General features: G+C 34.8%; 3 protein-coding genes and 1 long non-coding RNA gene across 5 annotated transcripts; all 4 read left to right on the plus strand.

The window, feature by feature from the left end:
• The first annotated feature begins 31,362 nt into the window (after positions 1-31,362).
• LOC144547212 (clathrin light chain 2-like) lies at positions 31,363-33,511 on the plus strand. Of its 2 annotated transcripts, XR_013509051.1 has the most exons (4): positions 31,363-31,862; positions 32,684-32,837; positions 32,919-33,350; positions 33,403-33,511. XR_013509051.1 is itself a non-coding variant. In XM_078295804.1 (3 exons), the coding sequence occupies exons 1-3, from the start codon at positions 31,378-31,380 to the stop codon at positions 33,282-33,284; spliced, it is 1,005 nt and encodes a 334-aa protein (XP_078151930.1). In that variant the 5' UTR covers positions 31,363-31,377; the 3' UTR covers positions 33,285-33,511. The 2 variants fall into 2 exon arrangements, 1 of the variants encoding a protein (XP_078151930.1); XM_078295804.1 differs by having other exon boundaries at positions 32,919-33,511.
• A 1,196-nt stretch (positions 33,512-34,707) lies between these two features.
• LOC144547220 (uncharacterized) lies at positions 34,708-37,600 on the plus strand. The gene is made up of 3 exons (XM_078295813.1): positions 34,708-36,417; positions 36,613-36,703; positions 37,220-37,600. The coding sequence occupies exons 1-3, from the start codon at positions 34,783-34,785 to the stop codon at positions 37,414-37,416; spliced, it is 1,923 nt and encodes a 640-aa protein (XP_078151939.1). The 5' UTR covers positions 34,708-34,782; the 3' UTR covers positions 37,417-37,600.
• Positions 37,601-43,308: 5,708 nt separating this feature from the next.
• On the plus strand, positions 43,309-51,674 carry LOC144547229 (plant intracellular Ras-group-related LRR protein 6-like). The gene is made up of 21 exons (XM_078295818.1): positions 43,309-43,509; positions 43,726-43,789; positions 44,415-44,551; positions 44,924-45,010; positions 45,096-45,171; positions 45,427-45,501; positions 45,585-45,654; positions 45,779-45,856; positions 45,951-46,011; positions 46,595-46,673; positions 47,292-47,382; positions 47,859-47,919; positions 48,022-48,092; positions 48,375-48,448; positions 48,821-48,958; positions 49,110-49,214; positions 49,724-49,848; positions 50,363-50,459; positions 50,562-50,636; positions 50,857-50,912; positions 51,388-51,674. The coding sequence occupies exons 1-21, from the start codon at positions 43,445-43,447 to the stop codon at positions 51,461-51,463; spliced, it is 1,761 nt and encodes a 586-aa protein (XP_078151944.1). The 5' UTR covers positions 43,309-43,444; the 3' UTR covers positions 51,464-51,674.
• A 9,934-nt stretch (positions 51,675-61,608) lies between these two features.
• On the plus strand, positions 61,609-62,078 carry LOC144550671 (uncharacterized). Its single transcript, XR_013510532.1, has 2 exons — positions 61,609-61,732; positions 61,825-62,078. It is a non-coding gene; the product is annotated as an uncharacterized LOC144550671 (long non-coding RNA).
• Positions 62,079-72,089: the final 10,011 nt, after the last annotated feature.

Consider the following 72,089-nt stretch of genomic DNA (forward strand, 5'->3'; position numbering starts at 1 on the left):
GATGCTCTAAAGAAACTCTTTTTACATAGTTTCTAAATAAAAAAACTTCCTTGCATTTTTTAAAAATAGATTAGAAACTCTGATAGTACTAGCATAATGTAAATGCTTAGCCCAGAAGCAAGAGAGATCGATGAGGAAAATCGCCAGGTTCATCCAAGATCTTCTGTGATATATCGCTAGAATGCATTCATATGTTGCCTTATTTTATTGGAAGCAAAAAGCTTACATATAGGACAAATCTGGAAAAGGTACAGAGAGATTGACTGTGGCCCTTCTTAATTTTTTGTGATTTATTTTGCATTAAAAATAAAATATATATAATACAATCACCAAAAGTTGAAGGTTACTGAATTTAACCCTAAGTTAGTACTTTGTATTTGTTCAAAAGTATAAGTTAAAATAAAATAATATATATAATCAGTCGTCAGTCCTCAATGACAAGGAATTTTGTGTGCAAAAAAGAAAAAGGAAAAACAAAACAAGATATGACAGTTTGACGTGTACTTGCGTTTCCCAGTAAGTATCAATGAATGCATGAAAGATTAGATTAGAATTAAAGCATGCGACCACACAATCTCGTCTAGTCTTTGTTAAACTCAACTAAATCATCACAGTACTGGTAAGCGACAAATTATACATCTTCCGTGATAAAAAGGGTTTTCTTTCTCATTTTTATCATGAGCTAATTTCAAGCAAGCATCGATTTGACTGCCCCAATTTTCAGTCTTTTTGAACAATGCTTTCGCCAATTTTTTCCAATTTCTAATTTGTCCTTTTTCAGTCTTTACTCCACTAACCAAAAATTTGAAATTAAACATCTCAGCGCATGACTACACAGAGCCACATTTAGTTGGGGAAAAGGAGTGGAGAGAATCAATTAAGCAATTGGCATAGGATTAATAGTTTGAAGTAATTAATCAAATAATATAAGCCATAAATAAGTTTCCCTAAAGGGAAGAACATGATACGGTGTTAGATTAAAGAAAACAATCATGAAAAAGGGATATCGATGCAAGTCTAGGCGCAATTGGCTTTCAACTTTGAATCCAATTAATTGCAGATTCAGTGCATGTTAATTAAGAAAATATTAATTGTAACTCCACTCCCAGATCCTATGCAACTCCAGCAATACAAATCGGTGGGTGCTTCAATTAATTATTGCCTTCCCTTGAGGTCAACCTAGGATACATATGATGTGATTAAAACAGATTTTACGTGATGTACACGATATATATATCGCGTATAAAAATATGTTACTATCAGCGAGGATAAAAGTGCTTTTTACCGATGGTATCTTTACTAATACTTTTTAATACCGATACACTCAGAAATAGCAATTTTTGTCGGTGTACCTTCGACAATAGTCACTTTTTACTCTCGCGAATAGTTGTGTATTTTTGTATGTGATCTAATTTAGAAGGATAATCATAGTACGTTACTCATGTCGTGACTGGTCACGTTTAACTATTTTTTTCATAATTTAAGTTAGTTTATTCAAGATTCAACATTTGATTAAGATCTAACGGTCCTAATTACAAGTGACTCGTATGACCATGTGTCATGCCATGCTAAATTTTTTAAAAGATGGCTACGGCACAGGACATGCAAGTCACAGCATGTGATTGGCACACATATCATGCGATGACGAAACCGTGCCGTATCATGATATATTCGATCACGTTGTGACTTTTTTTAGATCCCTAGATCAATCAGAGTGACAATTTTGAAATTTGAGAAAATTTTAGCTAGGTTTAATATTTGTGAGTTGATATAATTTAACTAATAGTTCTTTTTTTACAATACATATAATTAAATATTTCAAATTCAAATGTTTTAAGAAAGAAAACAAATTCTACAAGTAATTTTCAAGTAATTGGGACATATATAGTTTGTAAAATTGGTAAATCATCTGTTAACAATTTGGAAATTTTAGTAAAAAATATATTTTAAAAATCAGTCTATTAATTATTAATTTTGGAAGATGCTAACAATGCATATATGAAGTCCTAAATGAACAACAATAACGTATTAAGTATGTTTGGATGCACTCTAGAATAGCTATAATAGCTACTATTTGAGAATAGTAGATGAGAATAGTGATTTTTGGAAGAGTGTGAGAATAGTGTTGATGTGGAGATATTCGGAATAGCGAAAATGTTGTTTGGATTGAACATTTAGAATAGCGATGGAGGGATTGAACATTTGAGAGAGTACCAATTGCTATTCCGACTTTTTGTAAAAATAGCGGAACAACGCTATTCTCGCTGTTCTAAATAGCAATTGAGTATGTTTGGATGGATCGGAACAACGCTATTCTCGTTATTCTCGCTATTCTCAGTACATCCAAACATATATAGCCAAAGTCTTTAGTCTCCAAACAAGTTAGAATAGACTATAAATGAAATCCAACCAAAGCATGTACGATAAGGTTTTATTTCTATAAAAGAGACTGTAGTTTTTTACATTGGCTCGCCACATCTTATCACAACCCTCCTCTTTTTTCTGACTTGAAACATATTGCATAGAAACTACACAGACGAAACTAAGTTCTTAATGGACAGATCAAGTTAAATAAAGTGAATAGACAAGAAACATAGATAGAAAGAGGACCACTTAAGTGAACTCTATCTTAGACTTCTCTGTTTCCATATAAGTCAATTTGATTATGATTATTCACACCTTTGTTAAAAAAAATATTGTCATCAGTAAGCTTAAGTGGTGACAGCCACATGAGTAGTTGCTCTGCTTAAAAAACCCAAGTTACCAATTGGCATTTGATTCGATTATGACATGTGATATGATGCGAGTACTTCTTTGGTTTCTACTTTCTAGTCAAATTAAATTTAAATTAGGAAAATGCATGATCAATTGATAATGGCTATTAATTTTGACAATCTCAACAACAATTTTAAAAATAATAAATAAAATTAAAAAGTAAATTTATAGGTATATTATCTAACATATAGATAGTCTTACAATCAAATTTAATGCAATTTAAGTATTATTTGATGCTGCATCAATGATAGTTAATTTTGAAATATTGAAATTTTAAGTCACTTGGTATATGGTGAAATACACATCCATTCTTATCATATTTCATAGACATAATCTGTGAATATCATACATCCATAATTTTGGATTTTTAATTTAAATTTATTTTTAAAAATTGTCAAGAATTGTTAAAATAAAGATTTTTTTTTATTAAAGATGGATTCAATAGCCTCTCAATTTTAAATACTCTCAAGAGATTTTGAACATGTCATGACATGTGAAATTATAAAATTATATATGGTTAATTATTTTAATAAAGTGTAATCGAACTTCATCATGCTTCATGCAACACTCTCCAACTTTTTTTGTTTGTGCTATATTCTTCGGATCCAAATTGTAAATGAAGAAAACCTTCAAACAAATATTTTTGGATTGTTTCTTGGGCATCCGCATCTTCGTTGGAATATATAATAGTTGCAATGGTGCTATTGACATATTACTAATGGTCAAGCCAGGATACGATCGAGTATGTACATATATAAAATAATAGATAATGATAATGTACTTATGTACATTAAAAGTCGTCATATATAGCTAACCAAATATGTATTGTAAGCTACGGGGATTTTCAAATGGTTTATGTTTATTTTGATTTTTTTTTTTGTTAGTTAGGAGCAATGTTCAAAAAGATTATTTATATTAAATTTTAGGATTCGAATCTCGCCAAATAATTTTCTTTGAATGTTTAGAGTTGGAAAGTTTGATTATCTCATCTTTATCTTAAAAAAAATCATAACAAAATTTCAAAAATTAATTTCTATATGGAACATATATATTCATTCCCATCTTTTTGTTCTATTAATTTGAAATGCAGTGCTGGTCTCAAAGCGTTTTCGTTACTCATGGAGCACATTAATCCTATCTAACATACCTAATTGTACCTTACAAAGCCTATCTAATATGTGTGTGTGTGTGTGTGTGTGTGTGCATATATAAATGGAGGAAATAATAATATATATATGCAATATTATTAGCGATCATTATAAACCTAGGAAAGGAGACATGCATGCCATCTCCATTTTTCCATCCTTCAGTACGTACTTCCACAGAGCATTAATTAATTATATATTGATTGAATATTAAAGAGCATATATAGAAATACTGATCGAAGTAGCATTACAGATCATAAATTTCTCATCTAATAATCTCTCTCTGGTACACATATAACCAAAAAGGCTTAAGAAAAGGAACCAAATATTATATGATTCATAGCTTGAGAGATAAATCCAACTTGCCAACAACCCCTCCATCTGCATCCATCCATGGAAAGCTGTATTCAGTACTGGTATAATCAAATCCGACCGAATCGGCACGGGATGTTCCTATCATCTGACTGCTCCTCTTCGCCAGACTGCGCTCGAGTTTGTGTGCATTCTGGTGGCCACCAAGTGCTTGCGAACTGTAGAACTTTCTCGAACAATAGTTGCACGAGAAAACCCGGTCCGGTTCTGGATGGTGCAAAGGTTCGAGTCGAAGGTCTAGGTTCAAGTTATGGCTTCTTGCTGCTCCCTGGTTTGACATTGTGTGAAGGAGAGGGAGAGAAAGAGAGAGCAAGAGAGGAGAGAGGAGGGAAGCCAAGGTAGGAAAATTTGAGAGCAAGTTATATAATATATAGAGAACACAAGTTTAAGGGGTAGTTAGAGAGTACATCAATGATTTTTGGAAAGAAATAAATGGGTTTGAGTCCACTAAATTAAACGTTTATTTTTAGAAAGTTTCAGTATCTAATGTTTTTTAACAGCTATGTTATATATAATACTGCATTAGTTGTCTTTAATAATAAACTAATTATTTTAGATCAGTGTTGTAAAAAAAAATGGTTTAGGCCGATTAGTCGTTGGCGGTGATCAAACCATTATGGATTTTCCTGACTAATCATCAGATGATTATTTCCAAATATGATCGTTTATTTCCGATTATAATAACTTGGCGGTACCTTATCCGTCTAATGACTGCATACCATTATTTACAACATTGATTTAGATATATATTAAAAAAGTCCGAATAATTGTGTGTTTTATAACTTTAAATTAGTTGTTTTTAACATAACTATTATTTTTATAAACACTTAGCTATCTTTTTTAATTTTTATTTATCTTGTTTAACACTTATATTTATAATTTTTAAGCCGTATCTTATGATGATATAATAAAAGCACAACATCACCATCATCGATGTGTCTTCAGAATTATATTATATATGCTAAAATGAATATAAAATATTAAAAAAAGAAACTAGCTAATTAAGTGTTTTTAAGAACAATACTTTTTATTAAAAGTAACTCATCATGAGTTCAGTATTTTTTTAAATTACAAAACACACAGTCATATTTTTCAAAATTATATGTTAAAACTAATTAACTGCTTTATGTTAAAACTGATTGCTTAACTATTTGAAAGTACTATATAACTAATTTGAACTGAATATATTCAGACACCATTGGAAAAAATAGAATCAGGATCAGTTATATATGGATATCAGTATCGGTTCACAACCGATCCTGATCAGGGCGATACAGATACCAAACAAATCTGTATCGGTTGTTACAACCGATCCTAATAGTTACTATCTGGATCGGTTGTACTGTACAACCGATACAGATGTATATTGTAAATTAGATTTTTTTTAAAATTCAGCAAACAATTATCAGGATCGGTTGTACTGTAGAACCGATCCAGATGTATATTTTAAATTAGATTTTTTTTAAAATTCAGAAAATAACTATCAGGATCGGTTCTTATGTAAGAACCGATCCTGATACTTTATTGAATTTTAAAAAAATATTTTTTATTAAATGGCCAGCTTCCATATTTATTTAGCTGACCAAAATTTCAATTTATCACAAATCCTAAATTATCAATAAAACACATCCTAATTTAATTATCAATAAAACACATCCTAAATTAATTATCAATAAAACACATCCTAAATTAATTATATATCATACACATCCTAACTTATTACAAAAAATTCATGTTCATATATGCATGCAAATTCGGATAAAACACCCTAAATTGTTGTACTTCTTCTCGGCTTAATTTCTTTCAGCAAAAATTGGGCCCACATTTGGCGAAAGTCGGCCAAGCGTTGTACCGTATATTTAGCGGGAATATTCTGCATTTTTAGAATTTGTGAAGAGCATATATATACAATTAAATTGTGTATTTTATTATATTTGAAGCAACAATGCTTATTTTTGAAAAATTTATAAATGCATATATTTCTTTAATTGCGGAAAAACATCGAGACAGTGCTTTATTATGTCTTGCATGAGCAACATGGTATAATATGCACATTTCCAGTCGGCTGGTTGTTGTGGGCACTATATAACAAGTTTCAAAAAAATAAAATATTTGTATTACGAGCATACAAATGGCTTATATGTATATTCACAAATGTGTGCATCTAGGTCATTATAATCATATCGCAATAGAAACTATTACCTTGCAATCGTTACGAACCGTTAAAGAAGCACCCATTTCCCTCATGAGGACGCTGTTGAAATATGAAAACATTGAACAATCAGTACTTACGAGACATTTTTGAAATGATAATATAATAATAAAATCATTTGTATTCTAAACAAACGTAAAATTTAGGAAAGACACTTACTCCTCGATAGCAGCACTAATCATCAGCATTCTTTTACACTTCTTATCGGAATCGTACACGTACAATGCATGTTCAATATCCAATGATTTCTGCATGTTAGGTTTGTAGCATGTCATATTATTCAATTTATATGAATTGAAAGAAATATAATAAAATTAGAATATATATATATATATATATAACACTAACATCTGATGGTATGGTATGAAAATTAATCTCTTGTCCCGATTTTTTCGGAGTGCTTTCCCTATGTATTGAAGAACACGTCCTCGGTCATCATTCAACAGGTTGGCATTCGTTTGATTGGGGTCCATGAAACCAACCTGCTCATCGGGATATTCCTCCTTGAGGTATTTGTGCCAATACCTACAAAATAAAGACACAAAGGTGATCTCAATTTTGTGAAATTTGAATTACAAGTACTAAAATTCTGCAATTATTACGAATATTAACTCACAGCATCCAGATCTGAACAATTGGTACAGTGAGCCACTCCCGTGGTGTAAGCAAGGCCGCATAATCATCTACATAGATGCGTATGGAGTCATCTGAACATAAAAGATCAGCTGGGGAATCGATTTCGATTGGACTGCCATCTAGCTCCAAAAACTGATCACGAATATGCTTGAATGTCTGTCCCAGCTTGTCAAAATTGATATCATCAAATGCCTTGCAGTGACTCGTTGCTTTCGGACCTCCAGGAATAATCATTTCTTTGCCTGGTTCCTGCAAAATTTCATAATAAATTGAAGTAAAATCCAAAATCAACTATAACTCTATCACATAGATACTAATTCGGAAGTATAAGAACTTGTAATAATAATATACCTCATCTGCACCTATCACTATCATGGACATCGCCCATGTAGTGAAACTGCCGAGGGCATCCTTTAGGGTTTCCTGCTCGCCATTTGGTACAGGTAATGGGTGCTCTATGAAGTCCGCATCGAAAATACCATCCACCATTACTCTTGCATGGTCGGGCGGCATCGGCCTGCTGTGAATTGTTCCACCGGGTGCAACTGGAACATGAATTGTCCCCATGGCTACTTGAATAGTGTTCCTATTGACAACTGCCTGGAGTTTGTAGCTTAGTTCTGCCTCCTGTTCAGATATATGTATTTACTCGAATAAACTAAAACGTATGAACACTAGAACATGTAATGGAAAATAAATTGTGAAATCTGAATATTATTGAATTTGAATTTGCATTACCTCAGTAAACCCGGAAAGATCTGCAATTGGTTTGACTGACTGGCAGCTGCTCTGAAGGACTGTTGGGGTAAACGTCTGAACTTGTTGGCCCATTGACTGCTGAAGCAAAAGTGCAAGTTCAGACTTCATTTCTTCTCTCATTTTTGCTTGTAGTCTCTCCTCTATTTCTCTTACTTTCTCCTCCACTTTTGCGTTCACTCTCGCATCAATTTCTGCTTCGGAACTCGAGGGAGCGCGTCTCCTCCTTATTGAGCTCTTCTCGTATATTTTTCTGATAGGAACCAAACCTCCCACTCCTCTCACCCTCCCAGGATGTTCCGGATTTGGCAGAGATTTTCTGAGAACATTGTCGTATCGTTCAACGGCCAACAAGCCTTGTTTCAGAGCCGCCTCTTGTTCTTCCTGGAATGACAACATGTTATAAACTAATAAATTAAAGTTGAGGTTTCAATGAATGACAATATCTAAAATTCTCACAATTTTCTTGATGACCGGTACGTATGTTTCTGGATAAAAGCGTTCCTTGGTCTCCTTATCGAGCTTTTGTCTTCCTAGTCTCCAGGTGACGTGCCTATGCTCAATCGACATATCAAGGACCTCTTCTGGTTTCAATGCACTTGTTGAGCCTTAGGAAAACGGATCACTAGATGCTTTCTCGTCTGCAATCGCCTACATAGCATCTGTAAGCCTACTCCGAAAACCCTCACCACTGTAACCTCTAGATCCTAAGAAATGTCGATACTCGTTTTTGGCCTGATTCTCCTTTCCAATCTTGCTGGCAGTCTACAATGTCAAGAAAGCCATTGTAGGCCTTAATTATAAGAAAAATTGAATTCTTAATTAGAGATAAGGTAGGTGGTCCGCAGAAATAAACATACCTCAAATTCCTCCGTCTCTCGGTACTTGACAAATACCTCCCAGTCTTTTTCTTCCATGTGTTGCTTGGCAAAATCGGGCGTCTCACCCGCGCGCCACACTTTAGTCATGTCGGTTCGCCACTTTCGGTGACAAGTAGCCATTTTCTGATAATAATAGTTCCTCACTTTTTCGTATTCTTTTATACCCCAGTCCAGCTGCCAAACAAATAGAAATCAAAATTTAGAGTTAGTTAATATCAAATGAAAGCTTGTGAACTTAGTACCACATTATTTACCTTCAGTGTTTCCCATATTTTCAGCTTGTTCTCTTTTGGAACATCTTTCCAGAGTTGAAAACTTATAGGAACATTCCTTCTCACCAATATACCGAATTCCGTTGGAAAAGACGTTGTATCCTTAGTAACAACCGGCCTGTTAAACTTGTCAAGTTCCAGCTTTTTTCCTTTCTCGTTAAACTTCTCCTTAATTGCATTAGGCACTCTTCCTCGTTTCTTAGCCGAGGTTGTCTCACTATTGCTTTCCATATCTGAATTTGCAAATAGGTTAACAATATAACAAGTATCACATTTATCTATTTCTAACAATTCCTAAACTAATTAACCCGACAATTATAACAAGTATAACATAAATCCATAAATCCAAATTATAACAAGTATCACAATTTCTAAACTAATTAAAACTAATTAACAATATAACAAGTTTCACATAAAGTTTAGTTTAGAGAATATAGAATTTTGTATATAAGTAGGGCCTACAATGATTGGCTCCTAGCTTAAGTGGTAGATTGTTAGTTTGTAATAATCTAGAAGTCAATAATACGATAAATTATCATAAAGCTTTGTTCATGAATTGAATGTTTATTTATATATCATTTTGTTGCCTTGAGTATTATTGAATTTATGGATCATTTCGAGTTCATGACTGAAATTGTGAAACTCCATAATATAGATGATATATACTCTTAAAAGGTCACTGACCAAGGTAATTAGCAGGAACACTAATTACCGCGATAAGGTTAGTATGTGGATTAAAAGATGGTTAAGTTTTACAAACCACCTGACACGAGATGTCATTTTAATCACATAGATACATGTTCTAGGAACATGGTATTTGACAGACCCCGAATGAAACATTAAATAGAATTGTGTTCGTGTCATTTATGTTTTCATTCAGTGTCACGTTCTACAGTATGGGGTATTTATCGTTCCCACTGAGAAATATGTATGTGTGATTGTTATCCACCGCTGTCCGTAAAAAGCAGTCATAACGGTAGCTTTTCCATATGTATAGCTTAGCTGAGGAAGTGATAGTTTACCAAGAATACTATTTGTCCCTCGTATCTCTATACGAGCTATAGCATCACTGGGCCCCTTGATAGAGTTAGATTATCTGCTAGCGGTATAATTACAAGAGTAATTATATTTGATAATCTGCTCAAGATCAAGAAAAGATTCAGTTAGCAAGGATGACACACATCTACCTTGAAACTGATCTGATAGCTATGAGACAGAAGAACAGACACAAGTAAATTATTTACTGGATCGTGATATTGTACAGTACAACATCATCTGTGTAATTGGATAGTCATGATGTGTTGCCAGACGCCACCCATGATTATAGAAGTTAAAACAGTTTTAACTCTATTTACCAACATAACACAGATCCTATTGGGTCACACCATATAGGAGTTAATCGGAGAATCTTATTTTGATTGATTATAAATTGGTTATGATCAATGATAGGATGGTTATAATTAATTATACGTGTTATAATTAAATTATAAATGTTATGTAAAAATAACAAGCTAAAATATTGGTTAATTTATAAACGTGTATGACACGTTGTATAAAAGTTAACCGGTTAATTTATAAATGTGCATGACACATTGTATAAATTATCGAAAGAACAACCGCAAGAAAAATATATATAATTATTCAGAATAATTATACGAATATTATTTGTATTCGGGCCGAGGGCATTCGGATCTTTTCAGATTCGTCCTTATCCGCATGACATGTCATTGATCCTATCCAGATGACACGTCATCGATACTGAAACAAATAACCGAAAGAAAAATATATATATAATTGTTCAGAATAATTATACGAATATTATTTGTGTTCGGGCCGAGGGCATTCGGGTCTTTTCAGATTCGTGCTTATCCGCATGATGTGTCATTGATCCTATCCAGATGACATGTCATCAATCCTATCCACAAGGGCAAAATGGTCATTTCACACCTATGCCACCTTGCATGTGTAGAAGCATGGAGAAGAATGTGGAAGGGTGTGGAAGGGGTATTTTGGTCATTTCACATATAAAAGGATGAGGTGTCAATGACATATCTTGTAAATAGGCCGAACTTGGAGGGCATTTTGGTCTTTTGCAACCGAATCTAAACACTATAAATAGGGGTGGAGGGGTAGAGAGAGAAGAGATATACATATGCACATTCACATGTATCTTTTCGTGCAGAAACGAATCAGCATTTTCTCTCTTTCCCGGTTTCTCTCCCAAATAGTGTTTCGGTTGAGAAAAGAAAGTTATACGTACTTGACGTATAATCTTGCGGGTTGTTGTGGAGTATATTTACGGGATCGATGAATAGTGTTTTACCGAATTTAGCGGTATGTCAGTTTTGCATATTGATGAAACTGAGCAACCGAAAATTCGTGTTTACGGGTTTTCGTCTTTTTCTCGTGAATAGTGTTTTTGCAGAATTCCGCGGTTTACGGTATTTCTGGCAGAAGAAATAAACCGCTCTCCGATTAGTCCTGGTGGATAACCGATAGAGGTATCACACGTGTGATACTCCGAGTCGATTCCTTCCCTGGTGAGGCTCTACTCGCTCGGTCTGCATTCCAACTGTGATTTGGAAACAAGGTATAAATATGCTATATTAATCTATTTAATTGGTAAGTAGATTAAAGTTTTAGAAATCAATCATGGAGTAGATCTGTAAAAGGATTAAATTGGGTTTTGATGCCAAAGGAATACTGAAGGTGGACCGCCTTGGAAAGTTTCCTGACATACCCCGTTTAATCCTGAGCTTAAGTTGGCCGTAGAAATTTTTGTTCTACGGTCATTCCGCACCTTAAGCCTAAAAGGGGTTTTGGTTAGCACCGCGAAACCCCAACATGAACGTCAGTGAGGTGTTGCAAAACATGAAAATGTGCTAGTGACATTGTTGTATTATCAGGCACGAATAATTTCGCACCGATTGTGCCTACCCCGTGAAGTCTACCCTCGTGCCGAGATTTAGGGATGCCGATGGCTTTGACATCATCCATATAATTAGTACAAAACTCAATAACCTCTTCGGCAGTGTAAGCTCTTACGATGCTGCCCTCAGGAAGATATCGGTTCCTGACATATCCCTTTAACAATCCCATGTATCTCTCGAACGGATACATGTACCGCAAGAAAACAGGTCCACACATCTTAATTTCTCTAATTAGGTGAACGATTAAATGAACCATGATGTCAAAAAAAGACGGCGAAAAATACATTTCAAGATGACAAAAAGTGACAACAACCTCCTTCTGCAGAGCATCTAGCGTATCAGGATCATTTACTTTGCAACAGATGGCGTTAAAGAAAAAACAAAGCTTCGTAATGGTCTGCCTAACACACTTTGGCAATATGCCCCGAATTGCAACATGAAGAAGCTGTGTCATTAAAACATGACAGTGGTGAGACTTCATTCCTGTCAATTTTAAATCATCCAGTGAAACTAGGTTTTTAAAATTCGAAGAATATCCAGATGGAACTTTGACACCATGAAGGCATTCCAGTAAGCTTTTTTTCTCTGCTTTTGATAGCGTATGCATTGCGGGTTTTAGATATGTACAAGTTTTTCCTTTTTCTCTTTCCTTCTCTGCTGGTTGTAGATCTGGCCTTATGTTCAAGAATTGCATGTCTTTCCGAGCATTGATACCGTCCTTAGTTTTACCCGGAATATTCAATAATGTTCCAACTATGCTATCACACACATTTTTAACCACATGCATCACATCGAGACAGTGTCGAACCTCTAAGTGCTCCCAGTATGGTAAATCCCATAATATTGACCTCTTCTTCCAACATATTTTCGGAGCCCCTTTCTTTCTCACCACCTTCTTTTTAAATTTATCCAATTGAACTTTCAAATCTTTCACTCGCGAATAAACTTGCTTACCGGTCAACGGATAATTTGCTTTGGTATTCTCGGTCTTTCCATTGAATTCTTTTTTTCTCTTTCGGTGTGCGTGGTTGGCAGGAAGAAATCTACGATGACCCATGCACACATTTTTAGAGGAGTTGGATAGCCACACATCGACTGTATCATCCAGGCAAACAGGGCACACTTTCTCTCCTTTGACACTATAACCCGACAAATTTCCATAAGCCGAAAAATCATTAATGGTGCAGAAAAGCATGGCCCGTAAAGTGAATTTCTCCTTGCTGTATGCATCAAATATTTGCACTCCGGGTTGCCATAATTCCTTTAAATCCTCAATCAATGGCGTTAGATACACATCTATGTCATTCCCGGGCTGTTTGGATCCTGATATGAGTAAGGTCAACATGATGTATTTGCGCTTCATACATAACCAAATGCAGAAGATTATAAATACACAATAGAACCGGCCAACTGCTATGCTTGCTGCTCATGCTACTGTGTGGATTTATTCCATCTGCACTCAGCCCAAGTTTTAGATTTCTAGGGTCACGTCCAAATTCAGAAAACTCTCTGTCAATATTCCTCCACTGAGGAGAATCAGCGGGGTGTCGTAATTTCCCGTCTTTCTTCCGGTTTTCGACATGCCAACGCACTAATTTCGCATCTTTAGCATTTGAAAAAAAAGGTTTGAATCTCGGTTTTACGGGGAGGTACCACAATGCTTTTGCAGGAGGTCCTTTATTTTGTTTACAATCATCACTTTTATCACTGGAAATCTGCTTTGGTTTGTAACGTGATGCACCACATTTTGGACACTCGTGAAGGTCTTCATACTCATTTCGATATAATATACAATCATTTGGGCACGCGTGTATTCTTTGAACTTCCAAATCCACTGGGCACAATATTTTCTTCGCTTCGTAAACATTGGGTGGTATCTCGTTTCCTTCCAGAAGCATTTCTTTTAAAGTTTGTAATAGCTCAGTAAAATTTCTATCACTCCAACCGTTAGATGCTTTAAGGTTATATAATTTTAATACACCTTTCAATTTTGAAAATTTAGAACAACCAGGATACAATTCCTTATTAGAATCTTCGTACAAATTCTCAAACAAACAATACTGCTTATCATTATCAAAATCCTCTTCTATATCACGTAACATTTGATCAAAATTATCACATTTATCTACCACTATATCATCATTTTCTTCGGTATGATACTCCTGTTGCTCAGTACGAGTACCTACGTCAGTTTCCAATCCCCGTAAGTCATTCCCCTCATCTCCAACGGTATGGTATTCCTGATGCTCAGTACCAGTACCTATGTCGGTTGGAAAACTCTCACCATGTCATATCCAACACTTATATCCTTGCTTGAATCCACGACGGATTAAATGGCTCCTCACTTGGTTCGGGTTGGAAATTTTTTTACCATTGTTACAATCACGACAAGGACACGACATCATTGTACTCCCCTTATTCGTCATATCTTCCATAGCAACTCTGATAAATTCCTCGACACCTGTCGTATATTCATCCGATAGACGTGATGTTTCGTACATCCAACTGCGGTCCATCTGCAATTATAGTAGAACACAATTAATTTAGAACAAGCTTGGGGTACTAAATTCTATTCACAATAGGGCTTACATGGGGCCTGGTTACCATCCTATCCCACTATTTGAATACTTCGTCTCAGTAGTGACGTGTTAGTCGTGTTTTAGTATTTAAGAAAATTTCGGCAGCATTTCCCCTCAGTTCCCCGAGTGTTCGGGGAACTAATAAGGAGAAATGCTGCAGAAATTTTCTTAAATACTAAAACACGACTAACACGTGGTCACATCCTAATTGAGACAAAGTATTCAAAGAACAGTCCCAAAACGGGGACTATTCAAAATTAATCCCTAATGGATTAATTTTGAACGGGTATCATGACCTAAAGGCATTAATCATTCGGTTGTGGCTCATAAGACAATACTCTAGCTACATACGTAATACAAATCTATTTAGTCTAGCTATCGAAATACACATTCATGCACAAAACTAATTAAACCTGAGTTTTATGTTTTACTTGCAACTTTTTTAGATGCCGTACTGAGTGAGATGAAAATCGCTGCACCAAATCTCTCAATAATAGCCAAACTACAAAATTAAACCATCGAAACCTAATTAAGGGATGTATATATATATATATATATATATATATATATAGAGATGAGCTATGGTGCATTGCAATGCATAGGTCATGGTGTGCATTGGACCATAAATCACTGATTCAAAGTCCAAATGACCGATCCAAACCGTTCATCTTGTTCTCCATATTAATATGTGCTTGGAGATCAAATTTTACATTTTTTGGAATTTTTTTACTATTTATTAAGCCACTTTGAAAATCGCTGATCCAACGGTGGCTTCTGATTTTACTGTTTCAAACAGTCACCGTTAGATCAGTGATTTTCAAAGTGGCTTAATAAATAGTAAACAAATTCCAAAAAATATAAAATTTGGTCTCCAAGCACATATTAATATGGAGAACAAGATGAACGGTTTGGATCGGTCATTTGGACTTTGAATCGGTGATTTATGGTCCAATGCACACCATGACCTATGCATTGCAATGCACCATAGCTCATCTCTATATATATATATAACATATATATGATGCATATATGCTAGCTAGGGTACGTACTAGGGTTTAGGGTTTAGATGGGTATATATGAAAAGCTCGTATATATAGCATGCACATGCAAATATAATTATATCAAAAGCTCATATATCCCACAATTAGTTTGCTAATCTCCACATATATACCCAAGCTTGAAATAGAAAATGTATAAAAACCTAAAAGAGAGATTTAGGGTTTATAAAATGAGCCGAATTAATGGTGCTCCATCTAACATCAAACTTGAGAAAAAAGATGATCGATCAATTAATGAACCTGACAAAAGAAGGGAGATAGCTGATTAATGCCGTCAAAGATAGCTGCTGCGCTAAGTAATGGAGGCGAGGTCTGAGGATGAAAGAAAGGCGATTCTGTGATGAATCGGACTTAGCAATGCCTTTAAATGAACTATCAAGATCGGTTTCTAAAATAAGAACCGATGCTGATACTATCAAGATCGGTTCCTATATTAGAACCGATCCTAATAATAACTATCAAGATCGGTTCTAAGCTAGAAACTGATCTTGATAGTATCAGGATCCAGGGGCGGAACTAGGATTTGGATATAGGGGGGGCTAAATATCATTTAAAAAAAATAAAAAATTTATAACACAAAATCTTTCACTATTTGAGTTCATAAAAAAGATACAATAAATAACTAGCATCAACAAAATACTATGTCTATCAAAACTAAATTAAAAACATGAAATTCATATACTATTGAAATTTCGATCTATGATTTCCTAAAAAATCAAATTCAACAATAATCTCATCTGTGTACAAATTATATATTAAAAAATAAATTATCATTTTTTATTTCAAAATTACAATGAATAATAATTTTAAAAAGTACAAAAAATACAAACCTCAATTAAAATTAAATTTCATAGCTCTTCTTTAACTTTGTTTTTGTTTTCTAATTTTTTTCATATGCCGTTGGATTTCGCCCCTCTTCAAAAATTGATTAATTTGTTTTCTGTTTTGGTGAATTGGAAGAGCCGAAGAGATGTTCAATTGCTCAATGGGATTCCTTTCTTTCAAGCATTCAATGCTCAATTGCTCAATTTCTTTCTTTATTTTCTTTATATGGTTAACTTTCCTAATTCTAGCAAGAAGCCAAGAAGTTATATATTTTTTTAATATTGATGGTACGCAAATCTAGGAGTCAAGATTGCAAATGGGAAATAAAAAAGTCAAGAAGTTGCTCCTTTAAATTTTATTTTTAGACCCTATAAGTTTGTAATAATACATGGGGGGCTGCCATGTACAAAAATATAACATTTACATGAAATTCTATATACATGATTAAAAAAAAATGAAAGGGTGGCTTAGCACCCCCTCAACAACACTATGTTCCGCCACTGTCAGGATCGGTTCTAAGATAGGAACCAATCTTGATAGTGCATGACCTGTGATTTTATTAGTTTTTAGTATCAGTTTTAGTGTTAAAACCGATCCAGATAGGTATTAGTATTGGTTGGTTAGTACAGCCGATCCAGATAGACCGATCCTGATTCCAGTTTTTCCACTAGTGAGAATAAACACAAAATGAACACCTTAAAGGTGATAAACTTTCATATATAAACTTGTAAATTCCATACTCGTACACTTTTCAGTTTGCTTTTTCAATGGGTTATTATTTTATACTTTATCTTACAAATATACCCCTACAGGACTAGATATCAATAGGTGCTTCTTCTTTTGATCTGGTATCATGTCCATTAAACACATACTTGAATTAGGTATCAATAGAGAGATAGATAATGGCATGGACACCTCATTTTAGTTGGACAGGTGGTGTGGAGAATGTCCATTATACTGTACTTACCCACAACTGTTTTAAATTGCTACTAATCCAACTATTATTGTCTCTATGGCCATCATTCCAGCCAATATCTCTATCCAATTTACTAGACAGCTTACTGAAACCTTGTTAACTGAATGGCACCAGCTACTCTCCTCTCTTTCTTATTTGTCTATCTTTACTAATCCTACAAATTCTAATAAAATTATTTGAAGATGGCATCCCTCTGGACAATTCACTGTAATTCTTTATACAAATGGCTAGAATATGGAGGTATCAAGAATCTTACTTACACAACCTTTTGGAAAATTAAAATACCACTTAAGATAAAAAAATTTATCTGGTTTGTCAAGGAGGGAAATTTTTTGACTTAGAATAACTTAGTCAATAGGGGATGGAATGGTGACCAACCATATCCTTTTTGTAATGATTTAAAAACATTAGACCATCTCTTTGTAACATGCCATGTTATATCATTATTATGGTCTTGGATTGCACTGCACAATAATTTTACCTTCAATTGTGAACGCTTAGCTGATTTATGGTTATTAGATGCATGGATATCATTAAAAGACAGATTCTTAATAGAACTTATAAGAGCTGCAACTATTTGGATTGTTTGGTTATCTAGGAATAAAGTATGTTTTAATAATACAGCCATACCTACATTAACTTCCTTAGGTTCACAAATCATATCTCTAACTACTTTTTGGTGCAAAATTAATTATGATGATTTATTCTTTAAATTAACCTTAGTTCTACCTATGGATACTTCATTCTTGTCTCAGTCAGGCATTATAATCCTCTTGGAGACCGATACGGCAGAGGAAGAGCCAAGTTGGAATTCAGAGGAAGAATCTGTTCTTGGGTTAAAGGGTTTAGACCTGTCTGAATACCTCCGAGACCGGGCGGAATATGATGCAATTGATGCAGCATACTTTCACTCAATAGGCCCTAATGACCCCAGCTCTTCTCATGCCAGTTCTTCAGTAGCATCTTAATATCATGTCATTTAGTTTGTAATAATTTTGGCTTGTCTGTTCTTGATCCCAAGCAAACTTTAGCTTATTTTCTCACTATAACTCTATTACTTTAGATATCCTTCTTGTTGCTTCAGAATTTGAGGGATCTTTTTATTTCTAGCTCTGTTCATATTTTGGTTAAATGACTTTCAGTCATTTTTTGTAAGACATTTTAGTTTCTAATGAAACAGGTGGCCTAGACCACTTTTATCAAAAAAAAAATTATATTTTGAAAAATTCTAGTTGTTTTTTTCTTTTCTTTTTTTGAAAAAAAAAGAGAGTTGGTGATCAAGCCATCTAGCATTTTTAATATCTATAAGGAATCTTCTAAAATGATTTTGAACCTGCGATCCACACGGAGAGCATTCTATTTTGCCACTAAATTTGGTTCACTAATAATTTCAGTTTCTATTCGAATTTTATTACATCTTATGCGTGCGAATCAAGTTAATAATATTTATAATTCTAATTACAACTATAGTAGTGGTCAATTTGCAAGCACATAAGCCTACCATATAGTATAGATCAGGGTATCGAATCACAAAAATAATTTTGGACAACTAAGTTCAACTATTTTAGTAAGCTAAGCAAATTAATTAAGATCTTTGAGAGTTGGTTGATTAAACTAAATTACTACAACTAAAGCCTAAAAGTGATCGATCCGAAAGATTATGAGATGCAAATTCTTAGGGTTTTAATTAGGCTACCGTCATACTTGACTCAATTCTAATGATTATTTGAGGGTTTCTAATCCACAATTAGTAATCTGTCATTGGCATGACATGAAATCACTCATTGGATTCTATTATACATGTAGTAGTGACTACTTTATTCTTTAAAAAAAAAAAGTATTGATATTTTTAAATGGACCATCATTTCTATTAGCTGTATAATTCAGCTTAATATTAGCACTATAATTCTGTTTAATGACTTTAAGATTTAGTTTATTTAATTAAGTCTAATTAACAGAGTGCTACAGAAAGAATAACAGCCAATATTATAATAGTTAAGAGAGTTTCAACTGGTTGTAACTCAATCAAACAAAATATGTCTTTTATATATACTTCAGTTTAATTATATTACAATTAAACTTAATGATTTAATAGTGTTTCTTTTATTTGAATGATGTATCACAAACTGTTTGATTTTTTATTTTTTTTTATAAAGTGAGATTAATGTCTCAACGATTTCATTACATAAACCGTGGGTATATACATAAGCACAAATACCAAACCACTGGTATTTTGCTTCATTGTTCAATTACAATTATTAAGCTAAATAAAAACCATTTTTAACTACTTGCCTGAAACACACCAGGCCTTACACTCACAAAACAAATCAGCTCACATTAAAAATAAAACACAGATTATAATCACAAAATACAACTAACTTCATAGCAATCAGAAATAGAACACAGATTATGTGCATCAGAACGGTTCCAGACCCTGCTGAGGTATCCATACCATCCACCTCCTGAGTTGTCACTGTACCCTGTACCTGGTTCCAGTCGTCCCTTTATATCAAATGGAAGAATTAAAGTGAGGTTTAAAACTAGCTTTTCACCTCTGCTTACTGCTCTTGCACCAAAATGATGCCATGAATATAGTCTTAGTTGCAATAGATTGAATAGAATTTACATTTACATCCCTAAAACAAAGTTTATTTCTTTCTATCCATATCACCCAAAGTACTGTACCCATGACTAATTAAAGTAAAAGCTTGTCTTTAAGAAGTATACTTGCTTATAAAGCCCACAGTTATTGTATACTATTACAATCAAAATTAAAATTTAAAAATTAGCTATCCAACACCATATTTGCTTGACAAAACGGCAATTTATTCCAATACCTTATTTTTTTATACCTGATCATACCTCATATTTTATATTTTCGTTTTCAAAGTTAAATTGTCGATTCGAACCACTCTACATGATATTCATACTAAAATATGCTTGGAAACGAAATTTTATAATTTTTTTAAAAAAATTTACTATTTTTTAAGATAGGTACAGAATTACTATTTCTAGACCGTTCAAAAACAGTGATTTTCTACCCATCTTAAAAAATAGTAAAAAAATTCTACAAATTATAAAATTTTATTCCAGAGTATATTTTAATATAGATATCATGTTGAGCAGTTCGGATCGACAGTTTGGATTTTGAAAATGAAGATATGAAATATGAGGTATGAAATGCACATATAAAAAAAGATGATTTACTATTTCAAAATCCCCACAAAAAGAACAATTTGAAGAACCTGACCATCCCCTTAATTTTGAGAAGATTGTCTTTAGTTAATAATACCCTATTCTTTCTCTACAGCCATGTAATTTTTTTTATTTTTAAAAGCAATCTGGACTTCCATAAAGAACTAAATTCATTATTTTGATTAAATAGACAACAATATAGTTTTTCTTCAAAAGAATATTACAATAGAACAAAATAGATTGCATTGCATGTATGAAGAATAATTTGACCAATTTTCAAATTGATGGAATGTGATCATGACTTGAGCATTCCGTTTTTCCAACTTAAACGAAATGAACAATGGATTTGACACCGGGTTTTTGCCTAAGAAAACCCACTAAAACCTACTAATTAATTAATTTAAATTTAGTAAACGCCCCAAGGCCCCCGACCAACCCTAGGAAATAAATCTACTGCGATCCGAGGTTTGGGAACAAAAATCATGAAATTCTTGCTTTTTCAAATCCAATCGTCCAACTTTTTTATGTGCATACATCTCGAAACAGTTGGGTTTTTTTTTTTGCACGCATCTTGAAATAATTCGACAGCTAAATTAAAAAAAAAAATTTCAAGATATGTGAAAGATCGCAATCTGATCCACCAAACCTACTAATTAATTAATTTAAATTGACTGGAATGTGACTTGCATTTTGCCGCGGTGATCATTAAGTACGTACAAATATTTTTTTTAGGAAAATTCGTGTACAAAAATATTTTCCAAATATGATAGAGTAATTAATTGTTTCTATTTACGTATATCTATTAATTCCTTTGCTAAACTCGGTGACATGATAGTACGTCGTACTTCTATTTCTTTTGGTCTTTGAAATATATATATAACAACCAGTCCATTCTTAGACCAACCTATAAATTAAACGACTAGTCTTCATTCATGTATTAAATAAGAATAATTATTTCAATCCCCACACTCCAGTACCTCCATTGTACCTCCATCTCTTAAACATATTTTAACTTCCCATAAACTAACTTAACTAACTAATTTATTCAAAACACTAGTATAAATACTTGGAAGATAATAAATTAATACTTGCAAATTAAGATATTAATACTTGCATGTCTAACTTGATATAACTATATGGAGGGACCACTCAAACTACATGGGGGAGAAGAATCATACACATTTTTAGAGGTGGGTTTTTTTTTTTTTCAATATCTTCCACATTTATCACATTCTATGAGGAATTTTGCGAATCTCAAACCACGAATGTATTCTACGCAATTTTATCTTTCAAATGAGATCGATGATGACGTACTTTTGGATTCATCGTCACACAAGTATTTATACCTCATTGTGCAAGTATTTATACCGCATCATACAAGTATTTATACCTATACTTGTAAGTATTTATCCCCAATCGTGGACCCCGCATCTCCGCATCACATTTCCCTAATCGTCCTTGCGTCAACTTTTCTCTAACAAAAATAGTTGACCACATAGGTATAAATACTTCCGTGCATAGGTATAAATACTTGTAATACTTGATATTAATACTTTTAAATGTCAGCAGTGTCATATGTGAAAAATACTAGGTATAAATACTTAAATGACGAGGTATAAATACTTGTATTATGACGAACCCGAAAGTATGTCATCATGGATCTCATTTGAAAGATAAAATTGTGTAGAAGACGTTCGTGGTTTTAGATTCGCAAAATTTCTTATAGATCATGAGAAATGTGGACAAGATTAAACAAATAAAATTGGGGGTACAATGGGGGGATGAGAGTGCGGGTACTCATATCATCTCCCATTAAATAATATCAAAAATTTAAATAGTGTTTATTGCGTCATAGAGGAATGGTCGAAAAAACGATGCTATTGCCATATTGTGTCATTATAGCGCGCGCGCACGCTATAGCGCTAATAACGTCATAGTATTTTTATTCCGAAAACACTATAGTGTGTTATTTAGAACTCTGAATAATATTATAAATCAGAGTGATGTTAGCTAAAGTATAACTTTACATGTATACATTCTGAGAATAAGCTGGCAAAAATTGATATTTTCGAGGATATATTTTTTTTGTCATACTTTAGCTTTCAAATTTAAACAATTTACGCCTCCCCCATAATTCAATCTATGTATTGAAATTTTATAGGAAATCAAATTTTGTAATTTCTTACTACTTTTTTGGAAAATGTTATGGATTTAAAAGTTTGGATCATCCGGTTCTCCCATTTTTCCTATCCTAAAAATAGTAAAATGTATTAAATAATATATAATTTGACTTGCGTGATTTTAATACGTAAATTTTACAGAAGATTAACCATTTGAGTTTTAAGAAATATATTCGAAGCCAAAACATGAAAAGTACATTGCTTTACAAAAAAATTTAGCTCACCTCTACATATATGCGTTTAAACGACTAATCTAGAATAATTTTATAATATAATTTATATATTGAAATTTCATTGGAGATCAAATTTCATAATTTGTATATTCTTTTCTTGTTTGTAGATAAGAAAAAAAAATGTTGCTTTTAATAGTCCATAGTGAGTAAGCTGATATAAATTACTATTTTTAAGAATATCATTATTACCGACTAAAATATTTGTAAAGATATTGATGCAATTAAGCACTTTTACTCTTGCAGATAAAACAAATTCTTGTAATTGCATTGCACGCCATTTGCATATTTCGTCAAAATTTGTTCCATAATATCTTCTCTGAAAAAATATAAACGTGGAAATTCAGGCAATGCAGATTATAAAGTTGTGGACTTAGTGGAGTGGCATGAGTCTTCGTCTCTTTTCGAAGAGACACAAATTTAAGTTTTAAAAATTACAAAAAATATTATAGTGTACTAAAATTCTTTAATAAAAAAAAATGTGAATTTAGTTTTTAAAAATGTATTAAGAGAGGATGAGTTGTATAATTTTACTGATTTATAAGATTGATGGAGCATGGATCTTGTAGTGTAGTGTAGATCAAGTAGTCCAAAATTACACTATCTAGTGTATGTACTCAGAGATGGAGTCAAATAATAATGAGGTCAATTCACTTTATTTTTTTCAAATATTTTTATTTCTGAGTTATTTTCTATATAACTTATTGTTGTTCGTACAATAATATTTTACGTCTATTTGACTAATTTGCAAAAACATACAATTATTGAATTTTACGATTTCTTCTACTTTAAAATTATATAGGTTCAAGAAGAATTGAAATTGTAATGTAGAATACTTGGACAGAAGAAATCATGAAGATATTCGTCAAGAATGTAAATTGTAATATTTAATAATTAGTAAAGCATGTTTGATGCTGTTTTTACAGAGCCAAACGTTTGTAAAACGTCATAACATTTTACCCCTGTCAAAAACACTAAGTAAGAGCTTAATCAAACTCAGAGACAACATAGAACGTTATAACGTTTTACAAAAACGTTGTAACGTTTTAAGGATGTAAAGGGACTACGAAATCCAGTTGTACAAATAGTCCTAAAACTTTATAACGTTTTGCAAAACCGTTGTAACGTTTTAAGGACGTTAAGGGACTACAAAATCCAGTTGTACAAATAGTCCTAAAACGTTATAACGTTTTACAAAACCGTTGTAACGTTTTAAGAATGTTAAGGGACTATGAAATCTAGTTGTACAAGAGTCCTAAAACGTTATAACGTTTTCACAAGATGTGGTAACGTTTTAATTAAATTTGATCTTCAAAAATCCTGTTCTTGATCAAGATTTTATAGAGCCAAACGTTATGTAATGTTTTATAAACGTTGTAACGTTTTTGGAGCATTTAAGCTGAGCTATCAGACAATTTGAAAACCTAAAATCGCAAAGGGAAAACGTTGTAACGTTTTAGCTCAATTAGCTCATTTTTTAGCTGACTCTATAAATAGGGGATTGGGCTTTCTTCCCAAATGATCTTAGCCGACCCTAATCTTCTAAAAAACTATTTTCTGAGAGCTTAGCCTACTTCATTGTTGTGAGAGCTTAAAACTTCAAAATCCCTCAAACAACCTCAAACACACTTCACTAATCTCAATTTAGATTAGGTTAGAGTGATCTATTGAGTGTTTCTCTTAAGCAGCTTGAACTAAGAGACCTTGTTCTCATCTCTTTGAGTTGGTTGTTTGACTTCCCGCTTGGTGTGTAAGGGCTCAACGGTTCACAAGTTGTAATCCTTTCGTATTGGGTAATAGAAAGGCGCACCACTCAAGGTTGCGAAGCCCCGGAGACGTAGGCCTTTGTTTTGCCGAACTCCGTTAACATCCCGCGTGTCAAATTTCTCTAAACTCATCTATTTACTTTTAATTGCAATTTAATTTCAGTTTTCGAGCTAATTAGCGGTGCCCCTTTGCTATAACACTTACAATAAAATGTTATGAGTTGTGTAAAATAATTTATATTTGTAGCAAAATAAATTTATATAATTGATCTTTATTTATATTTGATCTTCATAATTTGAAAGTCGTTCTAAACCTGTATGTTCAATATATTTTGCTAGGTGACCGATAGTTATAATCAATCAGATCTCAAGTTCTGAACTTGCAAAGTTTTAATTAATATTTAAATTACCTAATAGCTTGAAACTAGTGGTGTAAAAAAGGGTCTTAACGACCGATTAAACGTTCATTTAATCATTAATGGCGGCCAAATCGTTATGAATACACTAATCGGAGGCATGTTAACGGATATTTTTGTTTATTTCTGTTTATTTTTGTTTATTCCAGTGAATATTTATTTTTACATTGTTTTTTTACTTTTTCTGTGACAACGTGTGATAATAAGTTTCATAAATCATATATTTTAGTTTTATTTGTGTCATCCAATATTTTTTTTATATATTTTTTTCTTCTTACTTTGAAATTGATTAATTCTTCTATTATTTATATATCATATATTTTTTTTTACTTACTGACATAATCTTTTCAATTAGTACGATATGTGGATATATGAAATTAAGTTGTTACCATAAACTAAATTTAGTAATTTTATGTTGGAATGTTTTATTTCTTTCAAATAATATGTTATTAGTATTTGAAAAAACTTAATCTCGAATTTACTTTTCATTAAATAAATATGTTAATTATACGTGTAAAGTATGCATGTGTTGTTAAAAAATAAGTGTAGTATCATGTTATAATAATAGAATAAGGTATATTAAGTTTATTTGATAAGTTTGATGAGTTAATAAATCATTTTTAATAAATTATGACATATACATATAATTTTAATGATTAATTGTCCGTATAATTCCGATTAATCGACTGCATATTAATTAATCGCTTAGAGGTACCCCGTTCGTTTGATCAACGCATACCAATATTTATAACCCTGCTTAAACATGGGAAAAAAACTTTTAAATCTCTAATCGAAAACCAAACCAACTCATATTGTTACCCCCGAAGTAAAAATAGCCCATATATAGTAATAATACTATTGAATAGGACCCGGGCCTACATCGGGTCGGGCACACATAATCAGATAAAAAAAGAAGTAAATCTCCAAAAGAAAAAAAAAAACATTAGCTGTGTCAATGATTTTTTTTTTTAATCATTTATCATATTCGTGTGTATTTGATAAAATAGAGTATGCATGAGTGTTTTTCCCTTTTTAGTATCTTAACGGATTAATATATAAATAATAAAATATTTTCATAGTTAGGAAACTTAGGATACAGATAAGAGCTGCTTAGTATATGTTAGGGATCTAAATACATGATATGATGTGACTAGTTATTATATTACTTAATACGTATGTTATGTGTTTAATATATTAATTTGTTTGTTATTTTAGTTAATTTATATAAAGAATTATTTATTTAGGTCATGTTTGGTTGTGGACTAACGTTAATGATAAGAATTATTTATGTCGATCTAAATTATTTATGTCCAACTTAGGTCGATCTAAATTATTTATGTTTGGTTGATATATAAAGTTATACCTTAACTTAAATTATTCGTTGTTTGATAATAATTTGATGGTTTAAGGCATGATTTGATATTACAAATTATTTTGTCCTACAAAAATTGTAATAACAATAATAAAACTATTCTTTGTATTTTTTTTCTTTTCATTTTGATTGAAAGAAATTGTACAAGAAAACGAGTTATGTATAAATTAATTATATATCTTAGAGAATCACATTTTATTTAATCAATTTTATTTAATTAAAGTTGTGTACTAATTTATTTATCAAAAATGTATTAGGTTGATGAACAAAAAATTTATTATTTTGTAGTACAATTTAAAAAATATTTTATTTAATTATTTTTTAGATTGCATATTTTGTTGATTTAGAAAGCTATGATATTTAAAAAAAATATTGATTCTATAATTGATAAAGTTATAAGTTTCCTTACACGTAAATGAAAAAAAATTTGCTTATTTTATATTTCTTAAAAAGTGATTAAAAATAATAAAAATAATGAAATGTTAGACCTCATACTCAATTAAAATTAAACCACCTAGAGAGGTGATTTATTTTAGGCCAATTTAATCCGGCCCAAAGATCGGCTTATTTCGTCTTAGTCCGGCTCAATTAAACCACATTTGGTGGAATAAGTGAGGCCTAAAACCCTTATTCCAATGTTTAGTCCACAACCAAACATGACCTTAATAATTAACTATTATCTATTCATTATATGTTAATCATAACAAATAATGGTTGAATATAAATTAAACAAATATTTAGCAGGTAAGAATAAAATACGTGCAAAATTAATTTTAGAATAATCTATATGTGTAAGAAAATATCTTCATCCAACTCATACCTTAACCAGCTATTGACATTCTTAGAAATAGGGATGTCAATGACACCCTTTTATCTATTTATCCAACTCGTATCATATCTGAAAACACAAGGGTGTGGTTTTTTTTTTGGAGGAATTGGTTATTTGCCACTCCAAAACTTTAAAATTTGAAAAATGCCACTCCGAAATTAGAAATCATCATAATGCTACTCTAAACTTAGTTAATTTTTAATTTTGTCACTTTAAATAATTAATGACTAAAATAGCCTCTCAAGGGAGGAGCTGGGGCTGATTTGAGATGGTGACCAAATTAGAGTTTAACGTAACCCTAGATAGCAAAATTATAGGTTTTTGTTGGAAAGAGTTTACCTTCGGGTCTTCTTATGTTCATAATTCCGAGTACATTCCTGTAAATTTTCTGCTATTTCTTTGCAACTCTTAATTAATTCTGGAGTTTTCTTTCTACCAAACTTGTTAATTTGTATGAATGCTTAGCTGATGCTTTTCTTACCATCTTTTTGGCCAGATACACTTAAATTAGTGACTAAAAACGTTTTCAGTTTGATTATTTTGGTTCCAGTCTGCCAGAGCTTCAAAATTTTAAAGGATCTACAACCTTAAATACATCTTATACTCGTTTTGAAAAAGATAAATATTCTGAAATTCTTGATTGAAGCCTTCTGAGTTGTGTTTGAATGAATTGTTATCCAATTAGCATCTGTATTTTCATAAGATTTCAAAGAGGTTTCGCCATGGGAGTCGGATGGAGAGAAAGAGCTCATGGGAGGGCATTTTAGCCATTAATTATTTAGAGCGGCAAAATTAAAATTAACTAAGTTTAGAGTCGCATTATAATGATTTCTAATTTCGGAGTGACATTTTTCAAATTTTAAGGTTTTGGAGTGGCAAATAACCAATTTTCCCTTTTTTTCGTGAGATTATCGGGTATGGGGTGAGGATAATGATTTTTTTCGTTATCTTACCCGTTATAGTAAGATAATTTTTAAAATAAATTTTTATATATATATATAGAGAGAGAGAGAGAGAGAGAGAGAGAGATGGGCTACGGTGAGTTGCGAAGTAAAACGCGTTTCTACTTCAGGCTGTATTTTTATTTTGAAAGTCCAAACGACCGATCTGAACCGTTAGATGTTTAATACATATTTAAATGTGCTTGGAGACCAAATTTTACATTTTTTGGAATTTTTTTACTATTTATTAAGTATTTTTTAAAATTGCTGTTTTGCTGTAAACAGTAAAAACAGTAAAATTTTCTGGACCATCAGATCAGCGACTTTCAAAATTGCTTAATAAATAGTAAAAAATTCCAAAAAATGTAAAATTTGGTCTCCAAGCACATTTAAATATGGAGAACAAGATGAACGGTTCGGATCGACGTTTTTAACTTTAAAATCGCAAAATATGAGCGTGAAGTAAAATAGTCAATTTACTTCGCAACTCACCGTAGCCCATCTCTCTCTCTCTCTCTCTCTATATATATATATATATATATATATATATATATATATAGAGATGGGCTATGGTGCATTGCAATGCATAGGCCATGGTGTGCATTGGACCATAAATCACCGATTCAAAGTCCAAATGACCGATCCAAACCGTTCATCTTGTTCTCCATATTAATATGTGCTTGGAGACAAAATTTTACATTTTTTGGAATTTTTTTACTATTTATTAAACCACTTTGCAAATCGCTGATCCAACGGTGACTGTTTGGAACAGTAAAATCAGAAGCCACCGTTGGATCAGCGATTTTCAAAGTGGCTTAATAAATAGTAAAACAATTCCAAAAAATGTAAAATTTGGTCTCCAAGCACATATTAATATGGAGAACAAGATGAACGGTTTGGATCGGTCATTTGGACTTTGAATCGGTGATTTATGGTCCAATGCACACCATGACCTATGCATTGCAATGCACCATAGCCCATCTCTCTATATATATATATATATATGTATGTATGTATGAAGATGATACATGATACAATAAAATTTTGTATTTTATTAAATTTTCATAATACAAATTAGCTGTATTCATTATTATTTTCTTTTTTTTCTGAAAAATATTTTATCGAAAACACAAATCAAGATGTCAATGACACTTTTTTATCCGTTTACCCGACCCGTACCGTATTAAAAAAATGGATGAGAATAAATATTTTTTTTCGTTATCATAATGAATACGGATATGAAAATACCTCCACCCGACCCGTATCTTATCCGTTGATACCCCTACTTAGAAAACATATTGTGTCAACTAAATAAACCAAAACCGAACCGACATTAAAAAGACTAATGTGCCACCCACTAATGTTATCTTTTTACAATTCAGGATCCTATTTTTAATTTCTAGTGAAGAATTAATTAATTGTTTCTGATTGTACCCAATATCTGTTGTTACTTGTGGTCTTGTGGAGAGAAGTTCATAGTGGTATTGTCGATCTAATTATGTTGTGTAATTGGCTGTTCTGACATTTTTACGAAGGTGTCATTACGAAACTAATCATTACGTGTTTCTTTTTTGTTGAAAGTGAACTGAACTACATTATGTACTCTTTAGCAATAAGTACAGTAGAAAATTTGTCCATTAACATGAATTTCAATCGCACATCCAATGTAGTGAAATATCATTGTCCACTTGGCTTCAAACAAGTCACATTTGTTTTTTTCTTTTTCTCTTTTTTGAAGAAAAGGTGACAATTCTTAATACCACCATGGCACCATCCATCCACAGCCGGATCCGTACAGGATTATGGGAAAATTTTATGTATACCATCCAGAAACTTTGAAATTACGACATTAATGCTGGGGCAAAAGTAGATACGGAGAAAGGGTGCTAAGCACTCTCTACACATTTTTTTTTTTTCAGTTTCGTTTTTAAAATTTTTATATTTACAAAAAAACTATACTATTAGTCTCATTTATAAAATGAAATTACGTAACACTTATTTTCTTATCTCAATTTTTTTGTTCGGCCTCTGAATTAATACATGTGTTGCATCATATCTACGATTCATGAGTTGTAAGCTCATTATAAGTGCTTGAGATCTTGTCTTGTAGCTTTGCAACTGGACACATGCTTCATCTTTTTTTTTTTTTAAACTCATGGAAGAATGTTTATTATCTGTTGAACGTACCTATAATTGTAACTAAATATATACTTGGCAGTTGTCATGTACCGTTTATTTTATTTTTTTTTAGTAAAAATAGGGTTCAGCCTCTATTTATATATCTTGATATAAAGTCACAAAGGTGCTGTAACTTGCAAAAAAAATGGAAGTAACAAGAAGCTCAAAACAATTGAGCTGAATGAAATTGGAAAACTACAAAGAAAAATGGAAATAATGAAACAGAAACTACAAAATTGAAAAGATGTTTGTACATTTATTTTCTCAGAAATTCAATATTTTTATTTTATAAAATCTGTCAGCATTATACTGTGTTTAATTTTTCCATTACTGATTTGGTTGTCTTTTCCAATCTTCCTTTCCCTTAATTTGCCTTTTGTTTTGCTTGCCAATACAATTCAATCAATCAACATCTTCAACGTCATATGTTCTATTGCTTGCCTCTTGTTATTTCCTATCTTTTTGTTAAAATATCAAATAAAAAGTTAAATAAATAAAAAGTGATAGAAGAAGTAGGTTAACTTTCTGTGAAGATATTTTAATATTATGATATTTTTAAGGAAAAATTGACTATTTTGAAAGTTTGTATGGACATAATAGAAAATTTTCTCAATATTATATTGTCATTTTCAAGCATAAAAACTCTTCAATTAAATTATCATAAAAGATAATCTCTCCCTCTCCTCTCTTTATTTATCTTTTGCAATTATAGACGCGTATATAAAAAAAATACATAAATAATAAATATTGACTTAATTTAAAAAAATATCGAATTTGACTCAGATTAGTCAGATGTGAACTCCTGATAATTTTAAAAGAAAAAAAACAGAAATATCCTGTTACCTCAGAGGATATGGATTCACCGACCCGATTACAGAACCCATCCCATCAAGCTTGCTTTTCTTGCCCCCACACAAATTCCTTCCTAAAGAACTCGACTAAGACTAAGTTCCCCACAAGGCCACCCCACTCTCCTCCAATCGCTATGGCTACTTCATTCGATGCCTTCTCTGCCAACGGCGACGAGGATCCTGTCATTATCTCATCCGTTTCTCACCCGTTCGACGACGACGATTCTTACTACCGCGTGGGGGAGGACGCAGAGGATCCGGTCGAGATCGCGGCGGAGGATCATATCCCAGCTGCCCACGTGTCTGTCGGCGAGATCCCATCCTCACCTGACCTTTACGCGTTCCGGTCGGATCCGCTTCCTGATTTCGGATCCGAAACAAATGGCGGGTTGGATAATGGACCGGTTTTTGTATCCGACGAGCCTATCTTGCCTCCTCCCAGCGAGATGCAGCCAGATGAAGGGTTCATTCTCAGAGAGTGGCGCAGGTTTGTGTTCATTTTTGTTCGATCTACTTGATTTAGATCTTCGGTAATTTTATTCAGTAGAGATTTCTTTTTATGTAATTAGATCTGCTCAGTTGAATGGCATGAGGCATGACTAAGCTTAAAATATACCCTCTGTATGTTTGCTGAATTGTGTATATGCTGTTTTAGTTCGTTTTTTACTATCCTTGGCATAGATTAACCCCAATTGGAACTGTAGCTAGTTTAGCTCAAAACTCCTATTTATTATTTAAAAAAACGGTCCAGGAGTTTTATTGTGGTAACAACAATATATCATTAGTAAAATATTTTGCATCTTGGAAGATAATGAGTCACAAAACTTACTGGAATTGCAAATATTTGCATCTTTACACACCTTACATGAACATTAAGTAATTTCGGCCTTCAAGATCTAACCGAAATTGGGCTATTGATCCTCTTAGGACTCACTAGTGAGCCTGACACCTAAAAGTTATTCATCTACTGAAATTAATTAGGCTACTTTTGGTTGGAAGTGTTTTATACAGCTGTCACTAAAAGAATAGATAAATGGTGTAGGCACCAAATGTAGATTTGTCTACCATTTTTATTGTTCACAAACACTCATGATTTTCAGCACAATTTAACAGTATTTGGATATAAGGTAACCTTTTTTCCAACATTTTTGGTAGCAGTTGGCACCTGTTAACTCTAGGTAGGGTCAACTATAAAACTTAGCTCAATTTAATTCGTCATGTTGACTAAAACATTCCCATACTGTATATTCGCCGAACTTGTAGTAAAAATTTGAGGCACTATTTCCTGGAATGATGTTATATATGCAGACAAAATGCGATGATTTTAGAAGATAAAGAGAAAAAGGAGAAGGAACAGAGAGAACAAATTATAGTTGAGGCTCAACGATACAAAGAAGCCTTCTATGAGAAGCGAAAACTCAATGTTGAGACAAGCAAGGTTCAGAACCTTGAAAAGGAGAAGGTACCTTTTCTTAGTTCTTCAGTTCTTGTCTTTTACCTGTTTTCACCTTAAATTTGACATTTTTATTCTTTGTTTGCCCAGCTCTTTAAAACCAGTCAAGAGAAGTTTCATGCTGATGCTGACAAACAATACTGGAAAGCTATATCAGAGCTCATTCCACATGAAATAGCCAACATAGAGAAGAAGAGAGGCAAGAAAGAGAAGGAGAACAAACCATCAATCACTGTTATGCAGGGCCCAAAACCCGGTAAGCCCACTGACATGTCCAGAATGCGTCAGATCCTTGTGAAACTCAAGCACAACCCCCCACCTCACATGAAGCTACCGGAACCTACAAAGGAACCTGCCAAAGAAGCTGGACCGTCTAACGCTTCTGCACCTGGCAAGGAAAATACCTCTGTTGCCCCAAAGGTTACTGTTCCTGTTCCTGTTCCTGTTTCTGCTTGAGTAGTGAATGTATGGGGTGAACCTGATGCTTGATTTGGGATTTTGGGTAGAGGTGGTTTCTATTATGTAGTTATGTATTTAACAATCGTGATTGTGTATGTGTTCTTTTGGGTTGTAGAGAGACTGCTGCTAAGGATTATATTTCGATTTCTGTTAGTTCTTGGTTTGATATATTGTGGGGCCATGTATTGACTGCAGTCATTCTAATATATGTATTTTCATGTGTACTATGGTGAACATTAGTTGGGTATGCAGATTAATAGTTTTCTGGCATAATATTTCTCAAGTCTGCAGGGGATAGCAACGGAGGAAGCCGAAATTTTAAATTGAACCGTTAAGACTGAATTAATTGAATTAAAAAATTTAATAGTGAACTATTTTTATTCGTTTATTTTTAGCGACGATAATAGTGTCGATAAAAACATAATTAACTTACCAAAAAAGGGTATGAATAAGAGTTATTTATGCTTGATATTCTATAGTTTAATTGATAATGCAAAAACCATACATGATATTCTTTTATTTGTACATGGAACTATTACGACGAGATTGATTTAACTATGTTTTATATAATTTTATTTAATTAGTAATTTATATCTTTTTTAAATTAATAGGACCAATTAATACATAAATCTATACTTGTGATATTGTGTATAAAATGTGTTTAAAGCAATACTATTTGTATTTTTTTTTGGTTAAATTATATAACTTATCACTTTATTCAGTAATTATTCATTATTTGTCTGTTATTCATTAGTCTTAACTGATAAAAATGAAGTACGGATAAGATTAATACTTAAAAGTATGATATAGATCAATTTAATTTTAGATACATATGGACATGAAAGCACCTGTCTTTAAATCCGCTGTGTATCTCTAACATGAAAACACCTGTATTTGAATCAACTTATCTATCATAAAAAATTTTTGGTAAACATTTTAACAGAGCAATTTTAGCTTCATACAGGGCCATGAATCATATGCAGCACTGTTTCGATTCTTTGGTCTGTGCACTCAGGGGGTGGACCCTGTGCGCTCAGGGGCCGGACCTAGAATTTTTGTAGGGGATCAAAAAATATCGAATCGGGTTTAAATATCAGATTTAAATCCATTAACTAATTGGGTACTCGATAAAAAAAACAATATTTTGACTTGTATTTTTCAATACCTTGACTTATAATTTATAATCCTATAACTTATAATTAATATTACCAATTATAATTTAAAAAAAATATTTTAATTTTAATACTAAATTTAACCCGAATTACAAATCAAATATCTAGAGGGGACAAATTTTTTTTTAAAAAGAACAAAATCGATCGATACCAATAGATCACCACTAAAATTCGAAATTCAGTATCCCTGTGCTACAGTAGATCTGCCCACTGTGTGCGCTGAATGAAGCTAAAAATGCTCCGTTAAATGTTAGCAATTTTAACTAGCTTTCTAGCGAGAACAGGCTCCGGTCGGGGCTTCCTCTCTTGCCACGCCAGTGACTATGGTCTTCTCCTCTACATACCCTTCTCTCTATTGCTTTCTCCTCTCACCATCCCGTGGGAATGTAATCCCTAAAGGGCCTAAACCCTATCTCTCGTCGCTTCCTTCTCGGACCCAAATCCGCAACCCGATACCCGTCTTGGTTTCCACTAATTCAATTGCCTCCAGCTATGGTGGCTGGGACGACCTCGCAATAGCCGAACCGCTATCGGAATCAAATGAGCTTGATCCAATTCAAAACTTGTTGCTTTCTATTGGTATCAGAAATGGAAAGAACGGTGCTTTGTTTCTTGTCGGGTTTCTCTCTGCTTTGGCTGTGTCTAGGGTTCGATTTTCTCCTTTTACATTTTTTCCTGCGTTGGTTCTGGTTTTTTTGGCCGGTTTTGCAGTTGGAGTTGGTAGAGGAGAAGTTGGAAGCAAAACCCGGAAATTTGATGTTTCTGAGGATAAATCTCAGATTTTGAGAGCTATTATCAGTGAACTGGAGGTAAAGCTCGGTGAATTGAGAAATGGATTGCAATCTATTGGTGTATCGGGTCGCTTGGAAAGTGGTAAAATCAGAAAGTCCATTGATATTACAGATTACATAAAAATCAAACTAGAAAATGCATCCAAGGTTATGGAGAAAGATCTTAATTTTAATGAAATCATTGAGGGGGAGAAGAAACTGAACTCAAAACCAGCTCAAAAGAGAGCAACCTTTGAAGCAGTAGCTTCTGATGTTGTAAGATATTTTGGTAGTCTAATTGAAGAAAACATAGGCGAGATTGGTACAACGCGCAAAAAAGTTGAATCTTTTAATAAGGAGTTGTCAGAGGAGGTAAACTTGAAAAAAGAAGATAATTTGCTTTCAAAGAGTTCAAAGGTAGAAGAATCTAAACTTACTTCCTTGAGAGGTTTTTTGGATAATGGGAGGCTTGAACCTGCTTATAGTAATATGCATTCATACAATCAAGAAATCAATGGCCTGAATTCATCAAGGCTTGAGAGAACAGTTTTAAAGCATATAAGAGATAGTTCCCAAAAGGCAGGTTTAATTAGAGAATCAAAGGGATCATCAGTACTAGAACAAACAGTTGAGATACGCAACAGGTCATATAAATTCAAATTTGAGGAGATTGGAGAAAGGGGCTTGACTGAAGAGAATTCAGAAACCCAAGATCAAACTGACAGTAATACAAATTCTAACGATGAAGAGTTCAACAGAAATTTGAAGGAGGCATCAGACATCTTAACAAGAGCAAGAGAATGCATGAAGAGTAACTCTGATAAAAAAAATGCTGACGCCTTGTTATACAAAGCTTCAACCCTTCTCTCAACAGCAGTATCTCTCAAACCTAATAGCTTATTAGCTATAGGTCAATTAGGCAATGCCTGTTTATTGCATGGAGAGCTCAAACTCAAGATCAGTAGAGAATTAAGAGGTCTTTTAGGTAATAGGGATGATTCAAGGTTTAAAAAAGCCGAGGTTGGATCTGCTCTTATTGAAGTGTGTGAAGAGTGTGAGAACTTGTTAATTGAGGCGGGGAGAAACTACAAAAAGGCTCTCACCATTGATGCAAATGACACAAAAGCCCTTTACAATTGGGGCCTTACGCTTTCATTCCGTGCTCAATTACTTTCAGATATTGGACCTGTAAGTTACTTCAAAATTGCTGTTATGTATCATACTGGCCAAATGAAAAATAAAAAATATACTACAGCTAAAGTGGTCAAACCAGTAATAAAACATTGCTGCTACCATATCAGTTAATTGAACTGCTGTTATTTTTTTTTGACAGCGTCATTAATTAGTTTAAACAAGATATTGACTTTGCTTGATCAAATATAGGAGGCGTCAGTTGATGCTGACAAGGTGTATCTTGCGGCAATTGATAAATTTGATGCCATGTTATCGAGGAATAATGCTTATGCGCCAGAAGGTACGTACAATTTCTAAATTGTACATTATATCTGTTTTTTGGCTTCAAGCAATTATTTCTTCATAATTTGTGAATCTAAATTGAGACCAACCAATTTTCGGGGAGATTCATTTTTCTACTTTCGCTGTATTTTATTTTATGACAGCTATTTTATGTTGATATTTCTCAAGATGTATATAGACATGGTCTCCATTTCAATTGAGGCACTATAAGGCAGGTCCGATAAGTATTCAAACTGGATGTCTTTGAGCCAGTTCTAATTTTCTTCTTGCTTCCTATAAGTTAATGGGGTTTTATTTGGGAATCTAACTGACATTACACAGAAGGATCAGGCTATAGTCCCACTAATCTGCTTGTTAATAAGTTCGGTACCATTTCCACATGTTTTTCTATGTATCATCCAAAATGTGGACATAATGACTCAAATTTTAATCCTTGTTCTTACATGATTAATATAAGAAAATAAATAAGCGAAGAAAGATCCGAAAATTCAAATCATGGAATCTGCATGTGCAGCATTATATAGGTGGGGCATGGCATTACAGCAGCGGTCCCATCTGAGACAGCACAATAACAAAGAGAAGATAAAGCTCCTGCAACAAGCAAAGAGCCTTTTCGAGGAAGTTATTTTCATGGAGGCCGACAACCTAACTGCGAGGGATGCTCTCTCTTCCTGCATTTCTGAGCTCCAGTATCATGACTTGTGGCTATGATTGTAAATTTTGTTTTTTAATCATTTATTTTCCTTTTGTTGCTTTTTGCAGAAAGCACCTTAATATATATTGTTATTATCAAATACCGGAGACTTTTGGTGCTCGCAAAAGTCAAGGCCCTTTTATCAGATCGATGGGCAAAATGTAATAAAATGGAATGTCCCTTTGGATTTTTACCTTCCAATTATCCAGTTACACACAAGAACATGTTCTATGGGGCAGTTTTTGCAGATATGGAATATATTTGGGAGTTTAGCTAGTCTAACATCAATGTTATTTTAACCTATATAACACCAACTCTAAAATCTATCGAATCAATTTCAAACGATGAATCCAAACCATTCCAACCGATCTACTTCATTAGTTGTGCGTATACATGAAAAATTTATAACTTTTCGAACTTATTTAGTATCAAGTCAAGTGGTCAAATGTGTGAGTTTTTAAGTTAATTTCAATACATTCATTTTTCAATATTTTTACCGTTTGATTTGATACTAAAATAACTCGAAACTATAAAAATTTGTGTGTAAACGTATCACTCATAAAACAAATCGGTTTGAACGGTTTGGAATAGTTGTTTGAAATCTATTTAATCAATTTTGAAGTTAGTGTCATATGACACTGATGTTATACTAGCCAGACTCTATATTTGGTCTTTGATCCCGGCAAATTAAGTTGTACTGGTTGGAGTAATTGAATAACGGAAAGAAAATACAATGTAGTTTTTTGTATGTATAAAATGTACACTGTCTTTCATGACATATTAGCTCCAATTGGTTTTTTTCATTGTTGGTTACAGTGTTCATATGAGAAAATTAGTCCTAAAAGAAAAACAAAGAGAAAAGAAAGCAAGGATAGGAAGTGGAAATGTGTTGTACATCTGCAAAGAAAATCTACTGCTTGTCATAAAGTGTGTTGATTGTTGCAACTTATGAACTTGGCTCTTTTTTCCCTTATTTTTTTTATTAAAAAGGAAGAAGAAAGAAGGTATATATTATTATATGTAATTTGTACACTAACAAAAAAAAAAATCTGAAAATACTAGGGATTGCTGTCTAACTTCTGCAATGTGTTTTGGAATTAGTTTTTTTTTTTTAGATTTATAATTAAATATCCTAAGAATGTTGAAGTTTTATATTTTTTGTTCGAGAAGGTCTATTTTCAGTTAAATGGAAAATGCTCACAAGTCTTACATTAATATTTGTGGTCATAGAACTTGAACTCTCTATGTTTTTGGATGAAACAAGGAATAGAGCAAGAATAGAGTTAATCTAATTGTTAATTGAGTTAGTAGAATAGTGAGCTAATCCATATAAAACAAATAAAGAATAGTGAATTAGTGCTATTTTTGTTCTATTCAAACATCGAATAATTCAAAAAAATAGTACTATTCTTGTTCCATCCAAACGCACCTAGAACTACTAGGCCATTTGCAAGACTTGTGTTCATGTGTTGCAATCAAAATTCAACAAAGATGTTTATACGGTGCACTGTATCAATCAAAATTGCAATTGGAGATTGTAAGCTATTCGTCAATCTAGTGTTGATGTCACCATAAACAAAGTATAGTTACAAGGGCCCGTAGGCCCGAATCAAAAGTGCTGGCTTGCAAATAAAATTGCGATAGCCGAATTATTTGGGGTTTAACACCCAGCATTCTACATGTCGTTTTAGACCCATTTGACAAATTTTCCATCGCGAGTTCAAAATAATGGTCGCTATGCCGAAATTTTTATTCATATCCTTAAAAAAAAAAAAAAAAAGCCCAACTCTGCTTTCGATTTTTATTTCAAAATTTCGAAAACAAAAATCTTTATCTCTGACATTATCAGCGGTAGACTCTGCCTACTAGGCTACTACCGTGGCAATGCCAATTGTACCTTTTTTTTTTTTAACTTCTCAGATAATAAAATAGCAGATAAATTACAAGTATTGTTATATGAATATCAACCTTACAATATAAAATTCTGAATAATTGATAAAACAAAACATAAAAACTTTATTATTTCAAGTAAAATAAAGTAAATAACGCTTCTCATTTTTTTTTTAAACTTCTAAAAAAAATGTTGAGTAGAGACACTATATTGAAACTAATTTTTATTACTCTCTCAATATATTCTTACAACTCTACTACTTAATAATCTAACCTCCAAGATTACACCCTCTACTACTTATATTATCCTACACCTCCAAATTACTACAACACTCTACTACTTATATGATCCAAAATTGCTTTCTTGCTTGGATGGTGAAAATGAGGAGCAAGACACCCTATTTATACTTGCTCCATGAGAGCCAAAGAAACATCTAGACCTAAGACATTTTTGGGCTCTTCTAGATTTTCCTACATCTCACACTACAAGATATTTTCTTTAGTAGTTTCTAGATCAATCTTGTAACTATTTAATTGGACTTGGGCCTCTTTGCTACTAACTAATATTCTTGATTTAATTACTAAATTGGGCTTGGCCTTTTAGTTCGGTGCTGAATTTTAATTTTCGGTGCTCCGCGTTTATCTGGATCGTCTTGTTTCTTGTTGCTTCTTTTAATTTTCTGATCTTGAAGTTGCTCAGACGTATGCGGTCGATTTTCCAGAATAGCCATCTTCACAAGAGAAGTTTCTGAAATCTTCTTCTCACGCTGCCTTGGCACAAGTCGTCGTCGAATTCTCTTCTCTCGACGATTCACCTGACAAGCTCCATCTTTTTGCACAAACTCTTGTACTGCAGTCTTTTCTGCAACAACGACACTCCTCTGTGTCATCTTGTCATCATCACTCTCCTTGGTGATGGCCTCCATCTCATCAGCCACTGCGCACCTCACAACTTCGGTCTCCTTCTTGACCGATTCTTCAACTGGTTCTTCAAAGAACCATGACTCAAAATCGATCTCCTCATCCTCAGGCTCACCAGCCTCTTCGACGTCCTCTACGTCGGCCACCGATTGCATCGCAACAGCCACCACTGCGTCCCAATCTTCTTCACTTGGGACCTCTTCTATTGCCTTCTCCTTCGTGGTCACCACAAAGCTTCCTTCATTCTTCCTGAACTGACACTCTCTCGCATAGTGCCATCGTCGTCTGCAATTGTAGCACTCCACTCTTCTACTCTGGTATTCACCGCCTTCGGCTCCTTTGCCCTCTTGGTCTCTAGGAGCTCCCCCTGAACATGAACACCTCTTGCATTGTTCATGACAAACCTTCTCCGTCTCAAGTTATCGTCGATACCGGTCTCTGCTCGACTCTCCACGTCGATCACTATACAAAGCCTTCTCCTCTTCGTGCTTTACCGTCAAACCTGCCAGCTGCTTGGCAAGAGCTTCCTGACTGGCCAACAAATTCTCCAGTTCCAACAGGGTTGGTTGCGTCGCCCATCCTTGAATTGCCGTGATGAGGGCGCTGTACTCCGGCCTAATGCCATTCAGGATTATCCGTCGCATTCTATCCTCGCCAATTTTTGCATTGGCGTCTAACTGCTCAATCTCCCTACACAAATTTTTTACTTTAAGAAAATACTCACTTATAGTCTTATCACCTTGGGAGATATTCATCAGCTCCCTCTCGAACAGTTGCAGCCGACTTGTGTTCTTTCTTGAAAACAACGCGGCAAAAACATCCCATGCCTCTTTTGGTGTCTCCACATCTTCAATGTGAGATAGTAGGCTCTTGTCCACCGTAGACTTCAACACGAATAATGCTCGACCCGCCTTCACCTTCCACTTCTTATAAGCTCGGATCAAATTCGGTGGGGTTCGATCTCATCGCCACCGACAATCTCCCACAGATCTTGCCCCTGTAGATATGACTTAATACACGTACGCCAGTCTCTATAATTATAATTATTCAACTTCTCAATCAAACCACTCATGCCACTCAAGTCTGACATTTCGACACCACGGCGTATTAAGGGGTTACACAAACCTCCTAATCAGCAGGACCTTCGACACAACAACAGACTCACGGATTATCCGAACCTTCTAGCCAACAGGACCTAACTTGGCTCTGATACCACTCTGTTGAGTAGAGACACTATATTGAAACTAATTTTTATTACTCTCTCAATATATTCTTACAACTCTACTACTTAATAATCTAACCTCCAAGATTACACCCTCTACTACTTATATTATCCTACACCTCCAAATTACTACAACACTCTACTACTTATATGATCCAAGATTGCTTTCTTGCTTGGATGGTGAAAATGAGGAGCAAGGCACCCTATTTATACTTGCTCCATGAGAGCCAAAGAAATATCTAGACCTAAGATATTTTTGGGCTCTTCTAGATTTTTCTATATCTCACACTACAAGATATTTTCTTTAGTAGTTTCTAGATCAATCTTGTAACTATTTAATTGGATTTGGGCCTCTTTGCTGCTAACTAATATTCTTGATTTAATTACTAAATTGGGCTTGGCCTTTTAGTTCGGTGCTGAATTTCAACAAAAAATATTAAATATATGCTCCAACCATATATGTGTGTGTTTAGATCCAGACCGTTGGATCAATCATGGCAGGTCGGAGGGGCGATATCAACGTACCAAAGCTAAGGAAATCAAAATTAATTCAGAATCCATTTATATTTCTCTTATTGGATAATTTTAGTTAATATACATCTAAGTATCAACCGTATAGTTTATGCATGGTTTAAAAATGAATTATCATTCTTATCCTTTCACTAAACAACATTTTTTTTTTCTGACATTTATATGTGAGATGAGTTGTTCTTTGTGTAATTGTTGTGATATAGAAACATCTCTACATCTCTTATTTTATTGTGAGTATGTTACCGATGTTTGGGCTCGGATTCAAGCACGTTTGGGTGCGGTACTGTTGAAAAGAGGGGTCTTAGTTATGCACATGAGATTTTTCTTCTCACGTGTCAATAGGAGGGGCTAAGGAGAGAAGGGAATGAGCTACAAAATTCATGTGTGTTGTGGTATGTGTAGAAGCAGAGGAATGAGACTGTCTTTAGATATTAGGATGCTGCGACTGACATAGCATCATTTTGTGTAGTTTTATATTGTGATATAAACACATTTATCTTATATAACTTGGTAGTCTGTACCAAGTATTTAAAAAAAAAAAGACTTCTCAGCTCCTTTATAGAAAACTAATTTTATGGAGAAAATACAAATAATTAAAGGAAAATTATTATATTTGAAGGGAGAAAGACAATTATTGTTTTTCTTGTTTTTTTTCATGAAAATAGTATTGAATACAAATAACAATTAGGCGAGAACATAAATTATTTTTCAACAAGTTAAGATAATTTTTTTACAAAAAAAAAATAGTTCATTTTGGAACAAGAATAATAATAATATGATGTGTATTAGTTGAAAAATATAAATCAACTATTCATAAGTTAATATGAAATTGAAGGACAATACACATCTAGGAGTCCATGATGAAATATGAAGAATTATAAGAGTTAATGAATTTATAGATAAATGTAAAATGATTAAAGAGTTGAATGATATACGAGTTATATTAAAGAGTTAATGAGTATATATGAAATGATTAAAAATCGAAAAAGAAAATATAATTTTTATGATTCAAATCGAATTAAAATAGATAAATCAAAGTTTTATTTGATTTTCAAAAATCAAAACCGAAGCAATTGAAATAGAATAATAACCGAACCAAAAATATGATATTAATCATAAAAATAAATATATTTTGTTAATTTTTTGCATTTTTTTTAGAAATGAATTTAATTTTTTTGTTTAGTCAGTTTAATCAGTTTTAAATTGAATCAACAAATATATATTATGTCATAAGTTTTAAAAACGGAGCTGTGTTTAAAAATTTTAGTTGGTTCAATCTAACTAGTCTTAAAATTTCTGAATCAAACCGAATCAAACTATTAAAAGGGTGCATAATACATGAAATATTTATTTTTCCAATTAAATGGCCTCTCCTTTCATCGAAAGAACAGCACAGTCCTGTGAGATCTAACATTCAAAGCTTGTGGAGAAACTGAATCCAGAAATCTAATGGAGATCTGAATCCAGAATCTGCGAGAGAAATGGAACGGGTTCTTAAGTCGGCGCGCGAGTCTGGGTCTCTCAATCTCTCAAATCGCTCACTAAGGTTAGCTTTTCGCCTCTGAAATTAAGTTGGCTTTAGATTCTTTTTAGCTTGGTTTATGATCAATGATAAGGTGCGTACATTAATAAATGAAGATTAGCTGTAGTGATTACTACCCAAAACTAGTAACGTTATTATATTTCCTTTCTCCAAATTCTAGTTAGACTATTCACATTGTACTGAACAATGATCTGCTGTTCTTTGAAATTAACTGAACAGAGAGGTTCCTAATGAGGTTTACCAGAGCCTTGATGCTGTTGGTCAGGATGAGAATTGGTGGGAGGTACTTAACATCTCTCTTTATCTCTCTCATTTGTCATTTCTATTAATGGTGCGTTACTATGTACATGTAAAGAAACAGTCACAAAGCTTCTCATTTTTAGCAAAATGAGGACAACATAGTCTCATCGCTCCCTGCATGCAAGACTGAATGATCCAGTACCTGTTGAATTATTAATTAATCTTTTTTAAATTAGTAGGCGGTCTACCTATTATAATCCACTGAGCAAGTTAACAGCACCACCTGTCCAATTATTACCTACCATGTTAGATTATGTGGTCCTTTTGTGGCAAGAACTTGATTTTTTAAGTTTTAACCTCAACCTGACCTCTAATTCAATCGTATTAAAAGAGAAAGTTTGACAGAGAGCCACAAAAATTGATGATTAGGGTTGTGCAATAAATACATATTTAATCAACGGCATGATATTGCATCCGCACTGAAAGAACTTTTTGATTTTTCAATAGGGCAGGGCCTATTTTTGCACTATATTTTTCTATGTTTTATTTATAAACTGTCACAGTGAAAACAGAATACTTGGCTACTTTCCTTAATCGGTACAGTTATCAAATTTGGACATCTTTATCCTTTGTGAATGTAATAACATTGTTGATAATGAATTTTGTAGACCGTGGAGTTGCAAAAGCTTATTTTGGCGCATAACAACCTTGAAGTATTGAAAGAAGACCTGCGCAACCTTAGCTCGCTAACTGTTTTGAACATAAGTCATAACAGGATTTCATCCCTTCCTTCTGCTGTTGGAGAGTAAGTAGTTTCTGTTCTAGTTGAATCTGGCAGAAGGCCTCTATGTTTTTTCCCTATAGGTCCTCTTCAATATCTCCTAATGTGTTAACATACATGGCATGCACTTGGATGCTGATATGTCGTGTTGTATAATCCTAATTGAGGGCATAAAAGGGGAGCAAATTTTGATTCAGAAAAGTTCTATTATCTATTTGGTCTCCAAAGTGGGTCCAACTACTACTCATTTTACTCGAACCCATGCCATGTTAACCTTGTTAAAGATAACTGATGAAGGGCCCAAAAATAACAACCATAAAGGACTTGGCCGTGAAATATTCTTTTTGCTTATAATTTCTTCACTAATTTTTTCAAACATTTTACTTGGTTGCTCAGGTTACCTTTGCTAAAAGCATTGGATATCTCATATAACCAAATAACTATTATACCTGAAAAGATTGGGTTGGCCACAGCACTGATTAAGTAAGTTTCTGTATTTTAAATCTCATTATATTTACGCTACACCCTAGCAGTGAATACCTTTTGTAACATCAACCTAATGATACAGGCTTGATTGTTCAAATAACCTTCTAAAAGAGTTGCCAAGTGCTCTCGGAAGTTGCTCAGATTTAGCAGACCTAAAGGTTGATCAATCAACAGCTAAATTTTCTTTACTTATGCATAGAAATTATCTGCTCTGGCAGTATCATACCGGTTCTCTCAATTATTAAGCAAAGCCCCAATTTTATCGCAGGTAACCCTAATTTAATCCTCAGCTGTGCACCTGAGGCTCAATTCTATCCTATTTTAAAGTGAAGTGGGCCAACAAATAAAGCAAACTACAACAATTAAATTCAATTATTGTCATTACTCATTTGTTCCTTTTGTGTGTTCTCTAGGCAACTGATAATTCCCTGACTAAATTGCCAGATGAGCTTGTCAACTGCACCAAGCTGTTCAAACTTGACATAGAGGTAGAACAATTATACTTTTTTTTTATCAAATTCTAAGTTTGAGGAGTTCATTTACATTTTTACCATGTACCATTTAACTTTAGGGAAATAAGGTGACAACTCTCTCTGATAACATGCTTAGCTCATGGACTGCTCTAACAGAGTTAAATGCTGGTATACACTGTTATTTTAGATATTAATTTTACTTTCAGTTTTATTAATTCAAGCTCTGCTGGAATTAGATGCACAGAAAGCATTCTTAACTTAAAGGTGTATTTTTTTTTGTCTCTTCTATAAGCAAGGAATCAGCTGATGGGTATCCCAGAAAGCATAGGAGCTCTCTCTAAGCTGATCCGTTTGGATTTGCACCAAAATAGTGAGTTTAATTTTTAATACTTTTCATCTTCAAATCTAATGCTGGTTTGTTGCATTGCTATGATTTTTTTCTGACTGTTAGGGTGTTTCCTCAGGAATTTCATCAATTCCACTTTCAATAAAAGGATGCTCTTCACTTGCGGAGATTTACCTTGGGTTCGTGAATTCTTTCTAGAATAATAGTAGTAATCTTTTTTAAATATTACTTATTTATATATTGAATAGTATTTTCTGATTACATTTCAAAATAGAAAAATAAAACTGACAAGCTAGCTTATTACTTCATGAACTACGAATTGCTACTATGAAATGTACACATTAGGGTTACAATGGGTTAAGCTCGGTAGGATCTGTATTTTTTTTATGTAAAAGCAAGTTTGGTTAAATTCAATCGGAATTGTCAGTGGGCCGATGAATACTGACACGGATCCAATCTGTTAACCTATCTGGTCAGGTTTTCCTGATAATTTGACTGGACCTCAAGATTTAAGATATGCATACTGCCTTCTGGTGAATTGAATATATATCTTTATCTTAACTAGTTTAGCCTTTTAAATTAGCAAAAATTAAAATAACTCTAAAATGGTCGGGTCGAACCAGACTTGACTGGCAGAAGTTTTGATCCTAACCTGACCTATTATCCACTCTTGGTTTTCATCAGGCTCACATGTCATGCAAGTCACCAATCGACATCCTATAAATACTTGCTTACATTTGCAGTTTATTTTCTTAATTTCAGCAACAACTTGTTATCAACGATCCCAGATGAAATTGGCGAACTTTCTCGTCTGGGAACATTGGATCTTCGATCGAATAAGGTTTTAGTGCTTCATTAACCTCTTATCTTAACATCTAACAGTACCAACTAGTATATACCTGTGAGCAAATCATTAATGCGCTGGAAGCTTTAGTTGAGCTCTGACCATGCAATTTTACTGAAGGTTTATCACATTTACAACTAGACCTAACATTTTAATGTTTTCAATTAGCACCAAACTGCTTTCTAGTTTGTGTATAAAAATGATTGAATTGCCCGCATTTGTTCATCTTAACTCAACTGATAATTTCTTGTCCATTTCATACTCTTGTTGATAAATATTGCTCCTACTGTTTGATTTTAGATCAAGTAAGATTCAGGAACGAACCAAAACAATTGTAGTGGCAGAGTTTTTAACATCGAATATGCCTTTTAATCTAGCAACTGATTGGTTTTTTGCTATTAGTAATGACATGGTTGTTACGGTATGAATGCAATATGTCACATAAGTTTAACAGTTAGGTAACTTTTACAAGTACCTTAAGTTTTGGTGCTGGTTACATATATGAGAAATGAGAACATTAGGGTGCAAACACCTGTCATAAATTCTAATCCTTGTCGCACCATTCGCACATGTAGTACATAAATGTTGATACACCTACTTTTTATTTTTGTTCAGTTGAAGGAATACCCTGTTGGAGGATGCCGTTTGAAGCTCTCTGCACTGGATTTGTCTAATAATTCTCTCTCTGGATTGCCACCCGAGCTTGGTACAAACTCCCCACTGTCTGCTTTCTTTTATCTGTGTTTCTTTTTTCATTTTTGAGAGTACCTAAACCTTGCATTATTGATGTCTAACCCTCAGATTTTTTGCAGTATACAGTTTGTTCTATTTCTAAAATCAAACAACAGCCCTCTAATTGTGAAAACTTGAATCTCATCTATGGGCTTGAATGTTGTTCGTATTTATCTTGTAGGGGGCGGGGTTATGAAGAATAGAATATCAATACATTTTTTTTATTTAAGGGCCCCGGTACACCCCCAGCATCTTTTTGATGTTATTCTCGAGAACTGAACCTGCGTCTCTCCAAAGAGAGACGAGGGCTCGTGCCACTGCACTAAGCCTGTGGTTTAATAGAATATCAATACTTAAATCTCAAAAAGTTGTCTGTTAGATGCAAGTATGATTAACCATTGAACAGTTTGCAAAACCATATGATGTAAAAAAAAATTCATTACTTTTTAGGTACAATGACAAGCTTGAGAAGACTTCTGTTGAACGGAAATCCTATAAGAACGCTTAGGAGGTAAGCTAATAACTTTTGCAGTCATTTGGGTTTTTGATTAACTGCTAATTTTTTATCATATAATCTTTTTTTTTTTTTCTTTTTTTTTTCTCATTTGACCAGCTCATTAGTTACTGGGTCTACAGTTGCTCTACTGAAGTACTTGAGGAGCCGGCTCTCATCGGCTGAAGAAGGTACTTGCATGCAATTTTTAATACCAACAGCTTTTACTTGGCAAGCCTCATTTTTCCCCTGTTGGGGATTTGGAACTAAAAGAAAAGAAGAAATGTCATCTAATAGATGAAAAGTACTTGGAACTTTTAGTTCTGAATTTAGAGAGTTATTGGTATAGAGATGGGGATGACCAACTTGTGAGAGATTTTGTAAGAAGCGTCTTTTCAAAAAGTTTCGTATTTTATGTTATGGCTTTTAGAAACACAAAGATGTAATTTTAGGGTTTTTTTTTTCTTTTGCAGAACTGGCATCTACAAGCACTCCTAGAAAAGATGATGTAATTGCCCAGGCAGCTCGATTGTCTCTTTCCTCCAAGGTATAACAAACTTCAACTCTCCTTCATATTTGTTGATAACTACCTAAACAAGAAACTACTTAGCTCTAATTTTGGTTTTTCTTACTAAATAAGCTTATGAAAGCCACTCGAATATTTTTCAGACAAGTATAAAGCACAAATTAGAATTGAGCACTGGATTTCTCATGCACACTTCCGAAATATAAACTCATAGATAATTATCATTTAGTACCTTTTTAAGAATATCCAAAATATTCTTCTTTCGAGAAAATGGGAAGGACTAGTTGCAATTATAGGTATCTCGATAATACCTCTTAATTTTTCGGGTCTGGCATGATGTTTGGAAGTTTCTTAAATTACAGTTGAAATTGGTCCTTTGCTTCTGTGTTTCAGGAGTTGAATCTGAGTGGTATAGATCTGACAAGTGTGCCGTCTGTCACATGGGAGACTGCTAATTTGATCAAGCTCGATCTTTCGAAGAATTCAATTGACAAGCTGCCAGATGAACTATCAAGCTGTTCTCATCTTCAGGTAAAATCAATTATCTTTTTGTACTTGTTTGAAACATCAATTTTAAATCGATGTAGTTTTTTTTATTTTGTTTAACCATCCATTATATTAAAAAAATTACATTTTGAGATAACAACAGAATAAGTTTTTAAATTGAGGTGAGTTCTTTCAGGAGCTGATTTTGTCAGGCAATAAAATAAAAGAATGGCCGGGAAAAGTGCTATCCTCTCTCCCCAGTCTTGTCTGTTTGAAGCTTGATAACAATCCTTTGTCAAAGGTAATTTCCTGTGCATTACATGTCATAAATATCTCTGAATTATTTTAATTAAGTCTAGAAGAAATCAAAAGTACAAGCTCGAGCCAATTTAACAGAAAAATCTGAAATCTTGATTCTACGGACCCCTGTATAAATAGTACCCATTGAAAATGTCAGGATGCCAAAAAAATACAATTCCCCTGTATAAATACGGACCCGATAGAATGTTGATAGAAAGCATCAAATTAATTGCTAATTTCGAATGCTTGAGTAATATGGCGTCCTCTTTGTCCTTTAATTGATATGCTGGTTTCAATCGGTAGCAATGATTTTGACTTGAGAAACATTGTTTTGGGGGTAGAAACATAAAATTAATAAAATAAAATTTTTGGCACTATCACAATCTTACTTGGACCAATGAACCACAGAACATAATTATGTTTTTTTCTTGGAAGAAAAATGCATGTATTGAGATATGGCAGAGAATTTTTTTATTAAGCATTAGCTGTGCATTGTGTTTTGTCTTATAGATTCCAGCTAATGCTCTGGAAGAGCTGTCGCAACTAGAAATACTGGATCTGAGTTGCACTGCATCTTCACTTCCAGATCCTTCTGCCATCTCTGTGTTATCGCAATTACAGGAACTTTATTTAAGGTGTGCGCATTATCTAAGGCCTCTTAAAGCTTTTCCTTTCCCTTGGTTTGAAATTTGTAGCCTGTATATAGTATACAGTTCCATTTTATAGTAAGGCAATGCTACTATGCATAGCGCAGATTGGTCCGTACTATGGATCTATATTTTCATTTTCAAAGTCCTAACGGTCGACCCAAACCATTCAACATGATCTTCATATGGATATGTACTTGCAGACTAAATTGTCATTTTTTGGAATTTTTTTACTATTTTTTTTAAATAGGTAGCATATTACTGTTTTTGAATGGTCCGGAATTTTCAAATCGAGTGATTTTCTACCTATCTAAAAACAATGGTAAAAAAAATTATAAAAAATATAAAATTCAATCGAGTGATCTTCATAGTGCGGGCCAATATGTGCTATGCATAGTCTCACTATTCTTTTTTTGCAGATACGGGGGCGGAATACATTCAATCTGTTGCTGATAGTGCATTGTGAATTAAAACTATCTAATGTTTCTCTATTTTGAAATAGGCGAACACAGCAGGGTCAATTTCCCACTGGTGTATTGGGCCTAACAAAGCTAAAAATTCTTAACTTGAGCCAGAACAATTTAGTAAGCATCCCCCAGGTATAACACTGTAAATTCATAATTGAAATACAATGTTCCACCAAAAATAGCATGCACCTTATTTTCAAAATGTAAAAATGCTCCTTTTTTTTTTACTTGTAGGAAATCAAGTGCATGACCTCTCTTACGGAACTTGATCTATCAGATAATAATATTGCTTCGCTTCCAGCCGAACTGGTTTTCTTTTTCTTTAAATTTGTTCCATTTTCTTCTGGTTTCCTTAATTTATGTTTTTGAGGGTCTGATGTTGATAAGCAAGAGAAGCTTCTTTTGGCATCTCTTCTTCAGATTAGACTATTTTACTGCCAGCCTATACCAGTGCACACTAAATACCGTATAATTGGTATATATTCCTCCATCACCTCTAATTGTGAACTGTTTCTTTCTACGCATGCAGGGATTGCTAGAGACAAGCCTTCAGGTTCTGAAAGTTGATGGAAATCCATTGCGGAGGTAGTCTCTCTTTTCATATATTTTAATTATTTTCTACAGAGACCTCCAAAAAACAAAAGTTAAGTTGAAAAGTTAGTAGGTACTGAAGTTTGAGTTTGATTATTAGATGACTACTGCAAAGCCTGAGCATTTTAACTCTATTTTAAAGTCAATGAATGTAAACTTGTAATTTAATACTGTTTCAGTTCAGTCAATATGAGATGTACAGCCAAAAGTCACATAATTTTACTCTAGTTTTGGGATTCTATTATGGAGTTGTGATTAATTTGGTGTGTTTGAAATGGTCAAACCGATTGGAAAGTTTTAGTACTATTCTATCAAAATCAGCTTTGGTTGCAGAAATTTTGATTGACTTAACTCAGATTAAAATGCTTTGGTTGCAGAAGAGAATGGTATTTTATTTCTCTTTCTTTTTGAAAAAATTGGCAGCACATTTTTTTGATCTCTCACATTTCCCTCTCTCTCTCTCTGACAGTATAAGACGCAGCATCTTGGATCGAGGGACAAATGTGATTCTCACGTACTTGAAGGATAAATTGCCTGCTCCATAAGTTTTAGTTTGTGAGTGCATGTGTGTGTGTTTTGAGTTCTTGTGTTTCTATATCTTCGGTGTGAACATGAATGTTGGTACAATTTCTGTTTGCATTTTTCCCAGAGGGAAGGTATTTAAGTGGATAGCACTGCAAACTTTTTGGGTGGTTCAAATTAGATTGCTATAAACTTGTAATCTTTATTTATATAAGGTGCAAATGTTTTAGTTAATTTGTTTTGTATTTTCCCCAGGCTTGTACTATATTGTAATATCTCATAATGATATGCATTGCAAATTATTAACTCAATTGTTGATATTTTTACGATTCCAACCCTTTCATGGATTTTTGTAATGCCACGGCATTTAGGTAACAGACTCATTTAATTAAAATGTTTAATTAGTTAAGAAATCCAAACATAATTTAATTCATTAGACTAATCAAAATATAATTAAATTAATTTAGAGGCTCAAACAAAAATAAATTAACCTAGCTCACGAATCCAAACCCAACTCCCTAATTAAATTACTAAACCTAATCACTCCTATTTAAATCCCTCTCCCCATTTTACACCACAGCCGACACTCTCTCTCTCATAACAAAACAAAACAAGACAAAAAAAAAAATTAAAATATACAAACCAAACCATTTTCTCCCGTCGGCCCAAGGTAACCATCTAACTTCAAACTAATTAAATTATTGTTCTTAGCTTGAATAAATTAATAATCCTTATATCAAATAAACAAGTACCTAATGCCACGGCTGTTCTTCTTGACAGTATATTAATCTAGCTTGTTTTATTTTCTTACTTTCTTGAAATCCAAGGCATAAACGATGTATAACATCTGTACGGCTTGGTTTGATTGTTTTATTTTTTTTTCTTTTTTTTGAAATCCAAGGCATAAACGATGTATAACATCTATGAGGCTTGGTTTGATTCTTGTTCTTATTCTATTTGTACTTTATTGTTGTTCTTTTTGTTTTATTTTATGCATAATCCAACCTATAATCGGTGCAAGACACCTATACGGGTCATGTTACAATGACAACCCCAAAAGGAACCTTAGATGTTCCAATGGTTAAAGTAACAATAACTTTGAATCTCACACCATGATTCTATTAATTCTCTCTCACAAATTATTTTTCCTTTCAACTAAAAATAAATTAGTTTTATAAATATATATAGATGATATCATGAACTTCTGTTCTCAAATTTTTTATCTTATTTTCCCTACGAGTTGTAATACTCAAGGAAACATATGGAATTAGAAATTACTCTGTTATTAGAATCTGATAATACTTTCCTTTAATAATTTACTTACCATGTTTTCAACAAGATATGCATTAATTTCTAAAATCTGTCTCACAATTCACAAATCCAAGATCTCTATTAGTAATATATTTATACATGACTATTAAGATCCCATTAATAACTCATTTCCAATAGTGTATTTTTTATCTCAACAAAATTTAATATCGGTCCGGTATTCAACAATTCATTAAATTAATAAAATTAAACTTCTAAGATTGAATAAGCCTTTTTATTTTATTTCTGTATTAAATAATCTATTGCATATATAAATCCGGTTACTGGATTTAGGGACTAATTTCTTTTATTAATAATTCGATTTAATTGTTTCACATCTTGAAATTTTAATGATTTCTTTTTGTGTGCCTTTATTCTCGGTTAGAGATTTTAATGAGTAATTGGTTCGGTTAGAGTATCTAGCACCTTTTCTTTTATTTTATACTTGATACTTCTTTATCTTATTTCTTTTAACTATTTAATCAAGTAATTATACTCTAGGAATCATAAATATTTTAGGAAGTAATCAAATAACTATATAATTATTAATACGCAACACTAATTTAGGAGTAACGTATACATGACGTTTAGGTTTGAACTCTGGAGTCCTAGAAGATCTCGAGACGCCTAACGATTTCCCTACGACAACAGGTGCGGGTTTCCTAGACTTTATAAAACTATTTTACTTTCCTATTGTCATTCAACTGCTTGTTATTGTTGCATTAGTTGGATTTATGCATATTATTTTCGAACCATTCGTATGACTTGAGTAGACACAAATAAATTGCATGAAATGATAGGATTCATATATTGACAAAGAACTTGCATGAATAGGATGTGTTGAGCATGGCATGAATTGTATAATTGAATAAATGTGGTTGAAAATGAACAAATAAGGAAACTGATCAGGGGCCGATATGCTTGCATATTGGGATGTATACATTGGGTCTAGTGTTCGACTGGACCCCTCGATAATGTGACTATAGGCGAAAGCGGTCCTGTCACGGGTCTAACCCTAGCGTCTGGCGGGAGTTCCGCGGTTAGGGCGACAACCTCTCACTGTTGGTTTGACTTCCCAGTGAGTTGGCAACCTCCCACTGTTGGTTGGACTTTCCAGTGGATTGGCGGCCTTTCCGATGTTGGTTGGACTTCCCATTGGTTTGGCGAGTGAATGGATAATTGTGAAAAGTGAAAAGAATATGAAAATAGATATAATAATAGTAGATGCATTGCATTAGGTTACACATGTGCATTTTATTCCAAGCATATTTGTGAGAATAAGGTAAATGTTTTATAAACTCTGGGGTGAAACTAAATCCCGCACTGAGAGAAGGTTCGATCTCTCACCCGTTCCACTTTTACGTGGGTTCCAGGTAACGAAGAACAAGGATTTGAGCAAGGACAAGAGTGAGACTAAGCAGGAAGATATAAGAATTGATACACTGCCACATGTTGCTTAGTTTTATTTTCATGTTTCAATAATTGATACATTGAGTCGGCATGGCAGTGTTGTGTTACTAGCCATGTCGGTCGTGATCATTTGTTTAACTCTTTTGCTTATGAAATAAATGTTGCTTTATTTATATTTTTATTAATAATGTATGTGATGTGCACACGCCTTACGTAGAAATACGTAGCGGGTTGTCTCGGTGTGTGACAATTTTTTTTTTCTAAGCTGTATAAGTGTGAACCATAAAATTGGGTTTTACTATTGAGTAGGGTTAAAATGTACTATTGTATTGTGCTCTATTCATGCCCCCCCCCCACATTCTTTATTTCTATTTTCAACATGATATTCATATTAAAATTTGTTTGTTGACCAAATTTTATATTTTTTGGAACTTTTATTTACTATTTTTAGAGAGGTACAAAATCACTATCTAAAAAATATAGTAAATAAAATTTAAAATACATGTAAAGTTTTAGATAAATGTTAGCTCAAACACCACCATGCACAATGCATATATGCATGGTTAATAAAATAGCATAAAGCTAACGACTAGAAGTATTTACAATATCTCAGTCTTAGTTTAGTCATGAACTGAACAATAGCTCAGTCTTAGTTCGAATTTGGCTTCAAATTTTTTTTGTGACAGAATCGGCTCTGTCGTGTCATTTTTCCTACTCTACTGAAACCCAAAACCCATTTCTCTGTTTCTATCTCGAAAGTTTTGTCTCTAATTCCACCTTTCCCATTTCTCTCTTTTCCCATTCCCTTACCTTCTTTCCTCTTCAATCTCAATAGCTACTTTGCATCCCTCGACAAAATCCGAAAGAGCCTCGTTAACTTGCATCTTCGCATGAGAAAGAGAATGAGGTAGGATCTCTACTCCGATTGGCTTTTTGAGCTCAAGTAAGTTAATTTTGATGGACCAACAAACGAAAACATCAAAAGAGCAAAACTATTTCTTAGCTACAACACTTTCTATCTTGTTTTTTTTCCCTTTAAGTTAGAGTTATCTGCAAATTGAACCATAATATTTTACTATATTAGTATTTAACATGAAACAATTTCTTTGTTACTTGCAATTACAATCCCACTATTATATAATGCTTGAGTGACTGAGAAGGTAAATTATGTGTTTGTTTTCAGCTAGTCGGCTTGCTTGCTTTGGAGGTTCTTAAGCAAAAGACTGCATACCACTTGTTCGACTAAATTCCTCTGAGAATATTTAACCATGGTAGGATCCGAGTCAGAGAGCTCTAGATCTCAGTGGTGGCATTGGAGACATAAATTTTGGATCTAGAGTTATTCTAAATAAGTTTGGATATAAACAATAAAGAGCACATTCTCTTAACCATCTATCAAGCTAGAATGAGGTATCCTGTCTATTGCCTACTTTCCTATTAATAACTAATTCAGCTATGTGTCTTATTGATAGGATGCCTGACCAAAAAGAAGAACAGGCAGGTATATCCAGACCTGACATACTGTATTTATCAATTATGACTTCTTGCCATTTACCAGTACAGGTAGAATCCTTAAATCTAAACCACCACTTGGCAAGTAGGGATATATTCCTTCTTTCTAGGTCTAGTATGCCTAATCCTCCTTGATTCTTGCTAAGATAGATTTGTTCCCATTTAATAAGGTGATATTTCCTCTTGGATGAATCAGAACCAGACCATAATTTTTTTTCCCTAACTCCATCTATATTTTGTCTAATATTAGTAGGAAGTGTGTAGATTTATACTCCGAGGCAACCATTTCTGATCGTTCTTCTTGCTCGGTCTGCTTTCCAATTGGAATTTGGAATCAAGGTATAAATATGTTATATTAATCTATTTAATTGGTAAATAGATTTAATTTTTTAGAAATCAATTATGGAGTAGATCTGTAAAAGGATTAAATGAGGTTTTGATGTCAAAGGAATACTGAAGGTGGATCGCCTTGGAAGGTTTCCTGACATACCCCGTTTAATCCTTGGCTTAATATAGAAGTAAAATTTTTTGTTTTACGGTCTTTCCGCATATTAAGCTAATCAATGGGTTTGAACTGTCAAATTCCTAACAGTGGTATCAGAGCACAAGGCTCTCCCGCTGATTGATTTTCCAAAAGTTATAACTTATGCAAATTAGATGCTATTGTACCCTAAAAAAAAGTTGCCAATGAATAAAACAGAAATTGCCAATGATAAAAAAAAAATACTTGGAAAGACGCCAAATGATTTAAAATCTTCCCGAAATGAAGGGAAAAGACATATTAAAATTCATGTTAATATTCTATGTTTGAAACCATGAATTTTGATATAAAATACAGATTCTAACTCCAAATGGCTGAAGAGTTATGAATTTTTAAGAGAAATTGATGACATGGCAACCTCTGATTGATGCCACCTCAACCTGGGTACCCTTAGCATTAAACCTAGTTATTCTGGGTGCAATTCGGGGTATACCGAACCTAAACCTGACCTCTGGGGCCCATTGTCAGCCTCTCTGAGTGATTTTCGCTGAAATCCATAGATGAGTGGACCCAAATCACAAGTAATGAGCCTTATGCACCGAGATGTCAGTGTCTCGGCTCACCATGCGGCAAGCTCAATCAAAATCGGGTCTGATTAAAACCCCGGCGCCTCAGCGCGTTTTGACCCCTTCGGTCTATATACGCTCGGTGTCTCATACACCGCGCACAAGCCTATGCTTGGCTCACGCTATACCAAGCTCAGGTAAGAGAAGAGAGAGATCAGAGAAAGAGAACTGACATATGGGCTCCACTAGTCAGTCTCTCCCTCTCTTCCTTCTTCCCTTTCTCCTCTTCTCTGACGATGGAGAACGCTGATTCCGGCGGAGCAAAGCTCAAACCATGAAATTGAAAGCACAGAGAAGCTTCTTACCTCAAGACGATGCTATTTGAACGGTTAATTTGGAAAGAATGGTTCTGGATAACTTGAACCCGAGATACCCGAATTGTAAAGCCTTATAAAATTATAGGTAATGAAAGGAATTATGAGCTCTCTGAGTGCTTAAAGTTGATCGCTGGAGGTTAAATGAAACCTTTAAATGATCAATTTAAAGAGTATATGCCCGAATTGACTGCTAGCACACTTATATGCACGAAAGCAGTGTACAGTATATCCGAAAATGGAAATTAAATGTTAGAAGGGTCTGACACCCAAATTAACTTCATGCACAGCTGTTATAACACCTCCACAACGTGACAAAATAGAAGAATCTCTTCTGCCATGCATGAGGAGGAGCATGACTCCATGTCTTCACATCTCAGCCCTTTAAACACATGAAATCAAGGGCACTGATTGCTACATCCCATGGACTGCCAACATGGCTTAAATTGATTGGTCCACAGCTCTGCAAATGACACCTTGAAGATTGGAGCTCCAATCGGAAGCATTGAAATCAAATTGATAAGATTCAAGGGCAAAGATGATGCCAACACAAACTAGATGCAAACCCTAAACCCTAGAGCCTCATGGGCTATAAATACATACACAAGATACACACAAGAAGGGAGAGACCTGAGGAGACAGATACAAGAGAGACACTCACACACACACACACACACACATACATACATACATACTGGTATACCAGTACACCAGTAGCCTTCAGAGGCCAAACTTCCCCTACACTAGACCTAATTCATAGGTAATTAGAGTTTTTGAAGTAATGTAAGGCCCTTGGGGTCGAGTTGTATGCCTTTCATGGCTAATAAAGTTTGTTTCCTTTGAAATTTGACTATTTTCTTTACATTTTCTTGTTCTTTTCTATTCTGTTCTGATGCTTTCTTCTAAAATCACTTAAATATATATAAAAAGGTGTATAAACATTTAAAATGCAAGGATCTATGATTTCAATACAAATCTTTCATAAAAAAAACTATATTTTAGTCTACTTTCTCTATTTTCTTTGATATTCTCTTCTTCTCTACTTCCCTTGATTATTTTTGTAAATCAATTAGGGGTAAAAATGAGTGTAGTGAGCCACAGGCATCCTTGCTCATCTGATCCTTTAGTTCTTTTATAAAAATATTCAAATCAAGGGACTAAAGTGACTTAAAACAAAATATAAACACACAAGGGCTGTTTAAAGTGAGCCACAGGCATCCTTTGCAGTTCCTCAATCTAATGATCTCTTGAGAGGGCCTATATGCAAATAAAATCAGAAAATAGTGAGGTTATGCTGCCAAAATAACTAATTTCACTATTTTGAAGGGTTTATTTGCAAATAGTGAGAAACTGAGGTTTAAAGTGTAAAAAAAAGCCAGGAGGGTACTCCATGTCATTTACATCTTTAAATCCTTGAAGTTTTGATGATAATGCCTTTAAATCAAGTGTAAAGGTGCCAAAATATGATTTTCAAACATCCAGGGACCTCCCTGCATAATTTAAAAGTCTTGACATGTTTTAAATGTTTCAAAATGATGATCTGATGAACTTTGAATATCTTGATTTCTTCTTTATGTTTATTGGTATAAAAATAGTGGCTTTGAGCCCTTGAAAACCTGTTCTGAGCTAAACCAGACCTTTACCATGTCACCTGATACCTCCTGGTACCCTCTGGTATCATACCAAGGCCAGAATCAGTAGTATAAAGCTTTAAATGCACCACTGGTGCAGTGAAATGCACCGAAATACACCCATTTGACCTATGCTGACAGATCTGTCAATACTGATTAACCAAAGGACCAAAGTGAAAAATGAGCTTCACAGTCAGATAGAACACATCAAAACACATAAAATTGATATAAAGTTTGCACCATTTGGACTTTCCTACACAGAGTTATGATCTATCAAAGTTCATCTTTAAAAAAATGGAAATTCTGTATTTTATTTGGTAAAATTACCATGAATGCCCTTGGCTGTGATTCAACCTTTTTGATTGAGCTATGGTGCTCAGAAAAATGTGAAATTTGAAACAAAAATCCTTGATATATACATCTTTGAATCTGTGAAACAAAAATCACACATCTTATACAAAATTCAAAGGAAAATAATATATAAACATTGAAAAACATATGTCCTTCATGCTAACTTGACTCAGAACCTAATCCAGCATGAGCCAAAGCTTCTAAGCTCTTTCAAATCGTTCCAAATGGCATAAGTAACTCCTCTGGATACTCAATTTGATTTGAAATCCCTTGTACCAGCCATTTGTACCCAATTGGAACTGAAACCGAAATCATAGAACCCAAGTCATGCTCAAAGCTTCTTTAAATATAAAATTGATGCTTCCAATACCTTCTATAGCCTCACAGTCCAAACCGATTAGAAATGAGATTTTCTTGGTTCGGTTCTACCGACTAAGAAAGTTAAATTAGATTTAAGCTTTCTTTATGCTCTCTTATGAAATGTAAACTTTTACATTTCTTGGATCGGTTTTCAGATCGAGAAAGATAAAATAAGATTTTATGCTTTCTTTATGTTTTTGTTTTTAAAACTTTCGATTGCGTTAAAGTTCATCGAAGAATGTGATGAAGCAATAAAGTACCTGAATAAGAGCTGTTAATCTCCACCCGTAAGAGATAAGGTTAATGTCAAGAAAAGTCTCAGCTTTTCGACTAACCCCTTTTACGTGTCCTAATAACTGGCCCATATGGAACTTTGTCACGTTACCAAATTGCTTTAACGCTTTTGAAATGGTAAAATATAACTCTTTCGCCTTTTCGAAAACCTTCGAATAAGTAAAGTTCATCGAAGAATATGATGAAGCAATAAAATATCTTAGTAAGAGCTGTCATTTTCACACCGTGAAAGAGATGGTTCTGTCTAGGAAAGATTAGATTTAGCAGTCCGTGTGACCCTGGTATTTCTTGGGAGCCCCTTTTACATGTCATAATGGCTAGCCGAAAAGGAACTTTGTCACGTTACCAAATTGCTTTATGGACCGAAAATAATATCTGCTTTTAAAAACATATAAATTGTTTATGTGCTTTCAAATGGTATAAATAAGAACTAAGCATAACTGCAAAATAAAGAATTAGGAACTGATAGAAATATACTTGACTTGGTCCCGTATATAAGTAAATTAGATTTACTACTTTGATATGAAATGTATAAATTAGATTTATCGCTTTCAAGGAACCGTGAAAGAACATTTGTCGTCAGGCATACGACTTTCACGTGCCCGTAAGAATGTCTAAAGTCAGTTTCAAGAACTGACTGCTTAACAAAGCTAAGCATGTGAAAGAGGTTCTGATGCCAAAGGAATACGAAAGGTGGACCCCTTTGAATGTTTCCTGACATACAGCTTTTAAAGATTGCTTGCACTATTAAGCACAAACACAAACCCGTTAATTAAGTAATATGCCCTTCCTACTCTGTCCTCCTCACATCAATGTTCATTGGTTGATCGGTCTTACTCAGCAAGCATCACCTTTTACCTTTGGTGGTCGAGGGTTATGTCCGACATATCAAACCAAATAGAGTGATATTACTTACCAATGATTTCCAAAACAATTTTGGGCTTAGGGAAATGTCTTCGTTAAAACACGTGATGTTTAATGAAACCAAGAATCACAAACAAGGTGTGATTAGCAAGGTTGCTTACCTAAAATAACTAATGACTGAGTCATGCGTAACAGCTGGCTTGTACATTAGTTAAAATAGGGATCTTGGTTCTACTACAAATGGGAATAGAACAAAATTGTAGTGGGAGTTTTATTATTTGAATAAAATATTACATGAACAAAGCTAAAATATTTACTTTTAACGTTGTAGAAATATGGCTAAAGAAAGCAACACTGAAAGCAAACGGATTCAATTTCACTGATTGGCTCCATACCCTCACTATTGTACTAAGGTGAGAAAAGAAATAATATGTCCTTAACACACCATACCCTGCTGAGGAGCCTAAAGCGGGCGGCACAACAGAGGATCTCACCAAGTACATCAAGCACAAAGAAGATGAGCTTGATGTACAAAGTCTACTGGTAGGAATTATGGGTCTTGAATTGCAGCGACGATTCATGGACACTAAATTCTATGACATGTGCCAACAGCTCAAGAACATGTTTGAAGAGTAAGCACGTGTTGAGAGATTTAAGGTGACCAAATCCCTACTTAGTCATAAGTTGACTGAGGGCGGCTCTGTCGGCACTCACATGCTTCGTATGACGAGCGATGTTGAGCAACTGGAGAAGCTAGATGCTTCGATAAGCAAGAAATTTGCTACGGACATTATCTTGCACTCACTCCCTCCCAGCTATTCGAGGTTCATCAAGAACTTCCATATGCTTGGGATGGATAAGAGTCTGCAAGAGCTCCAAGGGATGCTTAGGATCACTGATGATGGCATGAAAAAGAGCTCTTCTGTCCTCATGATCCAAGTTGGTGGGAGGAAGATCAAGAAAGTGGCTCCTAAGTACATGGGTAAGGGGAAACATATTCTTAAACCGAATCCTCCCAAGGTAAAGGTTTTTGCTGCCTCTGACTGCTTTTACTGCAATGTAAAAGGTCATTGGAAGAGGAACTGCCCGAAGTATCTGGCGGACTTGAAGTCTGGAAAAGCTTCCAAACCTTCATCCTCAGGTATATTTGTTGTTGAAGTTAATGTTGTTACTTCTATTAATGATTGGGTAATAGATACCAGATCATGTGCTCATATCTGTTCGAATATGCAGGCACTAAAGAATAGAAGGATGCTACGTAACAAGGAAGTACAACTCCAAGTTAGAAACGGAGCATTAGTTGCAGCCGTAACAGCTGGTAGTATAGAGTTGTATTTGCCCAGCGGGCTTGTAATGGAACTTGAAAATGTATATTTTGTTCCTAGCATTTCCAAGAACATCATTTCGGTCTCATGTTTAGAGACGAATGGTTTCTCTTTTGTTATAAAGGACAATAGATGTTCTATATATAAAGATGAGTTATATTATGAATCCTCTTGTATGATGAATGGTCTGTATATGCTGGAAATGGAAAAACCTGTGTTCAACATAAATAAACGACTCAAAACATCTCATGAAAACACGACTTACATGTGGCATTGTTGCCTTGGTCATATAAATGAGAAACGCATCAAGAAGTTACACTCAAATGGACTTCCTAGTAAATTTGATCTTGAATCAATTAACACACGCGAGTCTTGTTTACGTGGAAAAATGACCAAAGCGCCTTTCTCCAAAAAGGGCGAAAGGGCAAGTCACTTATTAGGTCTTATACACACTGATGTATGTGGACCTATGAGTACTTGTGCAAGAAATGATTATTCTTACTTTATCATGTTTACTGATGATTACAGTAGATACGGTTATGTCTATTTAATGAGACATAAGTCGAATCTTTTGATTAGTTCAAGGAATTCAAGACTGAAGTAGAAAATCAATTAAACAAAAGTATTAAGGCCTTATGATCGGACCGTGGAGGCGAGTACTTGAGTTTTGAGTTTAAAACGTACTTAAATGAATGTGGATAATCTCATAACTCACGCCTCCGGGGACACCGCAGTGGAACGGTGTTTCTGAGAGAAGGAATCGAACTCTGCTGGACATGGTTTGTTCCATGATGAGTAACGCCACTCTTCCGAAATCATTTTGGGGAGACGCACTAAAAACTGCCGCACGAACAGTAAACATGGTTCCATCCAAGTCAGTAGAAAAAACTTCGTATGAGTTATGGTTTGGGAAATCCCCAAATATGTCTTATCTTAAAATATAGGGTTGCGAAGTATTTGTCAAATGCCCGACGTCTGGCAAATTTGATTCCAAAGATGACAAATGCTTTTTCGTAGGGTATCCTAAGGAAACGAAAGGATATTACTTATATTACTAGTCCGAAAAAAATTAGTTGTTGCTCGTCATGGTGTATTTTTGGAGAATGAGTTTCTCGCAAAAGGAAGTAGTGGGAGTAATGTAATACTTGAAGAAATTCAAGATACATCACACAAATATATATCTGAACCAGATCATATAATCCCACCACTTGATACTTCGGCTGATGAGCATCTGGAAGTACCAAATCCATAAGTAGCTTTGGAAGAGGTTCTAGTCTCGAGCTCAAGTGCTTCGATGTAAGTTGAAGTAGAACTCGATCCTCAGACAGTTGTGGATGAAGTTCGACAGCCCAAAGAACAAGTGCTACGTAGGTCAACAAGGACAGTCCATTCACCCGAGAGGTACTTAGGACTGCACGAGGTCTCAGTCTTTGATACTGAAGATCCTCTGACCTATGCGGAAGCAATGGATAGGCCTGACTCTGATAAATGGCTGGAGGCCATGAGATCCGAAATATAGTCCATGTATGACAACACGGTATTGAACCTAGTTGTACCACCTGATGGGGTAAAACCCATAGCTAACAAGTGGGTTTTAAAAGAACAAGTGCTACGTAGGTCAACAAGGACAGTCCATTCACCCGAGAGGTACTTAGGACTGCAAGAGGTCTCAGTCTTTGATACTGAAGATCCCCTGACCTATGCGGAAGCAATGGATAGGCCTGACTCTGATAAATGGCTGGAGGCCATGAGATCCGAAATATAGTCCATGTATGACAACACGGTATTGAACCTAGTTGTACCACCTGATGGGGTAAAACCCATAGCTAACAAGTGGGTTTTAAAAGAAAAACAGACATGGATGGTAATGTCGGATTACAAGTGCATAATCCTATCGTGTAGTAGTGTCGGGTGTCGATCCACAGGGATAGATCTAAGTTATCTAACAATGTTAACACTAGTATAGGTTCTTCGAATTTGTTTGGTATGCGTGAATGCTAATAAAATAAAATAAATAATAAATGTACAGGTGCTTTTACAGTTTACTCTGGCGATGGTATAGGTGGAGATGCTAATTACTGTAAATCAAGTTTAGGGAGTCTCTAGGGTTTTGAACGAATTCCTTTTAATTAACTCAATACAATATTTATGGTACTCATGTAACCTGTATACGACACTGTCACTACTGCATACGGCCTCGCCTACGATCTTTTGTCACTGCCGCATGCGAGATAGACCTCAAAGCTATATTTGGAGCACTAAAAATAGACCTCAAAGCAAGGCAAGGCCTGCCACATATGGAGATTCATCATTTTAGAAGGTTGCTGTCCAACGGCTGAGATTTAATCCAAACTAGACAGTCCACGGATCCAATTTGTGTGCCCTTGCGGCATAGCCAAGGCCGTAAGGCACTGTACTTTTCAGTTAATTTTGTCATGTTGCATGTTGTGCACATCGTGTGAGATGTTTGCATACTCCATGTGTTGCCTTATTTTGACGCTTCCTTCAGAATCGGCCTAAATATGATATTTTTGCTTCGTTTTCGGTCTAAATTTGTAACTTTCTCCAAAACCTGCAAAAATAGCCTAAAAACACGTTTGTAGTGAATAATTCGGGAAAATGAGTACTTTACATACGTTTTTCCACTATTTTTCGTACTAAAAGGTAGTGATTTACGCTATATGTTTTGGTATTATCACACCCCCAAGTTTAAACTTTTGTTCGTCCTCGAACAAACTAAGTAAAAACTATGGTATATGATGACCCAAAATGTCCTCACACAGCATGAATTAGAAAATAAATGAAAAATACCTAAGCATAAGCTATATACAAAAAATGCCTACACAATTCCTAATATTTGTACTTGATGAATTTAAAGACAATAGAAACCTTTACATTACCAACATTTCAATCTCAATTGAAATAATCTTGAAGATGACTAATCCTAAAATAATTATGGTAAAAGATATCTCAAAATCTAATTGTTCGCACAAAAGTATGCTATACACTAAGTTTCAGGTACAGCGAACTATACCTTTTTAAACCGTGATTTAGCTTTTGAATTAGGTTGCAAGTGCACAACTTTCGTTCAAGAGTATAATCAGGTATCGATCCTCAGGGACGGTACAATTCTATTCTAGATCACTACTCATCCAGGTTAAGTACTAGAAATTAGAAGTTTGGTTTGAATTTGTTTAAGGTTTCTAAATTCAACAACAGAAGATAACGGAAAAATAAATGTTGGTTCAAATTGATTTAAAATGAAGTTTCCAGGGTTTCAGATTTCATCCTCAACCTTGTCTCTCTGGACCTTCACGCGACTCGCATGCTTTCGCATGCGACCCTTGTGACGCGACACGCATGCTTTCGCATGCGACCTTTGTGACGCGACCCGCGTGGTCCTCGAGTTTAGGGTTTAGGGTTTAGGGTTTTAGGGTTTAGGGTTTAGGATTTTAGGGTTTAGGGTTTAGGTGTTTAGGGTTTTAGGGTTTAGGGTTTTGGTTTTAGGTTTTAGGGTTTAGGGTTTAGGTTTTAGGTTTTAGGTTTTAGGTTTTACGGTTTTAGGGTTACGGGTTTAGGGTTACGGGTTTACGGTTTACGGTTTACGGTTTAGGGTTTAGGGTTTAGGGTTTAGGGTTTAGGGTTTAGGGTTTAGGGTTTAGGGTTTAGGGTTTAGGGTTTAGGGTTTAGGGTTTAGGGTTTAGGGTTTAGGGTTTAGGGTTTAGGGTTTAGGGTTTAGGGTTTAGGGTTTAGGGTTTAGGGTTTAGGGTTTAGGGTTTAGGGTTTAGGGTTTAGGGTTTAGGGTTTAGGGTTTAGGGTTTAGGGTTTAGGGTTTAGGGTTTAGGGTTTAGGGTTTAGGGTTTAGGGTTTAGGGTTTAGGGTTTAGGGTTTAGGGTTTAGGGTTTAGGGTTTAGGGTTTAGGGTTTAGGGTTTAGGGTTTAGGGTTTAGGGTTTAGGGTTTAGGGTTTAGGGTTTAGGGTTTAGGGTTTAGGGTTTAGGGTTTAGGGTTTAGGGTTTAGGGTTTAGGGTTTAGGGTTTAGGGTTTAGGGTTTAGGGTTTAGGGTTTAGGGTTTAGGGTTTAGGGTTTAGGGTTTAGGGTTTAGGGTTTAGGGTTTAGGGTTTAGGGTTTAGGGTTTAGGGTTTAGGGTTTAGGGTTTAGGGTTTAGGGTTTAGGGTTTAGGGTTTAGGGTTTAGGGTTTAGGGTTTAGGGTTTAGGGTTTAGGGTTTAGGGTTTAGGGTTTAGGGTTTAGGGTTTAGGGTTTAGGGTTTAGGGTTTAGGGTTTAGGGTTTAGGGTTTAGGGTTTAGGGTTTAGGGTTTAGGGTTTAGGGTTTAGGGTTTAGGGTTTAGGGTTTAGGGTTTAGGGTTTAGGGTTTAGGGTTTAGGGTTTAGGGTTTAGGGTTTAGGGTTTAGGGTTTAGGGTTTAGGGTTTAGGGTTTAGGGTTTAGGGTTTAGGGTTTAGGGTTTAGGGTTTAGGGTTTAGGGTTTAGGGTTTAGGGTTTAGGGTTTAGGGTTTAGGGTTTAGGGTTTAGGGTTTAGGGTTTAGGGTTTAGGGTTTAGGGTTTAGGGTTTAGGGTTTAGGGTTTAGGGTTTAGGGTTTAGGGTTTAGGGTTTAGGGTTTAGGGTTTAGGGTTTAGGGTTTAGGGTTTAGGGTTTAGGGTTTAGGGTTTAGGGTTTAGGGTTTAGGGTTTAGGGTTTAGGGTTTAGGGTTTAGGGTTTAGGGTTTAGGGTTTAGGGTTTAGGGTTTAGGGTTTAGGGTTTAGGGTTTAGGGTTTAGGGTTTAGGGTTTAGGGTTTAGGGTTTAGGGTTTAGGGTTTAGGGTTTAGGGTTTAGGGTTTAGGGTTTAGGGTTTAGGGTTTAGGGTTTAGGGTTTAGGGTTTAGGGTTTAGGGTTTAGGGTTTAGGGTTTAGGGTTTAGGGTTTAGGGTTTAGGGTTTAGGGTTTAGGGTTTAGGGTTTAGGGTTTAGGGTTTAGGGTTTAGGGTTTAGGGTTTAGGGTTTAGGGTTTAGGGTTTAGGGTTTAGGGTTTAGGGTTTAGGGTTTAGGGTTTAGGGTTTAGGGTTTAGGGTTTAGGGTTTAGGGTTTAGGGTTTAGGGTTTAGGGTTTAGGGTTTAGGGTTTAGGGTTTAGGGTTTAGGGTTTAGGGTTTAGGGTTTAGGGTTTAGGGTTTAGGGTTTAGGGTTTAGGGTTTAGGGTTTAGGGTTTAGGGTTTAGGGTTTAGGGTTTAGGGTTTAGGGTTTAGGGTTTAGGGTTTAGGGTTTAGGGTTTAGGGTTTAGGGTTTAGGGTTTAGGGTTTAGGGTTTAGGGTTTAGGGTTTAGGGTTTAGGGTTTAGGGTTTAGGGTTTAGGGTTTAGGGTTTAGGGTTTAGGGTTTAGGGTTTAGGGTTTAGGGTTTAGGGTTTAGGGTTTAGGGTTTAGGGTTTAGGGTTTAGGGTTTAGGGTTTAGGGTTTAGGGTTTAGGGTTTAGGGTTTAGGGTTTAGGGTTTAGGGTTTAGGGTTTAGGGTTTAGGGTTTAGGGTTTAGGGTTTAGGGTTTAGGGTTTAGGGTTTAGGGTTTAGGGTTTAGGGTTTAGGGTTTAGGGTTTAGGGTTTAGGGTTTAGGGTTTAGGGTTTAGGGTTTAGGGTTTAGGGTTTAGGGTTTAGGGTTTAGGGTTTAGGGTTTAGGGTTTAGGGTTTAGGGTTTAGGGTTTAGGGTTTAGGGTTTAGGGTTTAGGGTTTAGGGTTTAGGGTTTAGGGTTTAGGGTTTAGGGTTTAGGGTTTAGGGTTTAGGGTTTAGGGTTTAGGGTTTAGGGTTTAGGGTTTAGGGTTTAGGGTTTAGGGTTTAGGGTTTAGGGTTTAGGGTTTAGGGTTTAGGGTTTAGGGTTTAGGGTTTAGGGTTTAGGGTTTAGGGTTTAGGGTTTAGGGTTTAGGGTTTAGGGTTTAGGGTTTAGGGTTTAGGGTTTAGGGTTTAGGGTTTAGGGTTTAGGGTTTAGGGTTTAGGGTTTAGGGTTTAGGGTTTAGGGTTTAGGGTTTAGGGTTTAGGGTTTAGGGTTTAGGGTTTAGGGTTTAGGGTTTAGGGTTTAGGGTTTAGGGTTTAGGGTTTAGGGTTTAGGGTTTAGGGTTTAGGGTTTAGGGTTTAGGGTTTAGGGTTTAGGGTTTAGGGTTTAGGGTTTAGGGTTTAGGGTTTAGGGTTTAGGGTTTAGGGTTTAGGGTTTAGGGTTTAGGGTTTAGGGTTTAGGGTTTAGGGTTTAGGGTTTAGGGTTTAGGGTTTAGGGTTTAGGGTTTAGGGTTTAGGGTTTAGGGTTTAGGGTTTAGGGTTTAGGGTTTAGGGTTTAGGGTTTAGGGTTTAGGGTTTAGGGTTTAGGGTTTAGGGTTTAGGGTTTAGGGTTTAGGGTTTAGGGTTTAGGGTTTAGGGTTTAGGGTTTAGGGTTTAGGGTTTAGGGTTTAGGGTTTAGGGTTTAGGGTTTAGGGTTTAGGGTTTAGGGTTTAGGGTTTAGGGTTTAGGGTTTAGGGTTTAGGGTTTAGGGTTTAGGGTTTAGGGTTTAGGGTTTAGGGTTTAGGGTTTAGGGTTTAGGGTTTAGGGTTTAGGGTTTAGGGTTTAGGGTTTAGGGTTTAGGGTTTAGGGTTTAGGGTTTAGGGTTTAGGGTTTAGGGTTTAGGGTTTAGGGTTTAGGGTTTAGGGTTTAGGGTTTAGGGTTTAGGGTTTAGGGTTTAGGGTTTAGGGTTTAGGGTTTAGGGTTTAGGGTTTAGGGTTTAGGGTTTAGGGTTTAGGGTTTAGGGTTTAGGGTTTAGGGTTTAGGGTTTAGGGTTTAGGGTTTAGGGTTTAGGGTTTAGGGTTTAGGGTTTAGGGTTTAGGGTTTAGGGTTTAGGGTTTAGGGTTTAGGGTTTAGGGTTTAGGGTTTAGGGTTTAGGGTTTAGGGTTTAGGGTTTAGGGTTTAGGGTTTAGGGTTTAGGGTTTAGGGTTTAGGGTTTAGGGTTTAGGGTTTAGGGTTTAGGGTTTAGGGTTTAGGGTTTAGGGTTTAGGGTTTAGGGTTTAGGGTTTAGGGTTTAGGGTTTAGGGTTTAGGGTTTAGGGTTTAGGGTTTAGGGTTTAGGGTTTAGGGTTTAGGGTTTAGGGTTTAGGGTTTAGGGTTTAGGGTTTAGGGTTTAGGGTTTAGGGTTTAGGGTTTAGGGTTTAGGGTTTAGGGTTTAGGGTTTAGGGTTTAGGGTTTAGGGTTTAGGGTTTAGGGTTTAGGGTTTAGGGTTTAGGGTTTAGGGTTTAGGGTTTAGGGTTTAGGGTTTAGGGTTTAGGGTTTAGGGTTTAGGGTTTAGGGTTTAGGGTTTAGGGTTTAGGGTTTAGGGTTTAGGGTTTAGGGTTTAGGGTTTAGGGTTTAGGGTTTAGGGTTTAGGGTTTAGGGTTTAGGGTTTAGGGTTTAGGGTTTAGGGTTTAGGGTTTAGGGTTTAGGGTTTAGGGTTTAGGGTTTAGGGTTTAGGGTTTAGGGTTTAGGGTTTAGGGTTTAGGGTTTAGGGTTTAGGGTTTAGGGTTTAGGGTTTAGGGTTTAGGGTTTAGGGTTTAGGGTTTAGGGTTTAGGGTTTAGGGTTTAGGGTTTAGGGTTTAGGGTTTAGGGTTTAGGGTTTAGGGTTTAGGGTTTAGGGTTTAGGGTTTAGGGTTTAGGGTTTAGGGTTTAGGGTTTAGGGTTTAGGGTTTAGGGTTTAGGGTTTAGGGTTTAGGGTTTAGGGTTTAGGGTTTAGGGTTTAGGGTTTAGGGTTTAGGGTTTAGGGTTTAGGGTTTAGGGTTTAGGGTTTAGGGTTTAGGGTTTAGGGTTTAGGGTTTAGGGTTTAGGGTTTAGGGTTTAGGGTTTAGGGTTTAGGGTTTAGGGTTTAGGGTTTAGGGTTTAGGGTTTAGGGTTTAGGGTTTAGGGTTTAGGGTTTAGGGTTTAGGGTTTAGGGTTTAGGGTTTAGGGTTTAGGGTTTAGGGTTTAGGGTTTAGGGTTTAGGGTTTAGGGTTTAGGGTTTAGGGTTTAGGGTTTAGGGTTTAGGGTTTAGGGTTTAGGGTTTAGGGTTTAGGGTTTAGGGTTTAGGGTTTAGGGTTTAGGGTTTAGGGTTTAGGGTTTAGGGTTTAGGGTTTAGGGTTTAGGGTTTAGGGTTTAGGGTTTAGGGTTTAGGGTTTAGGGTTTAGGGTTTAGGGTTTAGGGTTTAGGGTTTAGGGTTTAGGGTTTAGGGTTTAGGGTTTAGGGTTTAGGGTTTAGGGTTTAGGGTTTAGGGTTTAGGGTTTAGGGTTTAGGGTTTAGGGTTTAGGGTTTAGGGTTTAGGGTTTAGGGTTTAGGGTTTAGGGTTTAGGGTTTAGGGTTTAGGGTTTAGGGTTTAGGGTTTAGGGTTTAGGGTTTAGGGTTTAGGGTTTAGGGTTTAGGGTTTAGGGTTTAGGGTTTAGGGTTTAGGGTTTAGGGTTTAGGGTTTAGGGTTTAGGGTTTAGGGTTTAGGGTTTAGGGTTTAGGGTTTAGGGTTTAGGGTTTAGGGTTTAGGGTTTAGGGTTTAGGGTTTAGGGTTTAGGGTTTAGGGTTTAGGGTTTAGGGTTTAGGGTTTAGGGTTTAGGGTTTAGGGTTTAGGGTTTAGGGTTTAGGGTTTAGGGTTTAGGGTTTAGGGTTTAGGGTTTAGGGTTTAGGGTTTAGGGTTTAGGGTTTAGGGTTTAGGGTTTAGGGTTTAGGGTTTAGGGTTTAGGGTTTAGGGTTTAGGGTTTAGGGTTTAGGGTTTAGGGTTTAGGGTTTAGGGTTTAGGGTTTAGGGTTTAGGGTTTAGGGTTTAGGGTTTAGGGTTTAGGGTTTAGGGTTTAGGGTTTAGGGTTTAGGGTTTAGGGTTTAGGGTTTAGGGTTTAGGGTTTAGGGTTTAGGGTTTAGGGTTTAGGGTTTAGGGTTTAGGGTTTAGGGTTTAGGGTTTAGGGTTTAGGGTTTAGGGTTTAGGGTTTAGGGTTTAGGGTTTAGGGTTTAGGGTTTAGGGTTTAGGGTTTAGGGTTTAGGGTTTAGGGTTTAGGGTTTAGGGTTTAGGGTTTAGGGTTTAGGGTTTAGGGTTTAGGGTTTAGGGTTTAGGGTTTAGGGTTTAGGGTTTAGGGTTTAGGGTTTAGGGTTTAGGGTTTAGGGTTTAGGGTTTAGGGTTTAGGGTTTAGGGTTTAGGGTTTAGGGTTTAGGGTTTAGGGTTTAGGGTTTAGGGTTTAGGGTTTAGGGTTTAGGGTTTAGGGTTTAGGGTTTAGGGTTTAGGGTTTAGGGTTTAGGGTTTAGGGTTTAGGGTTTAGGGTTTAGGGTTTAGGGTTTAGGGTTTAGGGTTTAGGGTTTAGGGTTTAGGGTTTAGGGTTTAGGGTTTAGGGTTTAGGGTTTAGGGTTTAGGGTTTAGGGTTTAGGGTTTAGGGTTTAGGGTTTAGGGTTTAGGGTTTAGGGTTTAGGGTTTAGGGTTTAGGGTTTAGGGTTTAGGGTTTAGGGTTTAGGGTTTAGGGTTTAGGGTTTAGGGTTTAGGGTTTAGGGTTTAGGGTTTAGGGTTTAGGGTTTAGGGTTTAGGGTTTAGGGTTTAGGGTTTAGGGTTTAGGGTTTAGGGTTTAGGGTTTAGGGTTTAGGGTTTAGGGTTTAGGGTTTAGGGTTTAGGGTTTAGGGTTTAGGGTTTAGGGTTTAGGGTTTAGGGTTTAGGGTTTAGGGTTTAGGGTTTAGGGTTTAGGGTTTAGGGTTTAGGGTTTAGGGTTTAGGGTTTAGGGTTTAGGGTTTAGGGTTTAGGGTTTAGGGTTTAGGGTTTAGGGTTTAGGGTTTAGGGTTTAGGGTTTAGGGTTTAGGGTTTAGGGTTTAGGGTTTAGGGTTTAGGGTTTAGGGTTTAGGGTTTAGGGTTTAGGGTTTAGGGTTTAGGGTTTAGGGTTTAGGGTTTAGGGTTTAGGGTTTAGGGTTTAGGGTTTAGGGTTTAGGGTTTAGGGTTTAGGGTTTAGGGTTTAGGGTTTAGGGTTTAGGGTTTAGGGTTTAGGGTTTAGGGTTTAGGGTTTAGGGTTTAGGGTTTAGGGTTTAGGGTTTAGGGTTTAGGGTTTAGGGTTTAGGGTTTAGGGTTTAGGGTTTAGGGTTTAGGGTTTAGGGTTTAGGGTTTAGGGTTTAGGGTTTAGGGTTTAGGGTTTAGGGTTTAGGGTTTAGGGTTTAGGGTTTAGGGTTTAGGGTTTAGGGTTTAGGGTTTAGGGTTTAGGGTTTAGGGTTTAGGGTTTAGG

This window comes from Carex rostrata, chromosome 2 (assembly GCF_964058835.1).
Source record: "Carex rostrata chromosome 2, lpCarRost1.2, whole genome shotgun sequence".
Taxonomy (NCBI): domain Eukaryota; kingdom Viridiplantae; phylum Streptophyta; class Magnoliopsida; order Poales; family Cyperaceae; genus Carex; species Carex rostrata.

Coding starts and splice junctions, on each gene's coding strand:
- LOC144547212 (XM_078295804.1), top strand. CDS start 31,378: ATGGATTCACCGACCCGATTACAGAACCCATCCCATCAAGCTTGCTTT. Junction 31,863..32,683: donor ATTCTCAGAGAGTGGCGCAG/GTTTGTGTTCAT, acceptor TTATATATGCAG/ACAAAATGCGATGATTTTAG. Junction 32,838..32,918: donor AGAACCTTGAAAAGGAGAAG/GTACCTTTTCTT, acceptor TTGTTTGCCCAG/CTCTTTAAAACCAGTCAAGA.
- LOC144547220 (XM_078295813.1), top strand. CDS start 34,783: ATGGTCTTCTCCTCTACATACCCTTCTCTCTATTGCTTTCTCCTCTCA. Junction 36,418..36,612: donor TACTTTCAGATATTGGACCT/GTAAGTTACTTC, acceptor GATCAAATATAG/GAGGCGTCAGTTGATGCTGA. Junction 36,704..37,219: donor TAATGCTTATGCGCCAGAAG/GTACGTACAATT, acceptor CTGCATGTGCAG/CATTATATAGGTGGGGCATG.
- LOC144547229 (XM_078295818.1), top strand. CDS start 43,445: ATGGAACGGGTTCTTAAGTCGGCGCGCGAGTCTGGGTCTCTCAATCTC. Junction 45,857..45,950: donor TTTGGATTTGCACCAAAATA/GTGAGTTTAATT, acceptor GTGTTTCCTCAG/GAATTTCATCAATTCCACTT. Junction 47,383..47,858: donor TGGATTGCCACCCGAGCTTG/GTACAAACTCCC, acceptor ATTACTTTTTAG/GTACAATGACAAGCTTGAGA.